Below are 72,089 nucleotides of genomic sequence, written 5' to 3' on the forward strand. Positions count from 1 at the left end.
GTTCACTCACCACTTTACACAGGAAAAAATCCTTTACAGGATATTTCACGTTAGGATTCATTTTCCTCCCATATGTATGTGTACATGTGTACTTTAAACAGTAGAGTACGGAATACCATAGCAGCCATAGTGACTGCTATGGGGCCTGTAGCCAAGGGATGCCCAGTGGCAATGGACGGTGGTAATAATGGGGTCTGCAGTGGGACCCCTGAGATGCAGAGTAATGAGTACAGAGCAAAGGTGAGTAGTTATCTATACTGCAGGCTACCTATTACTGGGGGTACCTTTGGCCACCTTTAGTGGGGAGCACTTCTGACTACCTATACTGGGAGGCTAAATGGGGATGTTTATACTGGTGGTACCTCTGGCTAACAATACTGGGGTGTTACAAAGGTGCTGTATAATTTTTTTGTGGGAGGAGCCCCAACCAAAATGTTTCAATTGGGCCCCATGGTTTCTAATCACACCCCTGACTTTAAATGTTAAAGTTTTCCGTGACAGTACAGTAAAGTAATGTGAAAAAATGTGCCCACTGTTTATAACTTCAAATTAACATTATATTTACATAAAAATAAAAATAAAATAGGGAACTGGACTCGTGCTTTGTGGCTTGTTTTCTGACTCCCCATTTTTTTATAAACAGGTCCCTGAAAGATGAATGTTGCCCTCCTGAATCTACACGCGGCCCTATGTCACATGATACGTTTGGCAATGCAGTGCACAGAGCGTCCTAGAGTGGGGTTACACTGCTTTACTGAGGGCAAGTGTTAAAGCACTGAATGGTAAACCTTTAGATGGACAGAAGGTGCAGTCCCAGAGGACATATCAACCCCATGATTAAGATTTGGAGTCAGTTTACAGTTCAACTGCTTTAGGCTATACAGGGTTTTAAAAAACGCATAGAAAGCGGCTACTGGCTGGAGAGAAAAGGAAAAAAAAAACTGGGCTTTAAAGTTAATCTTCAAATTCAGCGTCCTCTTTCCATTTCAAGTACCATTAGCAGTTCAATTTTATGTAAAGGATTCTAAACAGTTTAAATTCCAATATATATATATTTAAGTACTCTCGATACACTTCGGTTATCAAGATCTGTATTCGATCAGAATACGTAAGAAAGAAAGAAAAAACACTTCCTGGACCAATGCAGATGTTTTTTTTTATTTTCGGCAATTAAAATGTTTTAATGAGACAACCATAAAATCAACCATTAATTATTTATTTCAAACACTTTTAGGGCCTCTTTTGAGCCGCCTCTATTTAGGAATAGTTTAGAGAGGAGCCTGCGGTTTTATTCTTTTCGCTCGTATTATACACAGGAGTGAAAAAGTCATTTATAAATAATTACACAATGTTTTGGGTCTCTCAGTTTGTATAATATATCAAAGCGATTAGTACGAGCATTGTCCCATTGTAAAAGTCCCCTTTTCTCTCTCTTCTGCCAATCCTTTCAATTTCACTCGCAATGTCCTCTTTCCTAACCCTTTTCGAGAAAGTCTTTGTCTTCTTCATTCTTTCCCCTTGTTACAGTCCTCTGCCTTTATTTTTATTCAAACACTCACAGCGGGCACAATGAAAGCTGCTTCTGTCCTGTCCTTACTTTATAATATAACTTGTCCCTTTCGGACAACTGCAAAAGGCTTGGAATGCATCAAATTCCCTATTTGCATTATCTTTTGACATGTAATCATCTGAGTATCAAGGGGCAAAAAGAAATTCTATATAAAGTTTACCAAAAAAATACATTAAAGATGACCTGTAAAGACTCATAGCAGAATGTAAAAAACTGTTCAGATTATCATTTTTTTGCGTTAAGTATCCAGGATTCAGCACCAGAAATGCTTCTGGTACCCATATATTGCACATATATGGGTATATGGCCACGCCCTCTTTCCTACCAAAGCACTGATTTACAGCAGGGGCTTGCGCTGAGGTGCCGATGTTCGAGCCCCAGATTCTGCATGGGCCCCATACAGCTGTACTATGTGTATCGCCCTAAAGCTGGCCCTGATTCACCTTGCCAGCAGTAAGAATGCTGGCATCACCGATAAATTAAGAATGTAAATCAGGATGAGGTCAGATTGTGCAATGGGCAAAAATTGACTGCATATGTTATATTAATATTATTATTGATTTATAAAACGCTAACATATTCCGCGACGCTGTATAAAGTAGGGACACAAACAAGGGGTACACAATGATACAGACAATGATATGATATCCATCGAATATAGACACTGGTACAAAATACAGAACTGGTGATTACAATGACAGATGTAACATGAGGAATAAAATGTATAACAGAGTGCAAGCTACGAAATGAATAACGCATTCCAAGTCACCAAAGGGTGAGAGAGCTCTGCCCTTGCGAGCTTACAATCTAAAGGAATGGGGGGAAACAAGAGGTGGGTTATAAATTGCCGTAAAAAATAGACAATTTTATTCATTAAGTTATATTTAGTCAAGGTCCACTTTAAACAGTTGGGTGGAGTGGAGTGAAGTGGATCATGAAATGTACTTTTTTTTTAAATAACAAAACTTACTGCCGAATTATCATCAGCATTTCAAGTCTGCATATGTAAAGTGGTTAAAGGACAACTGAAGTGAGAAGAATATGGAGGCTGCCATATTTATTTCCTTTTAAACAATACAGGTTGCCTGGCAGCCCTGCTGATCTCTTCGGCTGCAGTTGTGTCTGAATCACACCAGAAACAAGCAAGCAGCTAATCATGTCAGATCTGACAATAATGTCAGAAGCCACTGATGAGGATCAGCCAATCCGAAACAGTCTGTATGCGTTTTGGATTAGTGGGGCTCTGTAATATTAACAAGCTGACACATCATTGCATTCCAGCAGTTCTGGAGGTGACTTTAGCTATCAGGTACAACAAAGATGATTTGCATATTCAGCAGTGATGCATAATGGGAGACATTAAATGCTCACTCCAACCTGAATAATCAAAAATTCCTCCTGTTTTAAGAAGGCAAACTTCTGTTTTGCACTTCCTATAAACACACCCATGTTTAAAGTATACCTTAAGTCAAAAATAAAAAATGAGTTTTACTCACCTGGGGCTTCCCTCAGCCCCCTGCAGCTGATCGGTGCCCATGTAAAGTCGCTCTGATGCTCCCATCCCCGCCGGCGGCTACTTTCGGTTTCGCTGTCACCGGCCGTCAGGCTGGGGTTGCGAGTGATTCTTTGCATTCCCAGCCACAATAGCACCCCCTATATCTCTCTCTCCCTCCCTCCTCCTCCTCCATCCATCCATACCATAGCTGGGATTTGAACCCAGGACTCAGTGTGTAGTAGGTATCTGTCTTACCCTCTAGACCATGAACCACACTACATGCTAAAGCTGGCCTAGCATAAACCATTATGATCAATAGAAAAAGTAGCATGATTAAGGATTTGTGCTTTTTGAAAAGCATGCTTATATAATACCATAGCTGGGATTTGAAGCCAGGGCTCAGTGTGTAGTAGGTATCTGTCTTACCCGCTAGACCATCAACTACACTACATGGTAGTAAGTATCTGTCTTACCCCCTAGACCATCAACCACACTACATGCTACACAGTAGCATCAATTCAATAGAAAAAGTTTCTATTGAATTGATCATAATGGTAGTATGGTACATGCTAGGCCAGCTTTAGCATGTAGTGTGGTCAGAGGTGGGACAAGGTCCTTCAGCACCCAAGGCTGAGACAGCAAAGTGCGCCCCCCCATCCCTCCCACCCCAGCCGTCACACAATGATTGCTATTACACTAAGAGGTGCCCCAGGGCCCCCAACCCCCCCCCCCCCCAACACCTTAATCTCTACTTATCTGGCTTGCAGTCGCTGCCATGTATCACCGTTTCTTATTTCTTTCTGCTTCAAACACAATTGGGAATGACAGCTGCATGAATTGTGCACCCCCTCCTACACTGCGCCCTGAGGCTGGAGCCTCTCCAGCCTCTGCCTCGGCCTGGCCCTGAGTGTGGTTGATGGTCTAGTGGGTAAGACAGATACCTACTACCATGTAGTGTGGTTCATGGTCTATAGGTTAAGACAGATACCTACTACACACTGAGTCCTTGGTTCAAATCCCAGCTATGGTATTTAAGCGTGCTTTTCAAAAAGTACAAATCCTTAATCATGCTACTTTTTCTATCGAATTGATCATAATAGTAGTATGGTTTATGCTAGGCCAGCTTTAGCATGTAGTGTGGTTCATGGTCTAGAGGGTAAGACAGATACCTACTACACACTGAGTCCTTGGTTAAAATCCCAGCTATGGTATATAAGCATGCTTTTCAAAAAGTACAAATCCTTAATCATGCTAATTTTTCTATCGAATTGATCATAATGGTAGTATGGTTTATGCTAGGCCAGCTTTAGCATGTAGTGTGGTTCATGGTCTAGAGGGTAAGACTGATACCTACTACACACTGAGTCCTGGGTGCAAATCCCAGCTATGGTATATAAGCTGTTTTGAAAATCTGCAATTCCCTACTGGATGGATGGATGAGAGAGAGAGAGAGAGAGAGAATTCCGTATACCGTGGAATTTCGCGGAACAGGTCCGGAATACCGTCGGAATGAAACGGTAGTGGAATTTCGGATCAGCGGTATGCGGAATTACTGCGGAACGGTAAATTGTAATTCTGAGCATCGCTACCTAGGAGAACAAGAAGTAAAAATCCGGCCTTGATAGTTTTTTGATAGACCACAAAAAAAATAAACACATAGAGTGGAGAAAATACACCTTTTTAACATCGAATATTGGAACGACACATAATTTAAAGCCCACCTACATTCATTTTTTTTCTGCTCTCCCTTTTGTTTCCCCCATCCGCCAACCCCCCTATTGATGGAAGTAATACACTGATTCCCGAGTTCTCTGATTAGGGCCATTAACCACAAAACATGTCAGAAGACTTTCAAGATATGTGTACAGTAGGTATCTTCATAATTTACTCCATGGAATCTAAGCCATGAAACAGTTCAAGCACCGTGAATCGGCTGTCTTGGCCAGCCTTCTGCCATGGCACCCCATCGACTAAAGGCCACTTCTGCTCTGTTGAATTGAAATGATAATATTTATTGCACAACCACAACAATGCACCAATGGAGCTTAAGACAGGGCCAGTCACCATCAATGCCACACATTTAGGTCTGTTTTTCAATTGGAGCATGTTCATGCTGGGTTGGTCTATTTGGTAAGTGCTCAAAAAAAAAAATCTACTGGCCAGTCAGTACAGTTGTTTGTGGTTGGAAGTGCCATTCACTGCACTTCTCCAGACTTTTCCTTGAAATAATATCAGGGGCAAACGCAGGATTTTTAAGGGGGGGGGGTTCCTGAAAGGTCCAGAAGCACGTATGTCCCGAGTGCTTCCGAATACAGGTGGCTCCATACTGCCCATGCACAAAAGTGCGCTGGCGTATTACGGAGCTGCCTATCTTTGGAAGTACTCAAGGACACGAGTGTTTCTGAGGGCTTCTGGTAGCAGCAAATGTGAACGGGGGACAGCGCTGGAACAACTCCCCAAGAGAGTAACAGGAGATAGACTTAGTTTGGACAATTCAGTGGAATATGCTACATAGTTTCACATAGCGCAAGCGATACCCATATGATGCAGGGATATATGCATCTGCGGAAGATGTCGGCGCTACATAAATACTAAATAATATTATTTTGCCTCACCAGGATTGCACTTTTATTTAGCTTTCCTGTAAGACAAGAACACACAGTCAGCCAGCCAGCACTAGGGGAAGAGGGAAACAAAGGTGAATGAGGGAGGGCTGGTGCACACCAAGAGTGCTTCTGAGCGTTTTTCAAATCAACAGTGATTTGAAAAGCGCTTGGCTAATGTTACCCTATGTGGGTGTTCCCACAGCAGCGTTGTGATTTTTTCAAAATCGCAGGTATACTGCATGTAGCATGTTTTTGAGCAATTCATTCAAAAATCGCTCTGAAAATCACTTCACAAAATCACACTCACAAATTGCTAGCGATTGCTATTGTCATTTTGGCGTGCACTAGCCCAGAGAGAGGAGTGGAGAAATTGAGAATAGCCCCGGAGATGGAGCAGAGAACTTATCTGTATTGAAGTCCCACATCACACAGGCTACTTGCCTGTAATCGGACTCCTGTCCCTGTCAGTCTCTCACACAAGTCAGAAAGAAGCCCTCCTGGAGTCTAGGGACTGTCAAAAACTTTTCAGCTTGTTATCCACAGTTCCACACCTTATCCACACATGCAGTCATTATAACAATGGGGAGAGACCAGACAGATGTTTGCCCACAGACCCTGAGTCCAGGCAAGCTCTGCATCATGCTGTGCATATTTACCAGCTTGCCTGCACTCTAATTTCATCATGTCTGACACTTCTGTGCTGTGGAGAGTCCAGGACTCCATAATCAACATTCTCTCACTGCAGGCTGCATCTTCTTGTGAGGGAAGCTCGGCTGCCTCTCTCATTCTATTAGCTGGAGGGAAGCACCAGAAGTAAGAAGGGAGGGAGAATGAGGCTGTTTATATTATGCGGGCTTCCCTGGCTGAATACACAGCTCAGTGCAGGGGGGAGGTTCCAGACACCCGGAACAGCCCCCTGAGTTCGCCAGTGAATATTACCCTGATTACTTCCTGGATACCTATTGGCTAACATGCTACAATACTGCTAGAAACGACCAAGCGCATTTCTCCAGTTTTGTATGTTGAGAAATTAGAAAGCTATAGGCAACAAATATGGGCGCATGTCCTTCCTGTTTTGAAATGCACTAAGTGAACCCTGAGAAGGAGCTTAGAAGGACCTTTACTGAACCCCGTGCAGTAGAACTCCCCAGCATAGGTTGCAACTAGGAAGTTCCTCCTTGGAGAGAATGAAAAAATGGAAGGGGCAGGCCATCCCGATTGGGCCCTGCCCTGGTCATGAACCAGCTGCATTACAACATGTCTCTTTTATCCAGCTGCTTTTCTTATATTTAGAAAAATTCTTGACAGCGACAGGGCCAAGCTGAGGCAGTGGAGAGAGAGGCTACAGCCTCAGGGCGGAGTTTTGATGATCCATAGTATCCATCGATTTGATGATCCATAGTAGGAGAACCCTGAGCCCTCTCCACCTCATTCTTTGTCTGTGCTCAGCATCATCCGTGGCTGATGGAAATAGGTAATCCATCAACACTCATTTACCTGTGCTGTTCAAGCTCTATTCCATCACTGAGCAATTGCATCCTATATTAATACAATTTTTTTTCGTTTGGACAGTCAAACATTACCTTGTGATACATGGTTTAATACGAATGTTTCTTAACATACCCCCTTATGAAAAATGTTGCTTTCAAAGTGTTTCCTACTGTGGGTAACATCATCTCAAGCACTCCTTGACACATGCATATTTGTTAATTGAAAAAAAGTTAATTGAATATAGCCTCTTGTCAATAAACGTGTAGGTAATAAATGGGCACCTGGAAATGAGGGTGCCCACAAAAGACGATAGTAGAATGTTGGTACATGTATAGATATTCTACTATTAAAGTGTAAAGAAGTTTCGTAAAATATTGGTACCTTACTCTCACACAGAACCATAACCCCCCCTCCCCCAGCAAACACCCTTCCTGATGCCTAACCCCCTAACTGCCCCCCACTCAAACACCCTGCCTGATGCCTAACCCAAACCATCCCCCCTCCCCACGCAGACACCCTTCCTGATGCCTAGCCCCCTAGCTGTTCCCCACTCAAACACCCTACCTAACGCCTAACCCTAACCACCCCCCCACCTGATGCCTAACCTTAACCCCCCCCCCCCCCCCACACACACACACACACACACACACACTCCTAACCTTAATCAACCTCCCCGCTGCCACTTGCCAAAGGGGATGGTCAGAAATACCAATTTCCACTTCCGTGGAAAATCCTATTTCCGACATTGCTGTTTACCAGTACCACTATCGCTTTCCGCATTCTGATGCGGTTTTCCGTGGAAAAATTTCCACCAAAATTTCTGCCAACTTTAACATTGATTTTCTCAAAAACAACAACGTCTTTTTGAAAAATGTTTCCCTCTTCTTCCCACTCTCCTCCTTGTCATACCATGCAAATTTGGTGTTTCTAGCACCTACAAGGCCTTTGCTATTAACCACTAAATTCGGTGGCCATTGACTGTAATGTTAAATGCAGAAAATCCTCTTTACCAATATGCGTTAATGTTAAGCCGATCAGAAGACTCCAAATGAACACCGTATTTTTTGCCGTATAAGACGCTCCGGAGTATAAGACGCACCCAGGTTTAGAGGGCAAGAAACAGGGAAAAAAATATATAAACTAAACCTGGTGCGTCCATATTTCAGGAGCGTCTTGTACATGTCCTCCCCCAAATGTGTCCTCCTGTGTACCTCATGTGTCCTCTTATCTCCCTCTGTCTACCCCAAGTGTCCTCTGGTCTCCCCCTGTGTCCTCTGGTCTCCCCCACTGTGTCCTCTGGTCTCCCCCTTGTATCCTCTGGTCAATCCCCTGTGTCCTCTCGTCTCCCCCCTGTGCCCTCTGGTCTCCCCCCTGTGTCCTGTGGTCTCCCCCTGTGCCCTCTGGTCTCCCCCCTGTGTCCTCTGGTCTGCCCCCTGTGTCCTCTGGTCTCCCCCCTTTGTCCTGTGATCTTCCCCCTTTGTCCTCTGGTCTTCTCCCTGTGCCCTGTAGTTGCCCCCTGTGCCCTCTGGTCCCCCCTGTACCCTGTGGTCACCCCCCTATGCCCAGTGGTCGCCCCCCATGTCCTCATGCTTCCCCGTTGGGCCTGGCTCCCCGCTGTGTGTTTATACTGCCCTCCCAACTTATGTCTCTGCCCCCCCCCGCTTATGTCTCCGGGGGGTGCAGTGTCAGTGGCAGCAGCTTACCTCCTCCATCTTGCCCGCGATCTGGCTACTGTGTGCGGCTTCCTCTAGTGTTGGCTTCTAATGACATGTCATTGATGACGCGTCATTAGAAGCAAGCCAGCACTAGAGGAAGCCGCACACAGAAGCCGGATGTCATCAATCACTGCGGGCAAGTTGGAGGAGGTAAGCTGCTGCCACTGACACTGCACGAGGACCCGGAGACATAAGCGGGGAGGCCCAGAGACATAAGGCAGATTAAAAACACAGCGTGGAGCCACGCACAGCGGGGACACAGGCAGGAAATCCCCGATCGCCCGATGGCGGCGGTTCGTATCAGCGGGCATTCGGAAGTCGGGTATTCCCTGCCTTTGCCTTATAAGAGGCAGGGACTTTTTCACCCCATTTTTTGGGGAGAAACAGTGCGTCTTATACGGCGAAAAATACGGTAAGTCAATCAGAGAATGTGGAAATTCCCGCCTAAATCCACATTCTCTGATTGGCTTATTCATTCTGAGTCTCCTGATTGTCATAAAATGACTACATATGGGTAATGCGGATTTACCGCATTTAACATTACAGTCAATGGCCGCCGACTGTAAAGGTTAATAGCAAAGCCCCCAGAGGTGGTAGAAACACCACATTTGCAGGGTATGTTAAAGAGAAGAGTGATAACAAGAGTAAAAAAAAAATCAAAAAGACCTTGTAGTTTTGGGGAAAATTTATGTTAAAGTTAACATAACTGTAAGCGGATTTTCTGCGGAAACAATTGCGTTTTAGGCGAAAATCCACTTATCACACTAGTATTACCACTTTCCGCACTCTGATACAGAAATGTGATATCGGATAGGAAATGCGGAAATTGCATTTCCACGGAATCTGAATGAGCATCCCTACTTGCCACCCCGAAAAAAATTAATCAAAAACATAATTTTTCAGGCACCGCTGTAGGCACCCATTTCAATAGCAGCATTGATGGCTAATTTGACCCAGCACCCGCTATTTATCGCCACTAGCGAGCACCCATATTGCCCGCTTTGCAATTAACTGCCTTTTGAGTAATTTTGACAGTACTTTTTTTACCTACTTATTGATCGTTTTTCAACTGCATTGTGCCAAAAAGTTATTTTAAAGAGAAGATGAAAATCTTCTCCTCTGAGATAACTTGGGAGAAAAAATTGCATGTGGGCCCTCGTGTTCAATCTATCTGTTGCCAGTGGTGACAAAATCAAGGTCACATTCATCATCTGCCTGGGGATCAATGTGACTTCGATGTCCTGAACATCAAGCAGGAAAAACTCTTTACAGCAATGTACAGTTATACGTTTGCTTTTCCTTACAGCCTATTTATTTTTAAAACAGACACCATTTTGATTAATTATGTAACAGGAACCTAGACAAGTACTGAAACCGCTGTGACTGTAAAGGATATAAGCAATTATTGCTTGGGGTGTTTTCTCTAATGGCCCAGGCTGGCCGGTAGCATCATATCATTACCCTCAGTAAAGTAATAAAAATAACACATTTACAAGGTAGTTGGTGTTAGTTGTGTCTACAAACACATGAACTAGTATAGATGAGATTTGGGTATAATTGCAGAGCCAGCTCTGACATAGGCCACATACAGACATCAGACCATAGTCTTTGGAAAATGAAAGATCACAGACCAATCTTACCACCCTTCATGTAGTATGAGAGCCATACTCTACACAGTCTTTTCTATGGAGCTGAACTCCACATCAGAAAAAAATCATTGCAAGATGCTGCACACACAGATGCTGTACAGACACAAAAGATCAGTATCTGCAAAAGATCTGTTCCTGCCAAAAATCCATTCCTGCAAATTGCAATGATAGTCTATGAGATCTGCAGATCATCATACACACATGATTTAACTGACATTCATCTGCAGACCAGATCCACCAGGATGGATTTTCAGATCTGCAGATCTGCAGATGAATGTCAGTTAACCCCCCTGGCGGTTTGCAAAAAATCCGCCAGGGGGCAGCAAATCTTTTTTTTTAATTTTTTTTTTTTTTCATGTAGCGAGACAAAGTCTCGCTACATGATAGCCGCTGCTCAGCGGCATCCCCCCAGCCCCTCCGATCGCCTCCGGCGATCGGAGATCAGGAGATCCCGTTCAAAGAACGGGATCTCCTGGAGGGCTTCCCCCGTCGCCATGGCGACGGGCGGGATGACGTCACCGACGTCATCGACGTCGTGACGTCAGAGGGGACTCCGATCTGCCCCATAGCGCTGCCTGGCACTGATTGGCCAGGCAGCGCACGGGGTCTGGGGGGGGGGGCGGCCGCGGCGAGAGGAATTGCGGCGGATCGGCGGGTAGCGGCGGCGATCAGATGCTACACGCAGCTAGCAAAGTGCTAGCTGCGTGTAGCAAAAAAAAAATTATGCAAATCGGCCCAGCGGGGCCTGAGCGGTGCCTCCCGGCGGCATAGCCCGTGCTCAGCACGGGCTTACCGCCAGGGAGGTTAAATCATGTGTGTATGATGATCTGCAGATCTCATAGACTATCATTGCAATTTGCAGGAATGGATTTTTGGCAGGAACAGATCTTTTGCAGATACTGATCTTTTGTGTCTGTACAGCATCTGTGTGTGCAGCATCTTGCAAAGGTTTTTTCCTGATGTGGAGTTCAGCTCCATAGAAAAGACTGTGTAGAGTATGGCTCTTATACTACAGGAAGGGTGGTAAGATTGGTCTGTGATCTTTCATTTTCCAAAGACTATGGTCTGATGTCTGTATGTGGCCTTAGGCTATTCATTCTGTCACTAGCACTACACACACTTAGCACAGCACCTTGTTTATTTATTTTCCGGACAAAGCCTAATTATGTTATTAGGCGTAACGTGTTGAAATTTTGTGTACAGGGTTTTTGATTGTTTGTGTGGGGATAGGCCATTTTTTATGTGTGCTCAGGGGTTCTAATTTTGTAACTGACACACACAGACAAATGATATTGGATGTTTGATTGGAGCTGAGCTCTGGTGTTTCTTCTGTATAGGAGCTCTACAGATTTGCACCTTAACTCTTTGGAGACCGCCGTAGTTAAATCCTACTCTGCACTTGTGGCTGTCTAAGCCTGATGCGGTGTAGGATTTACGCCGCCCACCGTTTCCGCTCCCAATGCGATTGTGCGCACCCGAGAGGGGAGATTAAGCTGTCATATGACAGCCGACAACTCCCCTCAGTGATCAGGAGCCATCGGATCGTAGTGATTACCATAAGAGCCGCAGCGGTAGGGGGGAAAGAAGAGGATCCACTCACCTTCCTGACGTTCCATCGGCGATCGGCTCTCCCCTCTGCACTGGCCAGCATCCCCGCTCGCTCTGACGTTAGTGCCGGGACTCGGGTTGATGACGTTATCAAGCCACGACCTGGAACTGAGCAGCAGTACAAGTGGGGATGTCGACCAGAGCGGAGGGCTTCACAGCTGCTCATCGCTGGAACCTGGGAGGTGAGTAAAGGCTGCTAGCTACAGGGGGGACACCTAACTACCACAGGGACACCATTCCCAGCTAGCCACAGTGGGGATCCGGCAACCTGACCCCTCCCCCCAAATGTGCCCCCCCATTCAAAATTGCCTGGTCTTTAAGGGGGGTTAGGCAGCTGGTCCCGAAAGGGTTAACCAGCCTGACAAATTTGTTGCAGTCTTTCTGCACTCTCTGATTGCAACAGGTTATGAGTTAGCAAGATAGCTTTATTACTATAGTTGGCGCTGGCTACCCCCCATATTAGTTTGGTGGTCGGTCGTGTCTAGCTCCATTAAATCGAATTATTTATTAAAAGTTATGTTTTAGGTACTACAAGTACCATTGAGAAAGGGCAATATTGGAATTGGTTGCAATTCCAGTGTTAGTTGTGTCTACGCAGATATTAGCAAACTGCATAGGGGGACGTGAGACACAAGCCTGCTGTCCTGTCTGCCTTTATTGTTTTGCTGCTGACACAGAAAGTGATATGGTCTGTCGGCGCATAAGAGGATTCTGCTGGGTTGCCCTGTCATGGGATTAAAAGTTCAGGGGATGGGATCACGCTAGATTCTTTATACAGGCACGTGAGAAAATCTTACGGCTTCCAAAGTTGGAACACAGCTAATCCATGTTATCCAAAGACAACTAAGACGCATAAGTACACAGTGCTTTCACATATAAATCAGCAGTGCAAAGGTAACAGATTAAATATAAAAATGCATGTACCGTCATCGGTGGTTTATGGAGTGTTTATAATGAATGTTGTACTTTTAGATTGGATTGGGTATGTGTACTGGAACATAGCTGGTCCTTTATTTATTGCAAAAAACACAAAACAACTACTACAAAAAACTTGTACCGACTACATGGCATTTTTGAGTCATATTGATGATCAGGGATAAGCGCACAGATTTCGCATAATTCCGACTTTCATATTGAAATTTTGAAATGTCGAGTTGAAGGTTGGAATTTATTACGCAGGGAATTCCGACTGATGCGCAAAATTGTGTGTGTGTAATGCACAAATGTGTTTTCTCAAAAACAGCAAAAAATGTCTACTGAGTGCGCTCAAAGGTGTCTATGCAAAAAGGGTGACCGGAAATTTGGCCGCCCAGAAATAGCCAATAGTAGAATATCGGTAAATTTACTAATATTCTGCTCTTTTGCAGTGCTAATTCTGATAGTGAAATATTGGTAAATTCTCACACAGAATCTTCCCTTTACCAATGCCTAACCCTAACCACCCCCCTCTGATGCCTTACCTTAACTCCTCCTCCTATGGTGCTTAACTTTAACCATACTTAGCGTAACCTCCCCCTTCCTTAAAAGTCCAGTCCCTGATGCCTAACAGTAACCGTGCCCCCCATGCCTAACCTTAATTGCCTCCCTTGATGCCTAACCTTCCCACTATACCTAACCTTAACCACTCCCCCTACAAGCCTAGCCTTAAACCCCACCCCCCACACACAAACACGTTTGTTTGAGCACCACCATAGGCGCCCATGTAAATATCGACTATTTTGCTGATAAATAATAAATGCTAGGGCCACCCACTATGCAAAATGTGCCTAGAAATAGCTCCAACGCTCAAATTCTCAAAGGACATGAATATAAAAATTGTATGTGAAAAAGCAAAAATTCTATGTGAAAAAGTAAGCTGCTCGCCAAAGAACATTGGCACGAGCGCGGCCGTAGCACTGAGCCACTCGTGCACAAGCAGCTCCACCTTACTGCGCAGGTGCAGCCATACTTGTGCAAGCACTGTATGGCCACGCTCGTGCTTGAAGGGGAGAGTGGCCCCGATCTTCATTCCGACAATGGCAACAGGGGACCAGAGGGCAGTGTAGGCAGCCTCTATAGGATCCAAAGGTAAGTATGTGTTTTCATACCCAAGGTGCACCTTGGGTAAACTTAAATTTTGTTAGAAAATTAAATCTTTGCTTTGAAATTAAAATATTTTGAGATGACCAAAAGGTAAATCCTATATATCTGGTGGACATGCTATAAAATAAGAGAACTGTTGGAACAGAGGGAGCTCTTCATTTGTAAACACATTAACCCTTTCCAATCCTTCGACAGACTTTGTCTAACATTGCCATTTCCTCCATAGGAACAATGCCGGACATAGTCTGACATGCCTGTAGATGGCACTGTTGCCGGATAAAATCTGACACAGCATCAGCCCATTCAGGTCGAAGCAGGTCCCATCACCCTTCCCTGCACCAGTGGTTGTGGTGGGAAGTGTCCCTTGTGGGCTCCTCTGGTCTAGTGGGCCTGGTACTGTTGGATCTTCTCCATCCCCTATTGCTACGCCACCGACCACCACCATTTCAGTTCAGCAATTCTCATTCCGGTCCATGTGAGACCTTTTGCCACTGAGCAGTGGACAATTATTTTTTTACTTTTAAGTCCAACCCAGATTTGCAGAATTACTTATGTGCTGCAGTAGCTCTCCAGCCACGGGGAGCCATAGAAAATCAGGCCTATTGTGCTAATTTCAAACATCCAACCAGGTGCAGAAATCTTTGTCATTTTGTCCAAGTTTTCTGCACCTGTCTAGATGTGGAATAAATACAGTGAATCTTTACTGCTTCTCCCTATACACTTCCTTTGCTAAACCACCCCCTAAAGGTCACAAAAGCAAAGCCTTAAACTGACCACAGAATGAATCAGCCCCAACAAAAAAAAAACTGTTCATTGTGAGCGTCACAAAGCTGGAATTTATGGCAGGACTGCTGTTCAGAAACCATTAGTATCCAGGGCAAATACACAAAGATGCATAACCTGGTTTAAAGATCACAAAGCCTGGACCCCCGAGCAATGGGAAGAGGTACCATGGCCTGGTGAGTTATTTTCCTCCGTTTATACGTCTTTTACAGGGTTTTCTTTCTACAAAAGCCATAAGATGCATCCAACCCCTAATGACTGGAGGTTCATCATTGTATTGTGAATGTGATGGACATTTTGTCCATTGATTGCAGAGTGGTCATACAGTGGCAAGAAATAGGCAGCGTTTTTGAAAGGGCCAGGTGAATGGGATGGTGCAAACGTTTTCAGGATTCTGGTGGAATACAGTGGCTGGATAGTGTAATGGTTAAGGGCTCCACCTCTGACACAGGAGATCTGGGTTTGAATCTCGGCTCTGCTCTCAGTAAGCCAGCACCTTGGGCAAGACTCCCATAGAGCGCGCCCTAGTGGCCGCAGCTCTGGCGCTTTGAGTCTGCCAGGAGAAAACCGCAATATAAATGTTATTTGTCTGGTCTAGTGAGGCCGATAAGAGGTATGCCACTAAACAAAAAACTCTAAACTCTAAACAAACCTAAATGGTAGTCCATCCTCCCAGATTTTTCATTGTTGATAAAAATAAACAATGGTCTGAATACTCACACATTTTTTATATTTGATGAAGAGGTTTCCAAAGAAATTCTCTTTGGAAAACTTAGTTACATAACCCAGAGTTCTCTGCACCAGGTATGGATCTGCCAAGAGAGTGGGATTTGCCTCCTCAGGCCTGAGCCAAAGGGTCGGTTCTAGCTACTATGGAATCCTTGGGCAAAAGTAACCAGGAGGCTTCCCTAAAAATCCCTCATACCCAGCAGCAAATAAGTCTTTACTTATCTAAGAACAGGGAAGCCAAGGGATCCTCCAGAAGCTTGCCACATCCTCCTCCAGACCTCTGCCAGTTTCTGGGACCCTCTTGAAGATTGCTTACGTACTATTTTTGTGTAATAGTAGCTTCGTCTTACTGCACAGCTGTGGCCATACATGTGAAGGCACAATACAGATGCACTCGTGTATGGAGAGGAGTGTGGTCTTGTAACATATCTGACAAGCTCTTGTCAGATGTAGCAAGAAGAGAAAGAGGTGCCCAAGGGGTATAAAATACTCTAAAAGCACTAAACTTATTCAGAATCGAGGTGGCTTACCTCACAGACGACAACTCACTTTAGGTAGAACTATTTATTAATATCAAGCACAGGCAACGCGTTTTGTGGGATCCTGCCCCGAATGCGGCTAATAGACTGCAGCGGCACTTTATTTGGCCTCAGGAAGTGGGCAGGATCCCATGAAACGCATTGATATTAAAAAATAGTTCTACCTAAAGTGAGTTGTCGTCTGTGAGGTAAGCCACCTCAATTCTTAATAATTTTATTGCTTTTAGAGTATTTTATACTCCTTGTGCGCCTCTTTCCCTTCTTGCTGTGTTTTACTCCCCCCGCTGTGATGGTCACCAAGGGGAGGAGTATGAACATTGGGGGGCCCCATCAAAGTTCTGCTGGGGAGCCCCATGATTTGTAGTTACACCCGTGTGAGTGTTTGTGTGTGTTTCTGTGTGTGTGTGTGTTTTTCTGTGTGTGTGTGTTTGTTTGTGTGTGTGTTTGTGTGTGTGTGTGTGTTTGTGTGCATTTGTGTGTCTGTGTTTGTGTGTGTGTGTTTGTGTGCGTGGTTGTGTGTCTGTGTGTGTGTGTGTGTGTTTGTTTGCGTGTGTGCTTGTGTGTGTGTTTGTGTGTCTGTGTTTGTGTGTGTGTGTGTGTGTTTGTGTGTGTGTTTGTGTGTGTGTCTGTGTGTGTGTATTTGTGTGTTTCTGTGTTTGTGTGTTTGTGTGTGTGTGTGTGTGCTTGTGTGCGTGTTTGTGTGTGTGTGTTTGTGTGTGTGTGCTTGTGTGCGTGTTTGTGTGTGTGTGTTTGTGTGTGTGTGTGTGTGTGTGTTTGTGTGTGTATTTGTGTGTTTGTGTCTGTGTTTGTGTGTGTGTTTGTGTGTGTATGTGTGTTTGTGTGTGTATGTGTGTTTGTGTGTTTATGTGTGTTTGTGTGTGTTTGTGTGTGTATTTGTGTGTGTGTTTGTGTGTGTGTGTGTGTTTGTGTGTGTGTTTGTGTGTGTGTGTGTGTTTATGTGTGTTTGTGTGTGTTTGTGTGTGTATTTGTGTGTGTGTTTGTGTGTGTATGTGTGTTTGTGTGTGTATGTGTATTTGTGTGTGTGTGTATTTGTGTGTAGAATGAAATCACCTCTTGAACACATAAACCCTTGTAAATCAGCCCACAAAAATGCTACCTCTCTTTGGTCAGAAATACATACAGCAGTTTTATCTGGTTTATCCCAAGTTGACCAAACAAACATTTTATTTTTTTATGACTTGTGCCAATTGCCACATTCCAAGAAGACAAAAGATTTGATGGGCTCTCCTAATACCTCTCGGAGACAACAAGGAACCCCTCCAGCGCTTGGATATTCATGACAATCCCAGCATCTCTTTATAGAGCGCGTTCAGCAATCTGTCAAGTCTCACATCACATTTTCATACGAACAGCAAACTTGCATCTACATCTCATCCTGGGTGAATGCGCATTACTGGCGTTTCTCCCCCCCCCCCCCCCCTCCCATTTAAAGAAAGGTCTGAAAACTAGACTGGGATCTATACGAATTTGCATAGCAGGTGTTTGATTCTTGTTCATTCTTACTTAAAGAACTTTTAATATGGGATAAATTACCAGGAATTAGGCGCAGCCTTTGTAAGCGCAAAAGAAAGCAGGACTCACTGCTGCCTGTCTTTTTATTTTAGGATTGAGCACTGTGGAGTGATAAAAAAAATGCTTTATAGTAGAAGAAGCAAGTTTGCCTAATTTGATTTTAAATTCAAGTTTTGCATGTGGTAAACCAATAATCCCGGGGATAGTAATACGATTATTGAGCAAGGATCTTTGAGTCAGAAAGTCTGCTAGGAGTTTAAAATGTTAATCCTCGACTTAATCTCAGCACCCCTCTAACGTGGACGAGAACACAACTCAAGGGCTATTTTTTTTGTCTCCTGCATCTACTGTTATTCCTCATTGTTGACATTAAAGGGAGGAAAAAAATTGTGCAGAACCATTACTTGTAAATGGTAATTAATTCCTTACCCCATTGCTTCAATTGTGCCACAATAAAGCTCTCCTCCACACTTTTGAGCACTAGCTTTCTTCTTTAGGAAAACAGAGTTCAGCTATGGTAACCGATCTCTTTGTCGCTGTGCAGGCATCGCGGGCCGTGTATCTCATAGCTTTTATTTGTTCAAGAGCTCTGGGCTAAGATGAAGTCTTAAGAGACCAGAGAGATTTTGGTGCTCTCTGTCATATCTTGCTCTTTGTAATGTTCTAGAAGATCATATCTTGTTCTCTTTATACTTTGCATCTTTCTGGAAAAAAATGATATAATGTTATAAGTCACAACTATTGTAAATCTCACATTGAGAGAAATACTTTAGCTTTAGATAGTTTGAAAAGGAGGTAAACTTTTTAGGGGGCTTTCTTCTTCAATATAATCCTTCATTTCCTGCCCCGTGGACCAGAGGCGTAACCATAGGAAAAACATTCGGTGCACCTTCAAGAAGGCCCAAGGTTTTGGGTGGTGTTAACGGACTACTTTATCCTTTTCAGGATAAGGAATCACGCCTTTAGAGCAGGTGTTTTTTGGCCACATTTCTTATGGCTGAGGGAAGTCGTGGTGTCTCCACAGTTTGGAGGAGGTTATGGTGTCCACACTAGTTACACAATTCCTGACAGATGGATCTCATGATCAGAGGCACACCATGGAAGGACTGTGCTCTATGAAGGACCCTCATCGAAGTTTTACTAGGGAAGCCCATGATTTGTATTCACTCGTGTGCATAGGACATCATGGACCTCCGTACATGAGTAAAGTTTTCCTTGACTATACAGGTGATCAATTATCTCCAATCGAAGAAGAGTTTGTTTGCTATGGGGAATATTTTCCTTCAAACCCTATTCCTTTGTGATCTGTCTCCATGCATGGGTCAACTCTGGTCCAGCAATGCACACATTTGATTCACTTTAATCAAAAAAATTGATCTATCTAGATAGATTGATTCCTTTTGTGTGTGTAAATGTGATTGAAAATTTATTGGACCACTGTCCTGCAGGTTTGGTAGTGCTCAGTGAGGCACAAAACTATTAATCTGTTGAGTAATCCATTGCCACATCTTCTAGAAAGTGTTTTGTGTCATCAGAGCCTTCTGCATGGGACTCATTTGACAACAAATTTAGCGCCACTTATATACATATGTATTTTGCCATCAAACCGGTTCCATCTTATCCTAGCTGGCCTTTGATATGAGCGACCGGAGCAGTCGCACAGGGTGCCGGCTTCCAAGGGGGCGCCTATAGCTGGTTACCTTTACTGAGAGCACCAACACCTGGCTACCTATACTGGAGGCACCTACGCCTGGCTACCTATGGGGGGCTGTGTAGATCTTCAACTGACTTCCTGTACTGGGGCACCTATGCTTGGCAACCTATATTGAGGGCACCTACACATGAGATCCTATACTATGGAACCTATACCTGGCTACCTACCTATACTGAGTTGGAGGGCATCTATTTTGTTTTTTTTTTTTTTTTTGGGGGGGGGGGGCACTGCGGCTATAACGTGTGGTGCAAATTGTCTTTCTTTGTCATTCTAAATGGTGGTGGTGGGGGGGGGGGGGGCAGCTAACTGTCCCACTGATTGTTTTTATTAATATTCCTGAAAGGTTCTAGCCTTCATTTTTAAGTATATTTAAGATAATGCACTCTTTCCATCCATTTGTGGTTATTAATAGTATTTTTTCTACCATACATATGAGACGTGTCACAGAGATCTGAGCATTTGGCGTGATGCGTAACAACGTCAAAAAAAGGTTGGGAGCCACTGTCCTAGGAGATATCTCAGGAGAAAAGGAATTGCATATGGGCGTGTGTGTGTGCGCTCGCATGCGCAAAGAGGATGAAGGGGGGCACAAAAATCAGGTTTCGCTCAGGGCGCTGTGAAACCTAAGGCCGGCCCTGCATCTTATGCTGGGAATACACGGTTCGTTTTTGAGGTGATTAGATGGTTAGATAGATCATTTCTGACATGTCCGATCTCCCATTCGATCATTTTGCAGCTCGATTCCCAATAGAAGTGAATGGAAAAAGATAAGAAAATCGAGCAGAAAATCGAGTGGCAAAATCCATCGATCGGAGAATTGAGCGGAAAAAACGAACCGTGTATCCAATACTGTTAAAATGTATCTGAAATGACATGTACAATTATGCAAATAATTCATTTTTTCCCATGTATACCTCCAGAACCACTGGTTTACAGTACAACTGTAACCTATTAATTTTATAGTGCCATGGAATCCAACTTGTTGTAGACAGCTGATTCATGCTATTTTAGCATCACAAGTACAATGAATAGACTGACATAGCTATTTTGTATGACTTAAGATGTGAAGGTGTTACAAGCATCCACTCAACTCATAAAGAACCAGAATCAGTAGAATATATTTAAAGGGCCAAAAGAAACCAAAGTCAAGTATAATTTTTCCTTTCTAAATCAAAAAGGTATTCAATAGTTTTCACCTTGTCATATGAGAAAACGGTAACGCTCACAATCCGTCGTAAATACCTTTTTGAATACCTTTTTGATTTAGGAAGAAAAAAAATTATATTCAAATACAGTTATTCCTTTATCTCCCTGAAAAGCAAAGAATGCATTCAGGACTGCTGTTTTATACTATGTTTATAGACTATTAATTTTACTGAATCCAGCATGCAGACAGCTGTTTCAGGCTTTTTTTTCTTTCAACTGTGCAAGGTATGGATTGACATGACTATGTGGCAGGCTGTGCAAGTTAGTGATGTTACAGAGTACCCAATTAAATCCTGGGAACCAGAACCACTTGAACTCTTTTAGAGGGCCAAAAAGAACTAAGACCCTGAAAAATCTAGGCCAAGCACAATTTAGCCTGCCTAAAAGAAGGTATCCAGCTTCACAGTAGCAACTCTAAAAATGGCTCACATCTGAACAATGAGCAACAACTATTAATGAATCGGATGAAAATCAGTGGCACCAAAAGCATGCACGATCGATGATGCTACCAATTTCAGCCCGAAATCAGTCACAAGTATTGTTCGGACATGCTGGAAAGTCTAAGGCCAACATGCTTGATCAGGTGTTTAGCAGTAATGGTGTGCAATAATCATGAACGAAGAATGAGACCGAAAACCCTGGCCAGGTCCCCCCAATTGCACATGTACACCCCCGGTGCCCCTGCATCAATACTTTACCTGTCCAGTGTCCGGCACTGTGTCCGCACAACGCTTCTGGGTTCATGGTGCACAGGCAACCACGCAGGAGAAGAGTGCAGACACAGTGGGCGTCAGCCAGACTGCAGGTGATTAGTAGCTGCATAGGGTACTGGTTATTGGGTACAGGTGAATCTGGTGAACCGCCATAGACTTCAATGGGCAGGTGCATTTTAAAACCTACAGACTGTTTCTGGCCAGACTATTTCTGGCCACAAAAGTGATGAAAAAGTTGATTTAAGGGGTCTAACACCTAGACAGAGGCTTGCCAGAGGGGGGTCCATGCCAGAAGTCCCACCAGAAATTAGTTGACGTAAAGTCGGGTTTTAATCCCCAAGGGGCAGAAATCACATTATGCGCAGCTCTGGGTGTCAGTAGGCAGTGGAGTGTCTCACGCAGAGAATTGATCCAATATGGCCACCGCAACGGCTTTTTGATAGGGGTCGGGGTTCCAGGAGGGGATGCTATCTGATTGGCTGCCATGTGTCTGCTGACTGTGAGGTAAGGGGTCAAAGTTTAGCGCAATGCTAATGTATAGGGGCAAATCAAACACACCAAATGTTTGCTGTTCGCCAGGAATGCAAACAGCTGATGTTCGCATAATACTGCTCGCCGGCGAACAGTTCGAGCCATCTCTAATGTTCAATTCATTGAGAGAAGTCAATTAAGGCGGAGGTGAGCTTTAGGGTCTGCATGTAAAGACTAAGCTGCCTGGTGAAGTTGTTTCTAACATTGTTATCTTTGAAGAATAATACAATGATATGATAAGTACTTGGTAGAAATGTATGAAGTAAGAAGCAGAAATGGGAGACCTGAGTAGGAAGTTAAGTATTAGAAAGCAGTTTGGGATTGCGGGATACAGAGAAATGGATGGAGGATGGAGAAGTATTATTGTTTGAACATTGAAAGGATCTGTCTGAGTTTATGTAAAGCCTCATTGTAATTCTGTAAATGCTCATGCAAATCATTCTTCTGCCAGGATGGTTCAGATACCCAGGAACAGTGCTTCAATAGTTTCATCTGCTCAGTAAGCCAGGGATGATGGTTAGCACGGTGATGGTGGACCGTGAAGGAGAGAGCAGCAGAATCAAAGGCAGAAGTTAATGTGTTTTGATAGTGAGCAGCTGCAAGATCTGGGTCAGAAAAAATAGGATGAAGTGAACTACTGATGTAGGCAACCTAAAAGAGCCTGGACATCAAAGTTGCAGATTTTCCTGCACGTGTGTAATGTTCTGTATTGAAGTTGTGGTCAGTGAAGATAGAAGAGTTGTGGTCAGAGAGGGTAAAATAAGAGTTTATCAAATTTGAGAGGGAACAGAAGTGTGTAAAAGCCTGTCTCTGGACATCAGTGGGATTCCCTGCAGAAGACCACTGTGTGTGGTCAAAGGAGGGGGTGAGTGGCAGAAACCTGTAGGCTGCTGAGTTGTTAATGTCAATGGAGATGTTGAAATCCCTGGTGACTGAGAGGATGTCATTGGACAGGAAAAGGCAAGCAAAGTAGGAAAACTGTCTAACAAAGAGTGGTTAGGCCAAGAAGTATGTACAGTATCTCACAAAAGTGAGTACACCTCTCACATTTTTGTAAATCTTTTATTAAACGTTTTTATGAGACAACACTGATGATATGATTCTTTAATACAATGTTGTTAGTGTACAGCTTGTACAACTGTGTACATTTGCTGTCCCATCAAAATAACTCAACACACATCCATAATTGTCTAAACCACTGGCAACAAAAGTGAGTAAGTGACAATTGTGTAAAATTGTGCCCAAAGTGTTAACATTTTGTGTGCCCACCATTATTTTCCAGAACTGCCTTACCTTTGTTGGGAATGGAGTTCATTAGAGCTTCATAGGTTGCCACTGAAATCTCCTTCCACTCCTCCATGTAGAAGCTGGTAGCTGGTAGATGTCAGAGACCTTGCGCTCCTCCACCTTCCAATTAAGAATGCCACACAGATGCTCAGTGGCGTTTAGGTCTGGAGACAAGCTTAGTAAGTCCAGAACACTTACCCTTAGTTTCTTTGTATGGGGTCATTATCATGTTGGAACGTTGGCCCAGTTTTTGTAGGGAGGAGATAATCAGGGCCGGTTCTAGTAACAATGGGGCCATTGGGAAAAATTAACCTGGGGACTCCCCAAATAGACACCCCTCAACCAAAAAAAGCAATAGAGGCCCTTTTTTGCTACCAAATTTCCAGCAGGACCCCTGAGCTGGGTGCTGACACCTCAATCCCAATCACCCTGTAACTTAACTGTGCTATCTGGGGCCCCTACAGAGTCTTTGGCAGAGTAGCATCTTGTGCTGGCAGTAATACTTCTATCTGTCTGTGGATCCATGTACTCCCTGACTTCATCCTCGCAAGTGTTCCCCTACTTCCATCACCTGGCACATGTTATTATGCAATGCCCAAATGTGGTCTCCAGGCCGCACTTCCCCACAGCATAAACTAGGTATATGCTGTGATGAGGTGGGTTCACTGAACACAACAGCTAGGGATATACAGTGATGAGGTGGGTTCACTGAACACAACAGTTAGGTATATGCTGTAATGAGGTGGGTTCACTGAACACAACAGCTAGGGATATACAGTGATAAGGTGGGTTCACTGAACACAACAGTTAGGTATATGCTGTGATGAGGTGGGTTCACTGAACACAACAGCTAGATATATGCTGTGAGGTGGGTTCACTGAACACAACAGCTAGGTATATGCTGTGATGAGGTGGGTTCACTGAACACAACAGCTAGGGATATACAGTGATGAGGTGGGTTCATTGAACACAACAGTTAGGTATATGCTGTGATGAGGTGGGTTCACTAAACACAAGAGCTAGGTATATGCTGTAATAAGGTGGATTCACTGAACACAACAGCTAGGTATTTGCAGTGAGGTAGGTTTACTGAACACAACAGCTAGGTATATCCTGTGATGAGGTGGGTTCACTGAACACAACAGCTAGGTATATGCTGTGAGTTGGGTTCACTCAACACAAAAGGTAGGTATATGCAGTGAGGTGGGTTCACTGAACACAACAGCTAGGTATATGCAGTGAGGTGGGTTCACGCAACACAAAAGGTAGGTATATGCAGTGAAGTGGGTTCACTGAACACAACAGCTAGGTGTATATGCTGTGAGGTGGATTCACTGAACACAACAGCTAGGTATATGCTGTGATGAGGTGGGTTCACTGAACACAAAAGCTAGGTATATGCTGTGATGAGGTGGGTTCACTGAACACAACAGCTAGGTATATGCAGTGAGGTGGGTTCACTGAACCGAACAGCTAGGTATATGCAGTGAGGTGGGTTCGCTGAACACAACAGCTAGGCATATGCTGTGATGAGGTGGGTTCACTGAACACAACAGCTAGGTATATGCTGTGAGGTAGGTTCACTCAACACAAAAGGTAGGTATATGCAGTGAGGTGGGTTCACAGAACTCAACAGCTAGGTATATGTAGTGAGGTGGGTTCACTCAACACAACAGCTAGGTATATGGAGTGAGGTGGGTTGACTGAACACAACAGCTAGGTATATGCTGTGATGAGGTGGGTTCATTGAACACAACAGCTGGGGATATTCAGTGATGAGGTGGGTTCACTGAACACAACAGTTAGGTATATGCTGTGATGAGGTGGGTTCACTGAACACAACAGCTAGGTATATGCTGTGAGGTGGGTTCACTGAACACAACAGCTAGGGATGTACAGTGATGAGGTAAGTTCACTAAACACAACAGCTAGGTATATGCTGTGATGAGGTGGGTTCACTGAACACAACAGCTAGGTATATGCTGTGAGGTGGGTTCACTGAACACAAGAGCTAGGTATATGCTGTGATGAGATGGGTTCACTGAACACAAAAGCTAGGTATATGCTGTGATGAGGTGGGTTCTCTGAACACAACAGCTAGGTATATGCAGTGAGGTGGGTTCACTGAACACAACAGTTAGCTATATGCAGTGAGGTGGGTTCACTGAACACAACAGCTAGGCATATGCTGTGAGGTTGGTTCACTGAACCCAACAGCTAGGTATATTCAGTGAGGTGGGTTCACTGAACACAACAGCTAGGCATATGCTGTGGTGAGGTGGGTTTACTGAACACAACATCTAGGTATATGCTGTGAGGTAGGTTCACTCAACACAAAAGGTAGGTATATGCAGTGAGGTGGGTTCACATAACTCAACAGCTAGGTATATGTAGTGAGGTGGGTTCACTCAACACAAAAGGTAGGTATATGCAGTGAGGTGGGTTCACTGAACACAACAGCTAGGTATATGCTGTGATGAGGTGGGTTCACTGAACACAACAGCTAGGGATATTCAGTGATGAGGTGGGTTTACTGAACACAATAGTTAGGTATATGCTGTGATGAGGTGGGTTCAGTGAACACAACAGCTAGGTATATGCTGTGAGGTGGGTTCACTGAACACAACAGCTAGGTATATGCTGTGATGAGGTGGGTTCACTGAACACAACAGCTAGGGATATACAGTGATGAGGTGGGTTCATTGAACACAACAGTTAGGTATATGCTGTGATGAGGTGGGTTCACTGAACACAACAGCTAGATATATGCTGTGAGGTGGGTTCACTGAACACAACAGCTAGGTATATGCTGTGATGAGGTGGGTTCACTGAACACAACAGGTAGGGATATACAGTGATGAGGTGGGTTCACTGAACACAACAGTTAGGTATATGCTGTGATGAGGTGGGTTCACTGAACACAACAGCTAGGGATATACAGTGATTAGGTGGGTTCACTGAACACAACAGCTAGGTATATGCTATGATGAGGTGGGTTCACTGAACACAACAGCTAGGGAAATACAGTGATGAGGTGGGTTCATTGAACACAACAGTTAGGTATATGCTGTGATGGGGTGGGTTCACTAAACACAACAGCTAGGTATATGCTGTAATAAGGTGGGTTCACTGAACACAACAGCTAGGTATTTGCAGTGAGGTAGGTTTACTGAACACAACAGCTAGGTATATCCTGTGATGAGGTGGGTTCACTGAACACAACAGCTAAGTATATGCTGTGAGTTGGGTTTACTCAACACAAAAGGTAGGTATATGCAGTGAGGTGGGTTCACTGAACACAACAGCTAGGTATATGCAGTGAGGTGGGTTCACGCAACACAAAAGGTAGGTATATGCATTGAAGTGGGTTCACTGAACACCAGTGGTGCTCGGATACCCCTTTTTATTATTCGAGTTTGGTCGAATTCGAATAGTAAATTATTCGAGTTCGATCGAATATTCGAGTCGAATATTTTTTACTATTCGATTCGACCTCGGACTTCGAGCTCACTATTCGAGTTGGTATTCGACCTCATTATTCGAGCTGACTATTCAAATTGGCCTTAAATAGCTTCCAACACTTGTTTTGAGGGTGAAAGATGCAAGAAACATATTTTTTTCCAAGTAACAACAGCAAGTGATTATGTGGGGATGTTCCTTTAAAGAAAAAAAAGGTGGAAAGAGAAGTTGTGTCCAAAATTCTGTTCAGTACAGTGTATATACTTCTTCTTCTTCTTTTGTATCTTTTATATCTTCTTCTTCTTCTTCTTCTTCTTCTTCTTCTTCTTCTTTTTCCTCTTCTTCTTCTTCTTCTATATCTTCTTCTTCTATATCTTCTTCTTCTTCTTCTTCTTCTTCTTCTATATCTTCTTCTTCTTCTTCTTCTATATCTTCTTCTTCTATATCTTCTTCTTCTTCTTCTATATCGTCTTCTTCTACTTCTTCTTCTTCTTCTTCTTCTTCTTCTTCTTCATCTTCTTCTTCTTCATCTTCTTCTTCTTCTTCATGTTCTTCTTCTTCATCTTCTTCTTCTTCTTCATCTTCTTCATCTTCTTCATCTTCTTCATCTTCTTCTTCTTCATCTTCTTCTTCTTCATCTTCTTCTTCTTCATCTTCTTCATCTTCTTCATCTTCATCTTCTTCATCTTCTTCTTCTTCATCTTCTTCTTCTTCATCTTCTTCTTCTATATCTTTTTCTATATCTTCTTTTTCTATATCTTCTTCCTATTATTATTTTTCTATTTCGTCTTCTTTTTTTTCTATATCTTCTTCTCCTTCTTCTTCTTCTTCTCCTTCTTCTTCTTCTTTTTCTATATCTTCTTCTTCTTCTTTATCGTATTCTTCTTCTTCACTTATTTCTCTTTTATTTTTTTAAAGAAATGCTGCTATTTTTGAGCGTAATAAATAGCTAGTGGCGCACGCATGTTGGAAGCGCCATTGTATGTGCTCCCTGGCAGTGGAAACACACAGACAGCAGGAGGTAAATTCAGCAGCAGCAGCAGGAGGAGGAGGATGATTGTGTGGCAGCAGGCAGTCAATGAGGCAGGCAGCGAGACATAATAGGCTGTGGTACCTAGCGGTGGTACCAGGCCGTAAATACACAGCATGAGGTTCCAGACAGCGGTCGTGAAGCCCACATCATGTCCAATACACAACTGGGACAACACAGTTTTCAACCCGGACACCTCTAAAAATAATATCACAAAGTATTAATAAAAAGTATATATATTTTTATCTTTCTTTTAAAGAAATGCAGCTATTTTTGAGCGTAACAAATAGCTGGTGGCGCATGGTGGAAGCGCCATTGTATGCGCTCCCTGGCAGTGGAAACACACAGACAGCAGGAGGTAAATTCAGCAGCAGGAGGAGGAGGATGAGTGTGTGGCAGCAGGCAGTCAATGAGGCAGGCAGCGTGACATAATAGCCCTGGTACCTAGCGGTGATACCAGGGCGTAAATAAACACAACAGGAGGTCCCAGACAGCGGTCGTGCAGCCCACATTGTGTCCAATACACAACTGGGACAACACAGTTTTCAACCCGGGCACCTCAGAAAAATTAAACCTTTTTTTTTTTTTAATGTTTTTTTTGTTTTGTTTTTACAGCAAATTACACAGATATAGCTATTGTTGGACGTAATAGCTGGTGGCAGAGTGGCAGCAGAAGGTAAAATCTGTGTACCCTGGCAGTGCGAAACACAGACAGACAGACAGCAGCAGCAGCAGGAGGAATGGAGGAGTAGTGTGAGTGTGGCAGCAGGTAGGTAGGCAGCGTGACATAATAGCCCTGGTACCTAGTGTTGATACCAGGGCTGTAAATAAACACAGCAGGAGGTCCCAGACAGCGGTCGTGAAGCCCACATCGTGTCCAATACACAACTGGGACATCACAGTTTTCAACCCGGGCACCTCAGAAAAATTAAACCTTTTTTTTTAATTTTTTTTTTTAAAGGTAAATACAGGCAGCAGGGGCAGCTATTGTTTGACGTAATAGCTGGTGGCAGAGCGGCAGCAGAAGGTAAATCTGTGTACACTGGCAGTGGGAAACACAGACAGACAGACAGCAGAAGGGCAGTACACAGCTGCCCACTGTAGATGTAAAATGTGTGGCTGCAGGCGATGTAATAGTCAAAGTGAACCAGGCTGGCTTAGTGAGCAGGAGCCAGGAGGTGGTAAAGGGTGGTAAGGCACATTAACGATGGTTCTTCCGGCAGCCAGTTCATGTCCCCCTCTCGCCGACAACAGGGGCCAGGAACTCGCCTTCCACCCACTTGAGAAACGTCAGTCTGTCCACAGACTTGTGAGACAGACTTGAGCGTTTCTCGGTGACCACGCCACCAGCTGCACTGAAGCAGCGCTCGGACAGCACTCTGGAAGGGGGGCAGGACAGCACTTCCAGGGCGTACTGCGCCAGCTCGCTCCAGATCTCCAGGCGCTTGACCCAATACTCCATGGGATCAACAGGGGCATCGCTGTCAAGCCCGCTGTAGGACCCCATGTAGTCAGCCACCATGTGGGTCAGGCGCTGGCTGTGACCGAAGGAGGATGCTGCTGCATGCACCTCCTCTCTAGTCACTGCTGCCGGAGCCTCTACAGTCCTGTAGAGCTCGTTGCTGAGAGACAGCAGGTCTGTGGGGCGCTTGCTGCTGGATGCAGGCACCTGCTGCTGCCTCTGTGCTGGCTGTGGCTGGACAGTCGGGGTGGAAGGCTGGGGGAAGGCTTCCTCCAAGCGCTCAACAAGGGCCTACTGCAAGCTCCTTATTTGTTGCGCTGGCTCTCCTCCTGCAGGCGGCAGGAACTGGCTCAACTTCCCCTTGAGGCGCGGGTCCAACATCATGCTGATCCAGATGTCCCTCCCTCTGCTTCATCTGGATCACCCTGGGGTACTTGCGCAGGCACGTCAGCATGTGCGCTGCCATTGGGAAGAGGCGGGCCACGTGTGCTGGCACATCGACGGCAGTGCTGTCCTCATCCTCCTCCTCTGCCTCCTCAGCCTCATCCTCTCTCCACCCCCGCACCAACTCAGCTGCGCTGTGCTGATCCCCCTCATCAGCAGCAAGGTCAGGGACCTCCACCAAGTCCTCCTCCTCCTCCTCCCCCTCAGAGGTGGACTGTGCAGCTGCATGCCGCTCCTGCTGGGTCAAGGCTGCCGCTCCCTGTTCCAGCAAAGCATCGAGGGCCCTGTTCAGCAGACAAACCAGGGGCACCCACTCGCAGACCATAGCATGGTCCCTGCTCACCATGTTAGTGGCCTGCAGAAAGGGAGCCAGCACTAAGCACACCTGCTGCATGTGCCTCCAGTCGTCATCGGGGATGATGGACGGGATGTTGCTGGTCTTGTCCCTTTTCTGAGCGGCGGAAACAGTGGCCAGGGCAAGGTACTGGTTGACAGCGTGCTTCTGTTCAACCAGACACTCAAACGTCGCCAGGGTGGAGTTCCAGCGAGTTGGAACGTCAAGGATCAGCCGATGGCGTGGCAGCTCCAGCTCCTTTTGCACATCTTCCAGGCTCGCACAGGCTGCAGCCGAGCGCCGGAAGTGACGCACAACATTCCTTGCCGTTTCCAGCAGTTCGCCCATCCCCTGGTAGGTGCGCAAGAACTTCTGCACCACCAGGTTCAGCACGTAGGCAAGACAGGGGATGTGGGTCTGGTTTCCCCTGTCAATTGCGGCAACCAGATTGGCCCCATTGTCGGCCACCACCTCTCCGACTCTGAGGCCTCTGGGGGTCAGCCAAATCCTCTCCTGCTCCTGGAGTTTGGCCAACACATGGGTTGCCGTCAGTTTGGTCTTCCCAAGGCTGACCAAGTGCAGCAGCGCTTGGCAGTGGCGGGCCTTCACGCTGCTGCTGAGGCGGGGGGTTTGGCCAGGTGTGCCGGAGGATGGCAGAGGATCGGAGGAACCTGCTGCAGTTCCCCTGACCCTGCGGGGTGGCACCACCCACTGTGTTGCTGCTGCTGCTGTGCCCGCTGCTGCTCTCCCATCCTCACCCCCTTCCACCAAGCTGACCCAGTGGACAGTGAAGGACAGGTAGCGGCCTGTCCCGAAGCGGCTGCTCCAGGAGTCCATGGTGACGTGGACCCTGTCACCAACCGCGTGCTCCAGCCCTCGCTCCACATTGGCCATCACAAAGCAGTGCAGTGCAGGAATGGCCTTGCGGGCAAAGTAGTGTCTGCTGGGGAGCTGCCAGTCTGGGGCTGCACAAGCAAGCAGCGCACGCATGTCGCTCCCCTCCTGCACAAGCGTGTACGGCAGGAGTTGGGAGCACATGGCCCGTGCCAGCAAGCCGTTCAGCTGCTGCACGCGACGGCTGCTGGGAGGCAGAGCCCTAACCACCCCCTGGAAGGACTCGCTCAAAAGGCTCTGGCGTAGCCTTTTGCTAGCACGGGAATCAGCGGACACAGCAGAGGAGGCCACTGAGGACTGGCTGCCAGAACAGGCCTCAGTGTCGGCGGCAGGAGTTGCAGAGGGGGGAGGAGCAGTGCGTTTCCGCACTCCTGCTGGTGCTGCTGGAGGAGCAGGAGGGCGGGTGGCTGCTGTTGCTGCTGCTGCTGCTGAAGGCTGTGCAGTGATGGGTGTGGTGCCACTGCCAGCACCAGATGCCTTCAGCCTCTGGAACTCCTCATGCTGGTGGAAATGTTTAGCAGCAAGGTGGTTAATGAGCGAGCTGGTGCTGAACTTTAAGGGGTCTGCACCTCTGCTCAACTTCCGCTGACAGTGGTTGCAAGTGGCGTACTTGCTGTCAATTGTGGGCATTGTGAAAAATCGCCAGATTGGTGACAAGAACAACCCCCTACAGCCTGGAGCCGCTGCTGCCTGTCTCCCTGTGGTGGTTGGGGGGGGGGGGGGCGGGGGGATGGCTTGGGTGCGGCTGGTGGTGGTACAGGCAGATGCTGCTGCTGCTGCTGCTGAGCCTGAGACACCAGCAGGCTGTGGGACCTGCCTACTGCTGCCAATGCTTGCAATGATGCGCCTCCTTGCAAGGCCCACAAGCGCATCCTCCTCCTCCTCCTCCTCAGAGCTGCTGATGATGACATCCCCAGGTGCTGGTGGTGGTGGCACCCAGTCTTTGTCTGTCACCACATCATCATCATCATCATCCTCCCCCTCCTGAAACATGTCCTGCTGGGATGATGACCCCCCAAACTCCTCTCCTGATGCATGGATGGGCTGCTTGACTGTCGCCACAGTCTTGCTGTCCAATCCCTCATCCCCCAAAGTGCCCATCAGCATCTCCTCCTCCAAATCGCCAACAACAGCAGACAATTGACCTATGATGCCTGGGGTCAAAAGACTGCTGAATGACAGATCGCCAACTGACGGTGAACTGGCCTCCTCCCCAAGCCCTGCTGGGCTGCTGCTGCGAACAGGGGTGGTGGTGGTGAGGGTGGAGGCCTCGGATGCAGAGCTGATGGCGGGCTGCTCATCCTCCGTCATCAGTTGCACCACGGTGGCTGCATCCTTTTCTTCAATGGGACGTTTCCGACTCGGCTGGAGGAAAATAGGAGCAGGTACTACACGCTGCTGCTGCTGCTGTGTCTCTGCAGCGTGAGTTGCTCCTGCTGGGCGGCGCCCAAGCCGTCCACGGCCAGTGGCTATAGGAGGAATGTTAGCCACTGACGCAGCTGCTGCTGCTGCGGAACTGTGCATGGTGGCGCGGCCACTCAACACAAAAGGTAGGTATGTGCAGTGAGGTGGGTTCACTGAACACAACAGCTAGGTATATGCTGTGAGGTGGGTTCACTGAACACAACAGCTAGGTATATGCTGTGATGAGGTGGGTTTACTGAACACAACAGCTAGGTATATGCAGTGAGGTGGGTTCACTGAACCCAACAGCTAGGTATATGCAGTGAGGTGGGTTCACTGAACACAACAGCTAGGCATATGCTGTGATGAGGTGGGTTCACTGAACACAACAGCTAGGTATATGCTGTGAGGTAGGTTCACTCAACACAAAAGGTAGGTATATGCAGTGAGGTGGGTTCACTGAACACGACAACAGCTAGGTATATGCAGTGAGGTGGGTTCACTCAACACAAAAGGTAGGTATATGCAGTGAGGTGGGTTCACTGAACAAAACAGCTAGATATATGCTGTGATGAGGTGGGTTCACTGAACACAACAGCTAGGGATATTCAGTGATGAGGTGAGTTTACTGAACACAACAGTTAGGTATATGCTGTGATGAGGTGGGTTCACTGAACACAACAGCTAGGTATATTCAGTGAGGTGGGTTCACTCAACACAACAGCTAGGTATATGCTGTGAGGTGGGTTCACTGAACACAACAGCTAGGTATATGCTGTGATGAGGTGGGTTCACTGAACACAACAGCTAGTGATATACAGTGATGAGGTGGGTTCACTGAACACAACAGCTAGGTATTTGCAGTGAGGTGGGTTCACTCAACACAAAAGGTAGGTATATGCAGTGAGGTGAGTTCTCTGAACACAACAGCTAGGTATATGCTGTGAGGTGGGTTCACTGAGCACAACAGCTAGGTATATGCTGTGATCAGGTGGGTTCACTGAACCCAACCGCTAGGGGTATACAGTGATGAGGTGGGTTCACTGAACACAACAGTTAGGTATATGCTGTGATGAGGTGGGTTCACTGAACACAACAGCTAGGTATATGCTGTGAGGTGGGTTCACTGAACACAACAGCTAGGTATATGCTGTAATGAGGTGGGTTCACTGAACACAACAGCTAGATATATGCTGTGAGGTGGGTTCACTGAATACAACAGCTAGGTATATGCTGTGATGATGTGGGTTCACCGAACACAACAGCTAGGGATATACAGTGATGAGGTGGGTTCACTGAACACAACAGTTAGGTATATGCTGTGATGAGGTGGGTTCACTGAATACAACAGCTAGGTATTTGCAGTGAGGTGGGTTCACTCAACACAAAAGGTAGGTATATGCAGTGAGGTGAGTTCTCTGAACACAACAGCTAGGTATATGCTGTGAGGTGGGTTCACTGAGCACAACAGCTAGGTATATGCTGTGATCAGGTGGGTTCACTGAACCCAACCGCTAGGGGTATACAGTGATGAGGTGGGTTCACTGAACACTACAGTTAGGTATATGCTGTGATGAGGTGGGTTCACTGAACACAACAGCTAGGTATATGCTGTGAGGTGGGTTCACTGAACACAACAGCTAGGTATATGCTGTAATGAGGTGGGTTCACTGAACACAACAGCTAGATATATGCTGTGAGGTGGGTTCACTGAATACAACAGCTAGGTATATGCTGTGATGATGTGGGTTCACCGAACACAACAGCTAGGGATATACAGTGATGAGGTGGGTTCACTGAACACAACAGTTAGGTATATGCTGTGATGAGGTGGGTTCACTGAATACAACAGCTAGGTATTTGCAGTGAGGTGGGTTCACTCAACACAAAAGGTAGGTATATGCAGTGAGGTGAGTTCACTGAACACAACAGCTAGGTATATACTGTGAGGTGGGTTCACTGAACACAACAGCTAGGTATATGCTGTGATCAGGTGGGTTCACTGAACTCAACAGCTAGGGGTATACAGTGATGAGGTTGGTTCACTGAACACAACAGTTAGGTATATGCTGTGATGAGGTGGGTTCACTGAACACAACAGCTAGGTATATGCTGTGAGGTGGGTTCACTGAACACAACAGCTAGGTATTTGCTGTAATGAGGTTGGTTCACTGAACACAACAGCTAGCTATATGCTGTGAGGTGGGTTCACTGAACACAACAGCTAGGTATATGCTGTGATGAGGTGGGTTCACTGAAAACAACAGCTTTGTATATGCAGTGAGGTGAGTTCACTCAACACGAAAGGTAGGTATATGCCATAAGGTGGGTTTACTGAACACAACAGCTAGGTATATGCAGCGAGATGGGTTCACTCAACACAAAATGTAGGTATATGCAGTGACGGGTATTACAATGTGCACCTGCTGTCACACACACAGGTAGTCACTGAATGTGCTGGGCCTGGTAGTGGCACACACACAGTATGAATTATCAAGGCTGTCTATGCAACACAAGTGTCAGTGGGACACACAGAAAAAAAAATAGATCACAAGAACAAGATTAGCACTCAAAAGAGCTGTTGTGGGGTGCTATTATAGCAATAAGAATCAGCCAGGAGCAAGTTAACAAGCCAAGAGCCTAACTAATCTTTCCCTAGGAGAAACAGTAAGCAGCAGCTCGCCCTACTCCCACTATAGCAGGCACACGAGTGAGTGTAATGGGCGGCGGAGCCTGCCTTATATAAGGGGGGGAGTGGCTCCAGGGGGTAGTGTAGCCTGATTGGCTACAATGGGCCTGCTAACTGTGATGTAGAGGGTCAAAGTTGACCCTAATGGTGCACTATGGGGGCGAACCAAACTTCCGGAAAGTTCGCCTTAGAAGGCGAACGCGAACCACCGGAAGTTCGCCTGGAACCATTAGCCGGCAAACCGTTCGGGCCATCATTATAACTCAAATTATGGCTGTGCTAGCGTTTTCACACCAATCGCGAATTTTCACACGAAATCGCAAATTTTCACGCAATCTCGCGTGAAATTTATGCGCGCAATTTCATGCAAGATTGCGTGTGAAAATTCGCGAAAACGCTAGCGCGCCCGTGATGTGGGTTATCACAGTTTAGTGAATCAAGCCCATGGAGCGTGCGTCGCATCATGGTACATCTCTCCGCCACAGGGCGAGGAAGACCGCGGCCACCCCCAGCCAGATTGCGTGACCCCCAAGGTGGTGGTCTAATAGACGCCGCACCAGTTCACTAGCTGCTGCCCCTTCCTCAGCCTGTGGGAGTCTGTGGTCTCTGGCAAGCAGAGCAGGGCTACAGGAAGATGGCATACGAAGCCCTGCAATGGAGTCTATTTGTCTTCAGTACAGGGCTTCAGGTGCCATCTTCCCTTATCCCTGCTCTGCAGTGTCAGTACGGGAGTTGTGAAAATGATCTGGGGAGCTGCGTGCAGGGAGAGGAGTCTTCTGCAGGGGAGTGTTTATTTACTTTATTTATTTATTTATTTTTTTGCATTCGCAGCACCAGGGCTATGGGGCTATTGGGGAAATTTATAGAAAGGGAGGGGGAAGAGGAGCCCTGCTTAGGAGTATTTTCTGGTGAAACGCTTACACATTACGATTATGTTTTGGTAAAACATTGCTGCATTACGATTATTTTCTGATGAAATGCTGCACACATTACCTTATTTTCTGGTGAAACATTGCCGCAATACAAATATTTTCTGTTGAAATATTGCTGCATTATGATTATTTTCTGGTAAAACATTTCTGCATAACAATTATTTTCTGCTGAAACACTGGCCACATTACAATTATTTTCTGGTGACACATTATGATTATTTAATGGTGAAACATTGCTGCATTATGATAATTTTCGGGTGCAACACTGCCTACATTACGATTATTTGCTGGTAAAACATTGCCGCATTACATTTTTTCTGGTGCAAGCTGCCCGCATTACGATTATTTTCCAGCGAAACATTGCCGCTTTTCAGTTATTTTCTGGTGAAACATTACCGTTTTATGTTTATTTTCTGGTGAAACCTTGCTGCATTACAATTATTTTCCAGTGAAACATTGTCCCATTACAATTATTTCCTCGTGAAACATTGCCGCATTACGATTATTTTCTGGTGAAAAATTGCTGCCTTATGATTACGCAGCCCACATTACAATTATTTGCTGGTGACCAATTGCCATATTATGATTATTTTCTGGTGAAACATTACAATTATTTTCAAGGTTTCAAGGGGGCATCACAGGGGGGGGGGGGGGGAGGGTCAGGTTTTCTCACCTGGACTGACAAAATGGCTAGAGGCACTCCTGTGTGACGCGATGCAACAGAAGTGCTTTGAACAATGCAGAGGCAATGTAGACTCTGCAGTGCATCACCAAGCTGTGCGAGCCAAAACGCTGGGCGCATGATTCCATTAGCGTTAATGGCACCACAACAAGATGGTTGCGGTAACGATGCAGCTCGAATCACACCCCTGAAACAAGAATGCATCTAATCCAGTCAGATTTCAGTCACAGCACCTGATCTGCATGCTTGTTCAGGGTCTATGGCTAAAAGTTTTAGAGACAGATTATTAGCAGGGCAGCCAGCCGTATCTCTCCGACAGCCTGGTCCAGCGCTGGTAGCCCGGAGGCGGAGCACAAGCAGACAATAATATTTACTGTTGCCTACCGACGCAGGCACAGTAGTGGCTCTCTGCTCTGCTGCACAAGTGCAGACAGTTCGTACCTGTGCAGTAGAGTGGACTATTTTTACCAGAGCCTCAGGGAGAGGGGGCTAGTGTGCATGCGTGCACTGCAGCCAAGCGGTGACAAGCACATCTTCGCGGGTCCCAGCACTGAATCCCCTCTGGTAAGTAGGACAGGCTTTAGGCTTCCCCATCCTGAGGTAAGTACCCCCTAGGGACACTTTTTTTTTTCCCTTCAGGTACACTTTAAGTCTAAGTACGCTTACACTTTAAAGTTGACCTATTCAAGGAGTATTTTCTTGCATAATTTAGCGTAGGTATTATTTGGAGTTGAAACTTTGATTAGAAACCATCAGAATGGAATTTTGTTTCTCAGTTAAAAAAGGACCATATGGTTTAGACAGCAATAACTTGCAGTCCACAAACAATAGGGAAATTGAGAAGTAGAGGTCAGTGTCTGAGCGAGCCGGGCTGCAAACCTCCCATTCAGCCTAATAAAGCTGTTGTCTGGGGGTAATGATGCAAATGTTTCAAGCCTTTCTGCCTGTGATAGCCTAGGACGTGATTTGTCATACAATCTGAAACTTTGGGAGGACTTTAGACAGAGCATCCCCCCCCATAGATGGAGATGAGCCATATGTCCACTTGTTTTGCATGTGAAGAGCTGCTCCAGACTGAGGAATGCATTCCACTCCAGTCCCCTCAGATAGGAAAGGATTTCTGTCAGGAAGAAAAGCTTGACAACAAGAGCTACACATTCCCTGATTAGTTGCTTAGATCTACGGCTTTTGGTCTGCTTAACCCCAATTAGCCAATAGGAAAGAAGCATGAACACTAGCCTTCTTTAATTGGTGCTTAAGATGTTGTATTTTAAGTAGCACGGAATACCCAGATAGTTCACGTTGACCCAGAAACACCAGGGGAATATAAGGGGCCAAAAGAGACCGAAAAGCCCTCTCACCATAAAAAGCAATGAAGACATTGAAATACATACTGATGGAGGAAAAGGCTGGTCAGTTTGCTACAGGCTGCATCAGGGCTACAACCCATTAGAGCGATTTTTTTTGCGTTTAGGAAACGATTCAAAATGCTAATGATTCCCTTAAACGCTCAGCTAATGTTAATGGATGGGCCAAATTCCACTGGAGCGACTGCGATTAGCAAAATCGCTAACGCAGGACATGCAGCATTTTTTGAGTGTTAGTGTTTCTGCAATAGTATATAAAGTATATAAACGCTGGTATAATTGCTCATGAATCGGTATACAGAGCGATTTGCTAGCGTTTTTAAATTACTGCACACTGTAAAAAAAAAAAAAAAAAATTGAAAGGACCAATCAGGGTTAAAAACGCTAATCGCAAATCGCGACACAATTGCTGGCAAAAAGCTTACACTTTTTAAAATCGCTACCAAAATCGCCAGAAAAACCTAAATCCTAGCGATTGCAATATCGATTTGCACTTTGTAGGGGTTCCAGCAGGGCCGGCCTTAGGTTTCACTGCGCCCTGATGTAACCAGATTTTGGTGCCCCCCCCCCCCATTCATGCTCTTCGCGCACATGCAAACCCTTAAGTGTATATAGGCAGATCTCCCTTTTAGTATATATAGGCAGATCCCCTTTTAGTGTATAGAGGCAGATCCCCCTTTAATATTTATAGTCAGATCCTCCCCTTTAGTGTATATAGTCTGATCCCTTTTAGTGTAAATAAGCAGATCTCCCCCTTTTTAGTGTATGTAGGCAGATCCCCTTTTAGTGTACATAGGCAGATCTCCCTTTAGTGTATATAGGCAGATCACCCCCCCCTTTAGTATATATATAGGCAGATCCCCCCTCCCCTTAGTATATATAGGCAGAATCCCCCCTCCCCTTAGTATATATAGGCAGAATCCCCACTCCCCTTAGTATATATAGGCAGATTCCCCCCTCCCCTTAGTATATATAGGCAGATTCCCCCCTCCCCTTAGTATATATAGGCAGATTCCCCCCTCCCCTTAGTATATATAGGCAGATTCCCCCCTCCCCTTAGTATATATAGGTAGATTCCCCCCTCCCCTTAGTATATATAGGCAGATTCCCCCCTCCCCTTAGTATATATAGGCAGATTCCCCCCTCCCCTTAGTATATATAGGCAGAATCCCCCTCTCCTCTTAGTATATATAGGCAGATTCCCCCCTCCTCTTAGTATATATAGGCAGATTCCCCCCTCCCCTTAGTATATATAGGCAGATTCCCCCCTCCCCTTAGTATATATAGGCAGATTCCCCCCTCCCCTTAGTATATATAGGCAGATTCCCCCCTCCCCTTAGTATATATAGGCAGAATCCCCCCTCCTCTTAGTATATATAGGCAGAATCCCCCCTCCCCTTAGTATATATAGGCAGATTCCCCCCTCCCCTTAGTATACATAGGCAGATTCCCCCCACAAGTATATATATAAATAGATCACCTTTTAGTGTATATAGCTAGGCAGATAAATAGTGTATAGTATACAAGCAGATCCCATATAGCGTATATAGGCACCCCCCACTTCCCCAACCGGGAAGCAGTTGGGAAATCTTACTTTTCTGCTTGTAGCTGGGGACAGTAGATGGCCAGGAGTCGGAGTGACAAGCGGGTCTCTCTCTGATTAGTATGCAGCGCAGACAACGCCTGTGAGCGAGGGGCGGCGCTACTGGCATGCACGGCTCACACTGACTCAGAAAGAGGCAGCAGCAGGTTCCTGGAGTCTTCGCCCCCATCATCCCCAGTGGCACCAGGGGGCGGAGCTACCACTTGCAGCAGCCACAGACAGACCCGGAGCCCCCAGCCAGGAGGTAGAAATGCGACTAGGGCCAGTTGAATGCACATCACGTGAGCCTCCCTGGAAGCCGGCGCCCTGAGCGGCCACTCCAGTCGCTCAGGTCAAAGGCCGGCAATGGGTTCCAGGCCTCAGTGAGATAAGCACAAAATACTTAAAGAGACTCTGTAACAAATTTTTCAGCCTTAGTTCTTCTATCCTATAAGTTCCTATGCCTGTTCTAATGTGCTCTGGCTTACTGCAGTCTTTCCTAACTGCACTGTCTCTGTAATAAATCAATGTATCTTTCCTCTGTCCTGTTTGTCGGGCTAAAGCTTGATTGTGTGGAATGTGCAGGGCTGCTTGTGATTGGTAGAAGCGATACACACCCTCTGCAAGCCCCCTGCACACTCTGAATGACTCACACACTATGCTTAGCTGAGCCTATTAGAAGCTGGTTAGTTTGTTTGTAAACACTGCCTAAAACTGTTAATTACAAGCCAGGATTGCAGCAGAGAGTGGCAGAAACAGCACAGAGGGGCACAGGAGAAAATAATGAATAGAATGGTATGCTTTTTATTGTAAGAATATTAGAGTACAGATTCTCTTTAAGGTAGCCATACATCTCTCGACATGGCGGCTGATCTACCATCCGATGTGATAAGATGTCAGTCCGCCGTGGTCTATCGGGTGCGCTGCGGTGATGAACACAACAAAATCCCCAGCGTTGCTCCGCCTAGTGCTTAAATGTGCCCCCCATGTGTGTATTTATACATTACATATCCGTCTTCCACCCAGTGGGGGACACATGACCGGTAATGTATAAATGCACACGGGTGGGGGGGGGGGGAAGGGGCATCTCATTTATTCATAGGGGTCAGCAATGAGGCGACGGATGCAGTGCACTTGGTCAATTCCAAAGAGATTTCATGCTGAAATCGATGGGGAATCAGCCTGCGGTGTATGGGCAGCCAACAGATCTTTCTCCAATCAGATTCGATCTGAAAGAATTGGTCAGAAACTCATAAGCTCAGAATGTTCCTATTTCATTTTGGAGAGAACAGTAAAGGTTGTATATGTCATGGTATCGCAGGAATTTACACCCCTACAGCACAGGTGTCGACCTCCAGTTCTCAAGGGCCAGTGTTAAGGACTGAAAAATGGAGAAATGTGTTGAGAGGGTTGTCTCTCGGTTGAATCTGCCCATCATTGCTAGATGTATGGGCATTGGGCACCTGTAGACCAGTGCTGGCCTGCTGGGTATGTTTGAGTTAATTGCTACTTGGTTTTGAGCTGGCATGGTGTACCAACAGCTTCCACAACCCCTGCAATCTCACAGGGGCCCCGCTCTCGCCCCCTCCCCCTTTATGCCGAGCAGTGTGCACATGCGCTTTCTCCTGTTCACTCTAAAGCGCAACAGTGTGCAATAGCATCCCTCCGTAAGGCTCCAATGCAGGTCACATGACATTGAAGCCTTATGGAGAAACGCTGGTAGTAATGAGCAAAAATTTTGCATTCGCGTAATTTTGCATCTTATTTTGCAACTTTGATGCAATTTGAAATTTTCCGATCATTTAATTTTGTTTTAATTTGTACTGTTGCATCGTCATTTCGCAATAACTCATGATTTTGTGCGTAATTTTGTGTTTACTTTCATGTAATTTATCATAATAACGCGAAAATAATTCTGTATCTATGGTAATCACGCAAAATTGGTTGTATTTACGCATAATTGTGTGGGATTACAAATGAGCTATTATGAAAATAATTGTAATTACAAAAATTATGCATAATTTTGCATAATTTGTTTTGCAATTATAATTTTGATATTAGGATCAAAAATCACAATTACTAAAATTTTGCAAAATTACGCATAAGAAAAACTTACCATTATGATTATTACTAAATGCTGGTGCATGCCACTGCGCTGCAGATTAACCTCCCTGGCGGTAAGCCCGAGCTGAGCTCGGGCTATGCCGCGCAGGGGGAGATCTCAGCCCCTGGTGGGGCGATTTATGTGCTGTAAATTGCTGTGCGCGCAGCCAGCACTTTGCTAGCCGCGCGCACAGCTTGATCGCCGCCGCTCTGCGGCGATCGGCCGCACGCAGCGGCTGAAGAGGGGCCCCCCCTCGCCAGAGCCCTGCGCTGCCCGGATCAATGAGTTCCGGGCAGCGCTATGGGCTGGATCGGGTGTGCCTGACGTCAGGACGTCGGCTGACGTCCATGACGTCATCCCGATCGTCGCCATGGCGACAGGAGAAGCCAAACAGGGGAACGTGTTATATACGCGTTCCCCTGTTTGCTATAGATGCCGGCGACGATCGGACTAGAGGGCCACATGCGCCCTCTAGTGGTGTTTCATGTAGCTACCACTCTGGTAGCTTTACATGAAACAAAAAAAAAACATTTAAAAAAAAAAGGATTTTTTTTATAAGGAAAAAAAAAATTAACCGCCAAGGAGGTTAAAATTCTCTTCCTTGATTATTTATGTGTGTAATTGGGGAATAGATAGTGGATCAGGGTCATTGCTACTAAAAAGTGTTGCTTTTTTCAGAATGTTTTTCATAAGCGGGCCTTATAAGGAGTTTTTTTATGGTTAAGTACTATATCGATCACTCTGTAAATATTGCATATATGTTTTTATTCATTTGCCTTCTTTTTTTTCTTATTTTTCTCCTGTATAGGAGAAATGGACTTCCTCTTGCTACTACGCCACGGAGAGGCCATGGTAACTATGGCCTCTCCTCAAAAAACCCTCCCTGGACCCAGATGCAATGACCAGCTACAGACCTGTCTCTAACCTCCCCTTTCTGGGCAAGCTAATTGAAAAAGCTGTATACCTCCAGCTAGAAGCCAGAATCCTACAAAATAACAGTTATGACCCATTCCAGTCTGGCTTCAGGAAACACCACAGCACTAAAACTGCCCTCATCCAAATATGCAACCACCTGCTCATGGCAAGAGACAGAGGAGAGTGCTCGATCCCCATACTGCTAGACCTTTCTGCAGCCTTTGACACAGTTGACCATGACATCTTGATAAACAGGCTACAGGAATACTGCGGCATTGATGGCATAGTACTTCAGTGGTTCCAATCCTTCTTGAGTGGCAGAACCCACAAAGTGTCTATGGGGCCCTTCCTGTCCACCCCTGTAACACTTAAGTATGGGGTGCCCCAGGGCTCAATCCTCTCTCCCCTGCTTTTCACGATTTACATGCTACCGTTGGGAAAACTAATCCAAAAACATGGTCTGACATACCACTGCTATGCAGACGACACCCAACTATATCTTTCCTTCAAGCCTGGTGTGACAGACCCAACTCTAACTATAAACGCCTGCTTACGTGAACTACAGCAATGGATGAATGACAACTGGCTGAAACTAAATGCAGACAAAACTGAAGTCCTTCTGATTGGAGGGCAGAGCATGATAACAAAACAACTTAACTTGCAGTCTTCACCACTGGGAATAGGAGGCACGGATCTACGCAGCTCTGGTCATGTGCGTAGCCTGGGAGTTCTAATTGATGGGGATTTAAACTTCAGAACTCAAATCTCTGCTGTGGTGAAATCATCCTATTTTCACCTGAAGAACATTGCAAAAATCAAGCACCTCATACCCCCAGAAGATCTGCCAACCTTAGTCCACGCCTTCATCACATCCCGACTGGACTACTGCAATGCTCTCTACACTGGCCTTCCAAAAAAGGTCTTGTACCGCCTACAGCTGATACAGAATACTGCTGCCAGACTGCTAACCAACCAACCCCGTCACTGCCACATAATGCCAGTCCTGCATTCCCTTCACTGGCTACCTATAGAATGGAGGGTCCTATTCAAGATCGGCCTACTGACATTTAAATCCCTGAATAATCTAGGCCCTGGATACATGAAAGATATGTTACAGCTGCGTAGCAATCCCCACATTCTCAGATGAACAGGTTCTAATAATCTAGTCATACCCAGAGTCCACTTGGAAACTTTTGGTCCCAGAGCCTTCTGTCATGCTGCCCCTACGTTTTGGAACTCCTTACCTCAACAGATCAGGACAGCCCCATCCCTGGACGTGTTTAAATCCAGACTGAAAACCCACCTGTTCAGTCTGGCATTTGCAGAAATATAACTTTTGTTTTGTGAATACTTCATCCTACTAATTACTGAATCTGAGAGAGCCTAAGCGCTTTAAGTCCTATGGGAGAAAAGCGCTATAGAAATGTTATTGTATTGTATTATTGTATTAACTAAAAACACTGGAGCACGGAAGATGGCTCATTGATATCCCTGGCGGCAAATGCACGCAAGAGAGGGTGACATCACATGCTAGACTGGCCGTAAATCTGTATGGAGGAAACTCCTTCCTGGTCCAACCCCAAAAGGGGCGGACCTTCCTCTCGGTGGAGGCTGGGCGGCTCAGAGCTATATGTATATGTATGATCATGACTTAAGCTTTTGGTCTCTGAGGAAGCAAGGGGCTGCTTGCGAAACAGCTGTCAGGCCTTTGCTTATGCGTTTGTATCTGTCTGCTATGGGGATGAAATAAATGGTGGAAGTTTTTGCAACGCATGTGGTGCTCGGATCCCCTTCCCTACACTTTCCACGTTTGATTGCACTCCAGATAAACAGTGAGTTGTCCACTAACCCCCGAGGGGTCTGCATAGGTGTCCCCAGAATAGATAGCCAGGTGTATAGATGTCCCCAGAATTGTCGGTAGCTGGCAGCGGGCGGGGACTTACCGCTTCTCTTCCAGCCACAGGAGGGAGCTCTGCGTGCCACTAGTCTGGTCTACTCAAGACCAGACTAGCGGCACACAGTACTTCTTCCCGCGGCTGGAAGAGATGTAAGAGGTTAGTCCCACCCGCTGCCAGCTGACAACAGTACAAAATTCCGGAGGGGGGAGCGAGGAAGGAGGAGCTCCAAGTTGAGGGCTGTGCCTGCTCCCCCTTTACTGCACTGCCACCCCTCCTGGGGACACCTAAAGTCCTGGCTGTCACGATTGTGGAACTTTCCCCGTGATCAGCGCACAACGCGTGCGCTGACACGGCGGAGATCCTCCACAAGCGTATAATTTGCAGGAACCCAGCAAAAGGTGCTATGCACCTGTAGAGGGAAATTCCTGTCGGCAGATGGCGCTGGGGAGTGCAGAGGAACCAATCCTCTGTACCTCCACAAGTGCCAGACAGGAATTGTACGAAGCGCAGAACGCAATCGCAAGAGAGGCGATTGCGAATGAGATTGAGCAAAAGGGATAGGTTGTATGTGTGTGCGCCAATCCAGTCGCCACTCCGCGACCGCGCACACACAGCAGCAGATACGAAATAGGAACGCGATCGCGAGAGGTGCGATCGCGAGACGTGACACAAGGCAGAACAGAATAGAATACGAGGGTAGCAAAGGCACAGCAAATACAATAAGGAGATACGGAAAATAACCGCTAGCTAACCGCGAACACCGCACTCATTCGCAACAGTGCACGCGGTTATGCGCGATCTCCACGTGATAAGCACAATAGAGACAAGCACGCCTAACTAACCATAAACAGACAAACATGAAACAGGGGACGCGAGCGCTTGCTTAACGGTTACCTCACCGAGCCTGTAGCAAGCGCAGCAGACAAGACAGACACACGAAAAACAAGAACTAGGCAGGAAGGATCCACCGCTCTTCCGCCAGAGCAAGTGTGATCCAAGCAGGAACACAGATCAGAAAGATCCACAGCCGCTAACGCTAGCGGCTAGTGCGATCTCAGCAAGACAGAACGATTCGCTATCAACCGCCGTTGGTGACAGCGCAATCGCGACCGACAAGACAGAACAGAAGGATCCCCAGCGCTCGCACAAAGTAGCTAGCGCGATCCCAGGAAACAGAACAGAAGGATCCCCAGCGCTAGCACAAAGTAGCTAGCGCGATCCCAGGAAACAGAACAGAAGAGATAGCTGGCAGCAACTGCTGCACCAGCTATACTCCAAGAACATAGATCAGAACCATTTCCTGTCAACCACCATAGGGACAGGACAATGGCAAACAGGCAAGACAAGACAGAACAGGCAATACAGATAATACAACCTGACTGGGCTAGAAGGGGAGCCTAAAGCAACCCCCAGGAATTAACTATACTAGATAGCAATGGCTGACACTCCAGCAGTGTCCATCAGGAACTGAGCATGGAAGGGAAATGACCAGCAAAGCATTGTGGGAAAGACATAGTACTTATAGTACACGCCTCCAATGAATGTGGCCAGGCAATTTGCATGACAACGTATGCAAATTCCTCTGCAAGCACAAGCTGCAAAACTGACAGAAACTCTTCTTTCCAGAGTCCTGCAGCATGCAAACTTACACAATGGTCAAAGGGCTGCCTGTCTGCACAGGCAGCTGAGCAAATCATCACAGTACCCCCCCCTCCAGGGTCGAATTCCAGACGACCCCCAAAACTGCTATTAGCAACAGACTCAAACTGAAGACTCATGAAGGTCGGGGCAGCCCGACAAGGTCCAATTCCAGAGTCAGTCCACCCGAAACCGACCTCATCGGAAACAGAAGCCACCGAAACATGCCCATCAGTACTACCAGTCTCAGTATAACACCCATCAGGACTGTGAACGCCAGAGAAGAAGCCATCGACACCCTCCAGACAATACCCACCACCTTCCACGGAGCGTCCGAAAATACCAAACCTGCCACAATACCTGTTCGAAGTGTCCCTTACAACACAAAAGCCACCGTTGATCTTATCCAGTGTACCAAGCAAAATTTCTCCCGGAATCTCCCAGAACCTTTTGAAGCTCCACAGAGATCCCAAGAGGGCAGAACAATCACCAGGCTCACATGGAGAATTACCTAGAACCCCCATGGAACCAATGACAATTCCGGATTCAGAATTACTAGGACACCCATCAAGATCAAGACTTTCAGGGACCACTTCTGGGCATGCAAGCAGGCAGGCCATATCAGAGCATGTCTCCACCGAGGAAGCATCTGAGTACGCTGGTAACCGAGACACACTTGGGCTTTCTGGGTCACAGAGCACACTGGGGTACACCAGCACAGGAGAACCCTCAGGACATGTCGGGGAACTGCCAACCTCAGAGTCCAGCACGACAAGACCAAAACCAGTACCGGACAGAGAATCATCATGAGTGGAGGTCACAGGCACTGGACTTCCAAAAGAAGACTCGGATACAAATTCAGAAATTTCTGTGACAATAATATCATCTTTGACTACATATGAGTGAAGCTCCATCAGAGCTGAAAAGGTAGCCAGCAAGGCAGCAATGCCTACGGAAGAGGGTAACCCCTCAGAAGAACTTGGGGGGCAGGAGACATCTCCTACAAGTTCTGCACCCTTTGGGAGGAACTCGGAGACCTCCAGAACATCCAACAAGACCTCAGGAGCATCATTTTTCAAGTTTTCTAAAAAGGATTCTGAACTATCCATGTTACAGGGCAAAACTGGAACTTTATTTTGTGGACAGGGCAGATGTCCCAGGAATGGTTCCACCATAACCTGAGACTGGATCTCATCATCATGAGGGGAATGTACAGGTATATTTACTGGAACACACACTGACTCCCTAACTTCATTCTCACTGTACCCAGAATTCTGTAAGGCAGTCAAACTAGCTTGTAACTCCAAAACTGCAGAAAAACAAGTAAAAATAGCAGCAATACCTAGACGAGCCTCTAGGGGCAGGGCAGGAGATATTGTACAAGGCAATGTTGACTCATCCAGAGTACAGGGTGGAGAGTCAAAACTTCCCTCAGAGCAAGAAAGGGACTCACAAATGTCAGTGTGATTGGACATCATATTGTTATTCATGGTACAGGGCAGGTTCAGAGAAAGCGTCTCTGAATAAGGCAAAGAGGGTTCAGCATCAGATTCGCAAAACCGAAGCGCTGTCTCACTCTTAGATTCGGCTAACAATGTCGAATCCGAGGAATCAGAACGCAAAACCTGCGAATCAAAATTCACTTTAGGTTGTGAAACTGACGCTTCTATAGCGCAAACCTCCGCGATCTGCGGAGCAGACTGCAAGGCATCTAGGACCGAAACGCTGGAGCAACTGTCCCCAGGCAACGGGCCCTTACAGGTGTGAACAGGGTGAGACAGAGACTCATCTGCAGAAGAAATAGTGACATCAACAGGACAAGCTTTATTAGGCATATTAATTTTACTTTTGACGCTGCACAGTCGAGAAACTTTCCCCATAGCAGGGTCACAGACGGAAGATCTCAAAGATCTGTTTCTAAATGACAAAGGATCCCACACATCTTTGAGGAAACCGGCAGACTCATGCTGATCACAATCTGCAGGAACATCCGAGAAACAGGCATCAGATCGCACAGATTCAAACTGCACACTGTCAGGAGCGAATCCTTCAGGATTCGCACAGGAATCAACCACAGCGGCACACTCATTCATTTCAGATTGCACAAAGTCAAGACTCACATACTTTACCCCAGAAAGGCAGGAACAATCATCCGACAACGATGTCTCTTTATTGGAATAAATTGGTTGGTGTGTGTGCAACTCATCCAAAATCGTTTGCCATACATAGATCACCAGATCCACATCATCCTTGTCACATTCATCGGAATCAATCAGAAGGTACATAGAGTCAAGACAAGCATTCAAGACATCTTCGCTTTTTGCGATGTAAAAATCGCAAAAGGCTTTCCAATCAAAATCGAATTCCTCCAGCAAGGCCCCAACATCCCAGGAAGCAAATGGGGGTTCAAACAGGCCAGTATCCAAATAATCTCCATAGGGGTGGAGTTCAGGAACAAGAACAGATTTCTTAACTGCTTTAATGTAGTGTGCGATCCTACCTATAGCAGGATCCACATAAGCTTTGGATTGGGGCAGAAAACCTGGAAACTGATCAGCAGATGCATTATAAACATCATTATCATACTGCATGGTTTTGCCCATTTCAGACTTGACAGAAATAACCTCTCTATCTGTGGTTGCCATGGGCAACGGATCTTTCCGCTGGGAAGCCTTCCTAGATCTTTTACGTTTAGACTTAGAGGCTTTGGATGGCTGCTTTATGGATGAAAGAGTAGATGGAACAGCTGATTGAGCTGCTGACAACAACTCATTAAGGGGGTATGGTAATTGAGGTAATCTCAGCCAATTGTGAATTAAAAAGGCCAAGAATTCCAGGGGTCTTTGACTCAGGGTGGTATGATCTAACACATCATAACCCCACATTGACATTTCGCCCCCCAACAGAATGTAGACCATTTGGGGGGCCCAGGTAGACACTGGGGTGCATTGGAATTCAGGGTTCGCTAACAGTTTCGTACACTCAGACAAAAATTCGTCTGCTGATTCAGGTTCAAGTTTTTTAAATCTCTTAAAGGTACAAGAGCCATATTCGACAAAATCGTACAAATCGGAAATTCCGTCTACACTGGGGTTTTGGGTTGGGCTGGTCATTCTGTCACGATTGTGGAACTTTCCCCGTGATCAGCGCACAACGCGTGCGCTGACACGGCGGAGATCCTCCACAAGCGTATAATTTGCAGGAACCCAGCAAAAGGTGCTATGCACCTGTAGAGGGAAATTCCTGTCGGCAGATGGCGCTGGGGAGTGCAGAGGAACCAATTCTCTGTACCTCCACAAGTGCCAGACAGGAATTGTACGAAGCGCAGAACGCAATCGCAAGAGAGGCGATTGCGAATGAGATTGAGCAAAAGGGATAGGTTGTATGTGTGTGCGCCAATCCAGTCGCCACTCCGCGACCGCGCACACACAGCAGCAGATACGAAATAGGAACGCGATCGCGAGAGGTGCGATCGCGAAACGTGACACAAGGCAGAACAGAATAGAATACGAGGGTAGCAAAGGCACAGCAAATACAATAAGGAGATACGGAAAATAACAACCGCTAGCTAACCGCGAACACCGCACTCATTCGCAACAGTGCACGCGGTTATGCGCGATCTCCACGTGATAAGCACAATAGAGACAAGCACGCCTAACTAACCATAAACAGACAAACATGAAACAGGGGACGCGAGCGCTTGCTTAACGGTTACCTCACCGAGCCTGTAGCAAGCGCAGCAGACAAGACAGACACACGAAAAACAAGAACTAGGCAGGAAGGATCCACCGCTCTTCCGCCAGAGCAAGTGTGATCCAAGCAGGAACACAGATCAGAAAGATCCACAGCCGCTAACGCTAGCGGCTAGTGCGATCTCAGCAAGACAGAACGATTCGCTATCAACCGCCGTTGGTGACAGCGCAATCGCGACCGACAAGACAGAACAGAAGGATCCCCAGCGCTCGCACAAAGTAGCTAGCGCGATCCCAGGAAACAGAACAGAAGGATCCCCAGCGCTAGCACAAAGTAGCTAGCGCGATCCCAGGAAACAGAACAGAAGAGATAGCTGGCAGCAACTGCTGCACCAGCTATACTCCAAGAACATAGATCAGAACCATTTCCTGTCAACCACCATAGGGACAGGACAATGGCAAACAGGCAAGACAAGACAGAACAGGCAATACAGATAATACAACCTGACTGGGCTAGAAGGGGAGCCTAAAGCAACCCCCAGGAATTAACTATACTAGATAGCAATGGCTGACACTCCAGCAGTGTCCATCAGGAACTGAGCATGGAAGGGAAATGACCAGCAAAGCATTGTGGGAAAGACATAGTACTTATAGTACACGCCTCCAATGAATGTGGCCAGGCAATTTGCATGACAACGTATGCAAATTCCTCTGCAAGCACAAGCTGCAAAACTGACAGAAACTCTTCTTTCCAGAGTCCTGCAGCATGCAAACTTACACAATGGTCAAAGGGCTGCCTGTCTGCACAGGCAGCTGAGCAAATCATCACACTGGCTACCTATTCTGGGGATACCTATACACCTGGCTACATATACTGGGGACACCTATAGACCTGCCTACCTATTCTGGGGACACCTATAGACCTGCCTACCTATTCTGGGGACACCTATACACCTGGCTACATACACTAGGGACGCCTATGGACCTGGCTATACTGGGGACACCTATACACCTGGCTACATATACTTGGGACACCTATAGACCTTGCTACCTATTCTAGGGACACCTATACACCTGGCTACTTATACTGGGGACACCTATAGACCAGGCTTCCTATTCTCTGGACACCTATACACCTGGCTACATATACTGGGGACACCTATAGACCTGCCTACCTATTCTGGGGACACCGATAGACCTGGCTACATATACTGGGGACGCCTATGGACCTGGCTATACTGGGGACACCTATACACCTGGCTACATATATTGGGGACACCTATACACCTGGCTATATATACTGGGACACCTGTAGATCTGGCTCTCTTTACTGAGTACACCTATAGACCTATTATATCTTTGTTTGTAAAAAATAAAGTGAAAGGTTGGCAACACTGGTACGGGGCCCCATCATCTCATATTGCCCGGTGGCTCCATGAGTTGTCAGTCTGCCCCTGCTTTTGACTAAATTATGACTAAATTAGTTCTGTCCAGCTATGAAAAAAACTCATATTCAATCACACACTTGAATGTTTCTAGTTAGTCTTAGGCCCCGTTCACACTTGCGTTTTTAGAAAAAAACGGACTGGATGTCCGGACCGGATCTGGACCGGACCGGACCCGTACGGTTCCTATCCGGATCCGGTCCGTTTGCATACGTTTTTCATCAGGTATGAATACGGCTGCGATCCGGATCTGTTTTTAAAGAGATAACACACTATATAAATTCCTGGGGTCTGGGAGGTCAGCAGAAGCGCAGGGGTCATTGTTGGAGAGAGCTTGACGTGTGCAGACCATCCTTGGGTACAGAGACTGCAGTTTGGACAAACAGGTGTTCGAACCCCTCCACGTACAACTTGGCTATATCCTGCCACAGCTTTCTGCATAGCCTCACGTTGCTGTGGTCTTTGTCCCCCTTGTCCCAAAGGGCAGGTATCTGCTGCACCTGTAGAATCAGGTCCTCCGCTGTGTAGGGCCTCACCTCCACGTCCGACATACTGCCAAACAGCTCCAGCACAAACTCACTGCTGCTCCACTCCAGAAATGCTAGGCCCATGTGTCCCCAACCAAAATGGCCGCTATTACCATAGAAAACGCATAGGAAGTGGGGTAGAACGTCCTGTTTTTATAGCCAGTGTGTTCTGTGCTTTCCATTTCCTATTGGTTTCTATTGCCGGATGGTGCAGTCAGGCTGCGGTCCGGGTGCGTCGGCCGGATGATACGGACCTAAAAAATAGAGCATGTTGGAGAAGTGTCTGGAGTCCGGATCCGATCCGGCTCCGGTCCGTACGGAACGGACGCATGTGTATGGCCGCATAGACTTTGCATTGCTATGCCGAACGTCCGTTCCGTTTGTACAGTATACGGTCCGGATCCGGCCTGGCGAATCCGGACAGCGAACGCTAATGTGAACCGGGCCTTAGATACTAGTGTGGGGGAGGGGAGTCTCAGGTTGAGAGTAGGAAGGAGTATGCTGGCATTAAAGATTAGCAGCAGCAAACGCGTAATTAAATATTCTGGTTCCAAAAGCTTTCACAGATTTTGGGAAGGAAAAGACACAGAATGATCTCATGCTTGCTTGCTTTCACTACCGGCGAGCCGGCCGGGCCGACCCGCACCCGCAGCTGCTACCCGCAGCCCGACCGGCATGCCGATTATAATTAAAACGTCCCGATGCAGGCCTCTTGTCTGACAATCAATACTTTCCTCAAATGACAGCGCTCTTCCCCCGAGAGGACCCGTCATCGCCGCGGGGAAGTCTAGGTGGCTGGATGGTGTAATGGTTAAGGGCTCTGCCTCTGACACAGGAGACCTGGGTTCGAACCCCGGCTCTGCCTGTTCAGTAAGCCAGCACCTATTCAGTAGGAGACCTTTGGCAAGTCTCCCTAACACTGCTACTGCCTATAGAGCGCGCCCTAGTGGCTGCTGCTCTGGCGCTTTGAGTCCGCCAGGAGAAAAGCGTGATATAAATGTTATTTGTCTTGTCTTGTCTAGTAGGGAATAATTTGTGCACATATTATTTATACTGAAGCTAACATCCTCCTTTGCTGTACCTGTTTTGAATGCAAGTTGTGTATTTTAGTTCACATTGTGGAGCTCTGCACATCTATTGCAGGTACTCAATTCGGGTGCAGCCTCTGTATGGAAGCGCTGCCAATGTCTCCTGCTGTACAAAACTCATGTAAGTATACTTATGGCTAGCTGCATCCATGTGCTTCAATTTGCATTCAAATTATAGAATGCATTATTAGGACTAGTACATGATTTGCATCTGATTTGTATCCAAGGCATGCCTCTGTTGGTCTACGATTCAGTTGCAAGCCTATGAGCGCTGTCATTTGTTTGATGTCTGTTTGAGAGAAATGTGTATACCATTTTATGAGTAGCAGCACTAGGAAAAAAATTGTGTTTTTATCGTTAGACTAGCAGTAGGTCTTCCCAGAGAGGACCCGTCATCGCCATGGGGAAATCTAGTAGGGAATAATTTGTGCACATATTATTTATACTAAAGCTAACATCCTCCTTTGCTGTACCTGTTTTGAATGCAAGTTGTGCATTTTAGTCCACATTGTGGAGCTCTGCACATCTCTTGCAGGTAGGCAATTCGGGTGCAGCCTCTGTTTGGAAGTACTGCCAATGTCTCCTGCAGTACAAAATCAATAGTCTCCTGCCTGAAAATTGAGCATTAGCGGCTCAAAGTAAGAATGCGGTAACAATTGCATTATACAAATGGGTAAAGTAATGCTATTCAACATATTCTGTTACACACATACTTTTTTTTTTAAATCATCCAGTTCACTTTATTCCAATACCGGATCATTTAAACAGGCTCACATATTCCACGTGCCATATCTAATTTGCCAATTTTATATTAATCCTCTAAAAAATATATCTTTAAATGAAATGGAATAAGGGGGAGCACATTTTTGAATCAAGGTATGACTATTGCATGTTGTCTATGCAATTGTTTAACGCATAATGCATGTCAGTTTTACCCTGATTAGGAAATGACTTCTTCAATGGCTGCCACCCACAGGGTATTGATCAGCGCTACATCACTCTCATTCATTCCAACCTCCACAGTGTCCTTTATATGGATAACAGTGCAGTGCACACTGCCCCCCCTTTTCAAAGAGGAAAACAAATTGCATCTCGATACTGTAACTGTAATCCAGGTCATTGGCAGCACAAAACTGAGCTTATTTAAAGGGATAGCTAAACTGCCGGCCCCCACCCCCATGCTAAAAGGGAACCTTAAGTGACATGTGACATAATGAGATAGACATGTGTATGTACAGTGCTAAGCACACAAATACATAGGCTGTGATGCTTTTTTTCTTCTTTCTCTGCCTGAAAGAGTTAATATTCTACTATGCAACTGACAATTTTTTCTCAAGTCGGGACCCAGTCGGTCTACAGCAATAAAATACTTTGCTCTAGGAACCCCGGTCTCTGCTAGGAGAGGGTAAATAAAAAAAAAAAGGTCAATAGTTAGTAGGAAACCTAAAGCGGAAAAAAAAAAAAAAAGAAACAACAACAAAAAGTTTAGCTTACCAGGAACTTCTACAGTCGCCCTGCAGCCGCCCTGTGCCCGCGCCGGGACAAAACGATCCTCCAGTCCCTTGCAGCGACTCAGTTTCATTTTCGACGACTGAGCCAGTCGATGGCCACCGTGCCTGCATAGCCTTTGCCGTGCGTGTCCTCGATCATGCTCCCGTCACCAGGAGCATCTTGTACGTGAACAGTATGAGATAACCTCATACAGCGCATGCAGAGGGCACTCCAGATGACGTGAGCGTGATCAGCGACGGGCGCAGCCAGGGCCGCACAGACGCAGTGGTCAGCAACTGGCTCAGTTGCCGAAAACAAGGCCGGTAGAAGCCCCAGGTAAGTTAAAGGACCACTGTTGCGAAAATCTTAACATTTTAAATATATGTAAACATATACAGATAAGAATTATGTATCTTCCAGAGTAAAATGAGCCATAAATGACTTTTCTCCTATGTTGATTTCGCTTGCAGTAAATAGTAGAAATTGTACAGAACCAATAGGTTTTGGACTAGCCCATCTCCTCATAGGGGATTCTCAGGGTTTTCTTTATTTTCAAAAGCACTTGGTGAATGGCAGTTGCTCTGTCCAACTGCCAAAAAGTGTGCAGTGAGTACGGAGGCTGGCCAGCATCTTTGTATAAATCTTTTTCAAGGAGTGTATTTATAAGTAATAAAGGCTATGCTAAGATTGCCCTATGGAGAGATGGACTAGCCCAAAACCTGTCAGTTCTGTCAGATTTCTACCACCTACTGTAAGTGACAGCAACATAGGAGAAAAGTAATGTATGGCTCATTTTACTCTGGAAGAAACATACTTCTTATTTGTATGTGTTTACATATATTTTAAATTTTAAGATTTTCGTGACAGTGGTCCTTTAACCACTTGCCGACCGCCTACTTCATATTGGCGGCGGCAAAGTGGCAGCCCCAGGACCACGTAACGCAGATTGGCGTCAGGTCCTGGGGCACTCTCTGGCCGGGGATCGCGCGCTGGGATGCGCGCGCATCCACCGGCAATAGGCTCCGCCCACCCGCGACGTCAACCCGCCGGCCAATCGGAAGCGCCGGCGGGTTGTTAACCCGACGATCCCCGGATAGGAAGCGTATAATACGCTTTGTAATGTTTACAAAGTGTATTATACAGGCTGCCTCCTGCCCTGGTGGTCCCAGTGTCCGAGGGACCACCAGGGCAGGCTGCAGCCACCCTAGTCTGCACCCAAACACACTGATCTGCCCCCCCCCTGCCCCCTGATCGCCCACAGTACCCCTCAGACCCCCCCCTGCCCACCCCCCAGACCACCATTTGCACACAATCACCCCCCTAATCACCCATCAATCACTCCCTGTCACTATCTGTCAACGCTATTTTTTTTTTTAGTCCCTAAACTGCCCCCTGCTCCCTCCTGATCACCCCCCCACCCCTCAGATTCTCCCCAGACCCCCCCAGACCCTCCCCCCCCTGTGTACTGTATGCATCTATCCCCCCTGATCACCTGTCAATCACCCATCAATCACCCGTCAATCACCCGTCAATCACCCCCTGTCACTGCCACCCATCAATCAGCCCCTAACCTGCCCCTTGCGGGCAATCTGATCACCCACCCACACCAATAGATCGCCCGCAGATCCGACATCAGATCACCTCCCAAATCCATCGTTTACATCTATTCTCTCCTCTAAACACCCAATAATTACCCATCAATCACCCATCAATCACCCCCTATCACCACCTGTCACTGTTACCCATCAGATTAGACCCTTGCGGGCACCCAATCGCCCGCCCACACGCTCAGATTGCCCTCAACCCCCCCCCCTTATCGATTCGCCAGTGCATTATTTACATCCGTTCTTCCCTGTAATAACCCACTGATCACCTGTCAATCACCCCCTGTCACTGCCACCCATCAATCACCCCCTGTCACTGCCACCCATCAATCACCCCCTGTCACTGCCACCCATCAATCAGCCCCTAACCTGCCCCTTGCGGGCAATCTGATCACCCACCCACACCAATAGATCGCCCGCAGATCCGACATCAGATCACCTCCCAAATCCATCGTTTACATCTATTCTCTCCTCTAAACACCCACTAATTACCCATCAATCACCCATCAATCACCCCCTATCACCACCTGTCACTGTTACCCATCAGATTAGACCCTTGCGGGCACCCAATCGCCCGCCCACACGCTCAGATTGCCCTCAAACCCCCCCTTATCGATTCGCCAGTGCATTATTTACATCCGTTCTTCCCTGTAATAACCCACTGATTACCTGTCAATCACCCCCTGTCACTGCCACCCATCAATCACCCCCTGTCACTGCCACCCATCAATCAGCCCCTAACCTGCCCCTTGCGGGCAATCTGATCACCCACCCACACCAATAGATCGCCCGCAGATCCGACATCAGATCACCTCCCAAGCGCAGTGTTTACATCTATTCTCTCCTCTAAACACCCACTAATTACCCATCAATCACCCCCTATCACCACCTGTCACTGTTACCCATCAGATTAGACCCTAATCTGCCCCTTGCGGGCACCCAATCACCCGCCCACACCTCAGAACGCCCTCAGACCCCAGCCCTGATCACCTCGCTAGTGCATTGCTTGCATCTATTTCCCCCCTCTAATCACACCTTGAGACACCCATAAATCACCTCCTGTCACCCCCTAGCACACCTACCCATCAGATCAGGCCCTAATTTGCCCCGTGTGGGCTCCTGATCACTCGGCCAAACCCTCAGATCCCCCTCAGACCCCCTTCCGATCACCTCCCCAGTGCATTGATTGCATCTATTTTCCCCTCTAACCGCCCCCTGAGACACCCATCAATCACCTCCTGTCACCCCCCTAGCACTCCTATCCATCAGATCAGGCCCAATTCATCCTGTCATCTAAGAGGCCGCCCTGCTTATGACCGTTTCCACAAAATTTGCCCCCTCATAGACCACCTGTCATCAAAATTTGCAGATGCTTATACCCCTGAACAGTCATTTTGAGAAATTTGGTTTCCAGACTACTCACAGTTTTGGGCCCGTAAAATGCCAGGGCAGTATAGGAACCCCACAAGTGACCCCATTTTAGAAAGAAGACACCCCAAGGTATTCTGTTAGGTGTATGATGAGTTCATAGAAGATTTTATTTTTTGTCAAAAGTTAGCGGAAATTGGATTTTTATTGTTTTTTTCACAAAGTGTCATTTTTCACTAACTTGTGACAAAAAATAAAATCTTCTATGAACTCACCATACCCCTAACGGAATACCTTGGGGTGTCGTCTTTCTAAAATGGGGTCACTTGTGGGGTTCCTATACTGCCCTGGCATTTTAGGGGCCCTAAACCGTAGGGAGTAGTCTAGAAAACAAATGCCTCAAAATGACCTGTGAATAGGACGTTGGGCCCCTTAGCGCACCTAGGCTGCAAAAAAGTGTCACACATGTAGTATCGCCATACTCAGGAGAAGTAGTATAATGTGTTTTGTGGTGTATTTTTACACATACCCATGCTGGGTGGGAGAAATCTCTCTGTAAATGGACAATTGTGTGTAAAAAAATCAAAAATGTGTCCTTTACAGAGATATTTCTCCCACCCAGCATGGTTATATGTAAAAATACACCACAAAACACATTATACTACTTCTTCTGAGTACGGCGATACCACATGTGTGACACTTTTTTGCAGCCTAACTGTGCTAAGGGGCCCAAAGTCCAATGAGTACCTTTAGGATTTCACAGGTCATTTTGAGACATTTGGGTTCAAGACTACTCCTCACGGTTTAGGGCCCCTAAAATGCCAGGGCAGTATTGGAACCCCACAAATGACCCCATTCTAGAAAGAAGACACCCCAAGGTATTCTGTTAGGAGTATGGTGAGTTCATAGAAGATTTTATTTTTTGTCACAAGTTAGCGGAAATTGATATGTATTGTTTTTTTTTTTCACAAAGTGTCATTTTCCGCTAACTTGTGACAAAAAAAAAATCTTCTATGAACTCACCATACCCCTAACGGAATACCTTGGGGTGTCTTCTTTCTAAAATGGGGTCACTTGTGGGGTTCCTATACTGCCCTGGCATTTTAGGGGCCCTAAACCGTGAGGAGTAGTCTAGAATCCAAATGCCTCAAAATGACCTGTGAATAGGACGTTAGGCCCCTTAGCGCACCTAGGTTGCAAAAAAGTGTCACACATGTGGTATCGCCGTACTCAGAAGAAGTAGTATAATGTGTTTTGAGGTGTATTTTTATACATACCCATGCTGGGTGGGAGAAATCTCTCTGTAAATGGACAATTGTGTGTAAAACAAATCAAATAATTGTCATTTACAGAGATATTTCTCCCACCTAGCATCTGTATGTGTAAAAATACACCCCAAAACACATTATACTACTTCTCCTGAGTACGGCGGTACCACATGTGTGGCACTTTTTTGCACCCTAAGTGCGCTAAGGGGCCCAAAGTCCAATGAGTACCTTTAGGATTTCACAGGTCATTTTGCGACATTTGGTTTCAAGACTACTCCTCGCGGTTTAGGGCCCCTAAAATGCCAGGGCAGTATAGGAACCCCACAAATGACCCCATTTTAGAAAGAAGACACCCCAAGGTATTCCGTTAGGAGTATGGTGAGTTCATAGAAGATTTTATTTTTGTCACAAGTTAGCAGAAAATGACACTTTGTGAAAAAAAACAATTCAAATCAATTTCCGCTAACTTGTGACAAAAAAAAAAAATCTTCTATGAACTCACCATCCTCCTAATGGAATACCTTGGGGTGTCTTCTTTCTAAAATGGGGTAATTTGTGGGATTCCTATACTGTCCTGGCATTTTAGGGGCCCTAAACCGTGAGGAGCAGTCTTGAAACGAAATTTCTCAAAATGACCTGTGAAATCCTAAAGGTACTCATTGGACTTTGGGCCCCTTAGCGCAGTTAGGGTGCAAAAAAGTGCCACACATGTGGTATCGCCGTACTCAGGAGAAGTAGTATAATGTGTTTTGGGGTGTATTTTTCCACATACCCATGCTGAGTGGGAGAAATATCTCTATAAATTGACAATTGTGTGTAAAAAAAATAAAACAATTGTCATTTACGGAGATATTTCTCCCACCCAGCATGGGTATGTGTAAAAATACACCCCAAAACACATTATACTACTTCTCCTGAGTACGGCAATACCACATGTGTGGCACTTTTTTGCAGCCTAACTGCGCTAAGGGGCCCAAAGTCCAATGAGCATCTTTAGGCTTTACAGGGGTGCTTACAATTAGGCACCCCCCAAAATGCCAGGACAGTGAACACACCCCACAAATGACCCCATTTTGGAAAGTAGACACTTCAAGGTATTCAGAGAGTAGCATAGTGAGTCCGTGGCAGATTTCATTTTTTTTTGTCGCAAGTTATAAGAAGTGGAAACTTTTTTTTTTTTTTTTTTTTGTTACAAAGTGTCATTTTCCGCTAACTTGTGACAAAAAATAAAATCTTCTATGAACTCACCATGCCTCTCACTGAATACTTTGGGATGTCTTCTTTCCAAAATGGGGTCATTTGGGGGGGGATTTGTACTATCCTGGAATTTTAGCCCCTCATGAAACCTGACAGGTGCGCAGAAAAGTCAGAGATGCTTGAAAATGGGAAAATTCACTTTTGGCACCATAGTTTGTAAACGCTATAACTTTTACCCAATCCAATAAATATACACTGAATGTTTTTTTTTTTATCAAAGACATGTAGCAGAATAACTTTCGCGCTCAAATGTATAGGAAATTTTACTTTATTTGAAAAATGTCAGCACAGAAAGTTAAAAAAGTCATTTTTTTGACAAAATTCATGTCTTTTTTGATGAATATAATAAAAAGTAAAACTCGCAGCAGCAATCAAATAGCACCGAAAGAAAGCTGTATTAGTGACAAGAAAAGGAGGTAAAATTCATTTAGGTGGTAGGTTGTATGACTGAGCAATAAACCGTGAAAGCTGCAGTGGTCCGAATGGAAAAAAAGGCTCTGGTCCTTAAGGGGTTTTATGACTGCAGTCCTTAAGTGGTTAAACTGTTTTTCTTTTTTAATCGGACTTTAATATTTTTGAGCACTCTGAGACACAGAGACAGACTGTTACATTCAGCTGAGACAAAACAATAAATCTGCTTTTTAAAATTTTTAAACATAAAACTGTGGGATATCTAAAAGTCATTTTTAGGAGTAGGAGGATAGATACAATTGTTTATCACTTCAGTATAGGTAGGTAGCCAGTTTTAAGTGCCCCCAGTGTTGGTAGCTAGGTATAGTTGTTCCCAGTATAGGTTAGCTAGGTACAGTTGCCCCCAGTATAGGTTGGCCGGGTACAGTTGCCCCAGTATAGGTTGGCCAGGTACAGTTGCCTCGAGTATAGGTTAGCCTGGTACAGTTGCCCTCAGTATAGGGTATCCAGGTACAGTTGCCCCCAGTATAGGTTGGCCAGGCACTCTCTTCACTTCCTGTTTCGTTTTCTTGTTTTCTTCTGTCATGTGCAAGAGTTCAGGTCCACTTTAAAGTGTACCAGAGACGAAAAACAAAGTTTTATACATACCTTGGGCTTCCTCCGCTGTCTGCAGCTCCGATACTGGGTCCAGTAACTTCCTCCAGTCGTGGCCAGTCTGCGCAAGAGAAGTGCAAAAGATACATAGAGAGCGCACTTCCTCTTGCGCAGACTGCGCAGACAGTTCGTGAATCTGGCATTTCTCAGATATAGAAGTTTCCCACAAGATAGCCTCAGTGATTTGCCATGCAATCATTTTCCCCTAAATGGTACTGTGCCAACATTTCATTGGGAAGCACAGAATGGGCATCTGTTGAGTACATGAAGCCCAGCAGCCAATGAGAGCAGGTCCCACCAGTCAATGTGATGAGCAGGTCTCTCCTCAGGCAAATATAAAGGGTGGTGCATGGAAGGTTTTTTTTTACTTAATCGTTGGTTATCTGTCTTGGTGACAAGACTATATGTACTCTTTAAGGCGCCGTGGAAGATGTAGGCGCTATATAAATACAAATAATAACAATAATAAATACTGTGTCCATTGCACACCCCAATAAAAATTACCTTACTTTTATTCCATTTAGACATTTTCGATAAGGGTGACAATAAGAATATTGTACATTCATTTATTTAACTATTTAAGACACTGACATGCTGTACCAGCGGTGATCACACTAGACAGGAGTATAAAAGACACATTTTTGTGGAAATCATTATATATATGGAAAATGTATATGCATTCATGTGAAGATACATTTTCACCAAGTGCATTGAAGTCTAAGGGCATGAGAAAATGCATTTTCAAGAATATTATTTTTACAAAAATGTTAATATTGTAAAAACTCCATTATCTTTTTGTGAAAATGTCAGGATAAAATGCAAAAATTACTTTGGTGATCATCCCTAGTAGATTCTATGGGGTTGATTCACTATAACAAATTGCCTGCCTTATCAGCGTTAACAACTCCTTATAAGAGTTAACCCATGTTATCAGAGTTAACATGCCTTACCAGAGTTAAGGTGCCTTATCAGAGTAGCATTTGACAGGCAGCTTATTGGGCCAATCAAAGCATGGGGATAATGTCCTTTAACCTCCTTAGCGGTATGCCCGACACTGTGTCGGGCATACCGCTGGCTGTCCCCAGGAGTCCCCCATTATAATTTGAAGCGATCGCATAGTTGTAATATCTTCAGCTAGCACTAGGCTAGCTACCATAGCAGTGGTGGTCGGCATCCTTAGAGTACGTTTGATCCCCCCCCCCCCGATCGCCGCTAAATACATTACCCCCCAGGATCCAGCGATCACGCAGCCTCCCTACACATCTCCGGTCCTCTCTATGGGGAGGATCAGGTCTGCGCATGACGTCATAACGTCATGTGCGATCCTTCCCATAGAGAAGAGCGTAGCTGTCCGGAGAGGCTGCAGCAATCGCTGGATCCTGGGGGGTAATGTATTTAGCGGCGATCGGGGGGGATCAAACGTACTCTAAGGATGCCGACCACCACTGCTAGCTAGCCTAGTGCTAGCTGAAGATATTACATCTATCCGATCGCTTAAAATTATAATGGGGGACTCCTGGCTGCAAACCCTCCGGCGTGCGTAACGCCCAAGAGGTTAAAGTGATTGGACCTGCAGGGGCTCAGGGCAGGATGAGTGGAGCTCTTCTCATTGCCAATTAGCAGGCATAAGTTTGTAGCGCTCACTATGCTACTCTGATAAGGCACGTTAACTCTGATAAGGCGTGCTATTTGTTATAGTGAATCAACCCCTATATTGTAGTCTGGCAATCCAAAAATCCTTGTGATAATCACAGAACAGCCTTCCCATTCTGCATTCCACAAGTCCCTCTCTTCGAGCAGTGCAGTTTTTGATCTGCTATATATATCATGTAGGTAAGGCGGTGGACACATAACAAGCAAATTGACTTACCAGTATTTTACCACTAGGATAATTGAGGTATCAGAGATGGAATAACCCCTTAAAGGGACACTTAAGTCAAACAAAAAAAATGAGATTTACTCACCTAGGGCTTCCAATAGCCCCCTGCAGCTGTCCGGTGCCCTCGCCATCTCCCTCCGATCCTCCTGGCCCCGCCGGCAGCCACTTCCTGTTTCAGTGACAGGAGCTGACAGGCTGGGGACGCGAGTAATTCTTTGCGTTCCCAGACACATTAGCACCCTCTATGTTGCTATATGGTATATGATATATGCTATAGCAGCATAGATTGCGCTATTGTGGCCAGGAACGCGAAGAATCACTCGCGTCCCCAGCCTGTCAGCTCCTGTCACCGAAACAGGAAGTGACTGCCGGCGGGGCCAGGAGGATCGGAGGGAGATGGCGAGAGCACCGGACAGCTGCAGGGGGCTATTGGAAGCCCCAGGTGAGTAAAACTCATTTTTTTTTTGACTTAAGTGTCCCTTTAAGCCTAACTGGACGAGATTTCTCGTCCAGTTAGGCTGCGCGCACTCCCGCGGGGCGCGCGCGCTCCCGCGGGCCCCCCCGTGCACGCTCCCGCTACCTGCCGTTAGCCTAGTGAACAGTGAAAGGGATTATAGATCCCTTTCACCGATCGCATCCCCCCGGAGAGAAGCCGACAGCGTCTCTCCAGACGCTGCAGTTTTTTTGCGTGCCAAAGAGTTCTGGGTCTTCTTTCTTCTTCCTGGGAGCGAGCTCGATCTCTCCCAGGACAATTTGACTGTGGCCATCTTGTGGTCAAATAGTGGTCAAATAGTAAAACTACGCCCACATACATTTCACATTAGACATATACACTTTTTTACATTCAAAATAAACTGTTTACCTCCCACACCAAAAATTACCCACATACAATTTTTAATAAAAAAAAAATAAATTACAATAATAAATAAAAAAAAAAACCACATAAATAGTTACCTAAGGGTCTGAACTTTATAAATATGCATGTCAAAGGAGAATATTAATATATATTTTTTAAAAATTATGGGCTTGTAAATAGTGATGGACGCAAATTGAAAAATTGCACCTTTACTTCCAAATAAAATATCGGCGCCATACATAATGGCAGTATTTGTATAGCGCCTTTCTCCTGTCGGACTCAAAGCGCTTGCGAGGCAGCCACTAGAGCGCACTCAGTAGGCAGTAGCAGTGTTAGGGAGTCTTGCCCAATGAACTCCTTACTGAATTACTGGCTTACTGAACAGGCAGAGCCAAGATTCGAACCCTGGTCTCCCGTGTCAGAGGCAGAGCCCTTAACCAGTACACCATCCAGCCACCGCATTGTGATAGGGACATAATTTAAATGGTGCAATAAGCAGGACAAATTGGCAAATAAAGTACATGGGTTTTAATTATGGTAGCATGTATGAATTTTAAACTATAATGGCCAAAAGCTGAGAAATAATGATTTCAACCCTGTGGGCTTAAGTGGTTAAGGTGTAACGGGAACTTAGGCAAAGTGCAAACATATGTTACTTCCTATGCCCCCATACTTTGGGCCATATGCAATTCCCTTTTTCTCCTAAGTTTACTCCTAGGTGATATTTTCACACCTTAGAAATAAAATACCTTTTCAGTCACTAGCAAGCAAGAAAGTACTCAAAATAATTTTGACAATACATTTTCGCCTACTTTTATTATTTTTTCAACTGTAGAATGCTGAAAAGTTATTTTAAACAGAAGATGAAAAATTATCCTTTAGGAGAAAACTTAGGTGAAAAAGTAAATTGCATATGGGCCTTTATGTTGTAAGGAAAGAAGTAGAAGGATGGGGATCAGAAGAAGAGATGTCAATGCACATGGACATTCACCAGGCTCTAAGTATCCATTTGGTTGCCTTGTTCATCATCATCCAGCACTGGCTGTCAAACTACATTAAATGTTTGAAATGTGTGCTCGGGGAAAGGGAGGTGGGGAACCATTAGCTCTTCCCACCTAGAAGGTGGGCTAGTGAATACCTCGTATTCCCCCATCACAAGTGTAGCAGGACATTCTGAGAACATCTGTCATACAAACCAACAACTCTAGCGGGGTGGTCCTCACCTGGGAAGTAGATGCAGTGGAGACAGGTAGTCCTGGTGATATGGAGAAGAGTTGATGGACTGCAAGTGAAGGAGGACATATCCTGGCCTCTGGGGGTTGAGGCCTACCAAGATGTGCCGTGCTGAATACCTGAAGTCGATTTGGACAAACCAAGACAAGTAAAGCTAACTAAAACTACCTGAAGACGAAAACAGTTGGGAGCCCTGTGTGCCGAGGCAGTCATCTGTGGCACCATCTTGTTAATCAATCACAATCTCCCCACACCTCTGTATACTAGCGGGGATACAAATTTAATGCAACATGCATGCAGCTTCAAATTAGGCCAGTCAACATATGTAGGAAATGCATTTGACTGACTTATTTCAAAGCTACGTGCAATTTGCATTAAATTAGCATGCACGTTACTATTTGCAAGCCATTGACCATCTCTAAAAACAACAGGGACGGGTCCATTTAAACATTTCTAAAACATTAAATAATGTTAGTGACAAAGGGTCATCTAGCATCTAGCATTTATCCATTACCTGGTCCCGGGCAATCCCGTCTCCTCCACTGCCTGGTCAGCGTGCAGTCCTGCAGCCAGCCAATCACCATGTCGTTTCAGTCCCCACATTGGCTGGCTGTAGGACTGTACACTAACCAGACAGTGGAGTGGCGCGCGCGGTGGGGGCTCATACTGGCGCTGATTAACGGAGCCACCTCCTCGACCGAGAGAAGAGTCAGGAGGACGCCCGGGGACCTCACGGGCTACGGTGGGCTGGTGGAAGCCCGAGGTAAGTCCAAATTGTGTTCTTAAAACCTGCTCAGTATCCCTTTAAAACTTTCAGTAAACTAACATTCTGCAGAGTTCACCTGCCGTTACTAAAGAGGTCACCGCCTGTGATACATTTCAGAAAGTAAATCAGGCAGAGAAAAGATATTATAAGGGGTAAACACTGACTAAATAATTTATAAATGAATACGAAAAAAAAAAGAATTTTATTATCTAATTTTCACTGCAATTCCCCTTTATCATCTTCTCAATGTGGATTGGCTGCATCCTGTGTCTTGCTCAGCTGGGGACCCTGCTCAGCTACTATGAAGAATTTTCCAGTACTCTGTCTTTTAAGAATAAATATACTGTATTTATATTTTTTGCACTACGATAAGCATTGATAATGACTTTGTGTAAAGTAATACAAATGAATGCATACAAATGCCGTCTGGCTGTGCGTTCTCGCTCCTATATATGGCTGATATTGTAGTGAAATCCCTCCCACAGTGTGATATCATGACCATGGTCCTGACTGTTTGCTGTCTGTGAATCTCATTGTGTTATGGGAAATAACAGGTTTTTTTTCCAACTGCCAAGCAAGCAATATCCACCTCTGTGCATAGCACCCCCAGCAATGAACATTCCGCACAGATCACCTGGCAGAACTAAAGATGTCACCTCCAGTGATAAATTTCAGAATGTAAATCAGGGAGTGGAAAGATTTTACAATGGGCGAACAATAACTAAATAATCTATAAATGACTGAATATAAATAATCGACTGTATTAATTACGCCATTTTTAATTTTATTGATTATGTCATTTTCACTACAGTTCCTCTTTACCAAAAACATCTAAGTTTCAAAGTATAATTTTTTTTACATTTTTTTTTAAGTTGAATAAAGAACAAATGAATTTGTGATTTAATACTGGTAAACTGAAAAGATTACATTTTACAATTGGAAACATTCATGAGACTAACCTTTTAAGAAAGAAACATTATTTTATCACATAAATCAGTAATGCAATTAACAGGTAATATTATTGTCTGATTGTTATCATGTCCTCCTAGTTTTCTAAACAAGTCAGCACTGCTCACTGTAGTTTAGATACTTTTGAGTAACCTGTATAAACATCGCCACCTTCTGGCTATCAGAAGCATCTGCTTTGATCCCACTTTTGTTCCAGAGTACTGTAATTAGGTAAATAGATGAATGAATGACTGAGGACTATCTGAGGACCTGTAGAAAGTGCACCGCAGTCTTGCCAAGAATCAAAGTCTTGCTGCTTGTTTTTAAGATAATGCTATAACTGTTCCCAGGCCCGGATTTACATCACAGGAGCCTATAGGCACAGATGTCCTGGCACTCCAGACTTCACCCTCCATGAACCGAAAAAAACACCCACCGAACCGCACTGCACATGTGCTGGCTGTCCAAGCTGTCAATTCTCCCTTACTTCCCTTGCCTGTCGTAGGTAACTGCAGGTGCCCCTTAGCATAAGTAGCCAGAGGTACCCTCAGTATTAAGTAGCTAGAGGTGCCCCTGACTGAAGGGAGATCTCATCAGTGGAATGGCGAGAGCCGTGTGCGTAACCTCTCATTACACTCTGCTTAGGCCTCTGCACAGGAGGGAGAGAAATGAGCCGCCTTTCCATCAGCAGGCGCCTGTAGGCATGTGCCTACGCTGCCTTATGGTAAATCCGGCCCTTACTGTTCCTTGTAAATTTAAGAATTTATGTTACCACCTGAGTAGGGACGGTCATGTCTAGGAGAAGTAATGGAGAAACATGTGATTTTTTTGATCAGCTGATAAATTTACAAAGCTCTGATTTGCTTTGATCAAATAAATTCGAATTATATTACTTATATTGCCATAAACGTTACTTTTCTTATACATAGCCATGTACACATTGTAAAGCCGTTTTTTATGCAGATCATTTTTCATGTGCTTTGAGTGCATTTTAATTTGGTTTGCGGATATAAAACGCATATGCGTTTTGTATGCACTTCTTTATTTTAATTTATGCAAATCACTAGGAAGCCAACAGTAAATCTTTCATTTTTAATTAACCACTTTACCCCCCGCGGTACGTATTTCTCCGTACCTTTTTCCCCCCCTAAAAAACCAGGGACGGAGAAATCCGTACCTTCCGCGCTCCCGCCGCTTGTGCACGTGCTCCCGCCACTCGTGCAAGCCGCCGCCCGCTCACCCGGAGATCAATGAACGGGAAAATCCATTCCCGATCGTTGATCTACGCTGCTTCTTTGAGAAACAGCGCGATCATTGTGATTTACCCAGTCACGTACTGCTTCCTGTAAGCGTCCTTCCGGACGCTTACAGGTCGCATGTAAACAAACACACTGTGGCCATCTTGTGGCCAAATAGTAAAACTACACCCTAAAGCATTTTACATATACAAACACATTAGTTTTACACAATAAATTAACTCATTACCTCCCACACTCCCCAATTTATTTATTTTTTTGTAATTAAAAAAAAAAATACAATAAAAAAAAAACATAAATAGTTACCTTAGGGACTGAACTTTTTAAATATTTATGTCAAGAGGGTATAACACTGTTACTTTATAAACTACGGGCTTGTAATTAGGGCTGGACGCCAAACTGAAAAAATTGCACCTTTATTTCCAAATAAAATATTGGCGCCAAACATTGTGATAGGGACATAATTTAAACGGTTTTATAACCGGGACAAGTGGGCAAATACATTTCATGGGTTTTAATTACAGTAGCATGCATTATTTAAAAACTATAATGGCCGAAAACTGAAAAATAATGATTTTTTTTCCCACATTTTTTCCTATTTTCCCATTAAAACACATTTAGAATAAAATAATTCTTGGCATAATGTCCCACCTAAAGAAAGCCTAAGTGGTGGCGAAAAAAACAAGATATAGTTCATTACATTGCGATAAGTAATAATAAAGTTATAGACGAATGAATGGAAGGAGTGCTGAAAGGTGAAAATGGTGTTCAAGGGGTAAAACCCCTCAGTGGTGAAGTGGTTAATAAATTAAAAAACACATGCAAAACGCAATGCCTATGCGTTACCATAGACTTTCATAATGTGTGTATTGACAGCCATCCTGCATAATAAGCAACACTACCAGCCTCTGCGAAACGCATACTGTAAAAACGCAGATTCTTCTGTGTCCCATAGACTAACATTGCTGCCTAAAACGCAGCGTTTCCCGCTACGCTAGCGTTTCTGCTATGAGTGCACCCAGCCTGATGCAGGTAAATAGTAAACACAAAGATAACAGTTGTGCTGGTTTAGATCCCAGAAAGCTTGCATAATTTAACATTATCAGTCAGGTTGCATTCAGATTATTTAGTGCAGATGGCTGTGCGATTGGAACGCAATGCATACAATCGCACGCCATCTGCGCTACTATGCAGATCCCATTCATTACAGCGAATGGATCTATGCTGCGATTCCCGAAAAATGCATGCAGCATTGCAACAGCGCATCGTACTGCTGCGCAGCGCATCTAATGGAAATGGTAGTAGTGCCCTTCTACCGTTTTTTGCGTGTCACACACAATACGCGCTGCCAAAATGGGCACAGCAGCACGTATAGTCTGACTCTGAACGAGACCTCGGCCATTAAAAGGTATTACTTTTACACGACTTTGTTTTTATCTACATACGTAATTTTTTTTTACGGCTGACCCGGTACAGAAACATTTTTGCTACTATTCAATTCAAGAACTACAATCTATTTTTCTGATTGATTGTAACATTTGAGAAATCTGACCACTAGTGTACCACACACATATGTTCAATTTTTCCCGATTTATGAAAAAAAAAATGATGAAAACTCAGAAAAAATAACTGACAATCTACCCTACACCATTCAATTTTCATAAAAATCTACCAGTCCCCTCAACTTACATTGAAAAAAAAATGGGAAATCCAATTGGATTTCCTGCTCATATACAAAAAAATCTTTTTGTTTTTATCAAATTGCTGTAAAATGGTACTATTTTTTTGTATTGTGTGTGGCCACCTTAAAGGACATCTGAAGTGAGAAGAATATGGAGGCTGCCATATTTATTTCCTTTTAAACAATACCAGTTGCCTGGCAGCCCTGCTGATCTATTTGGCTGCAGTGGTGTCTGAATAACACCAGAAACAAGCATGCAGCTAATTTTGTCAGATCTGACAATAATGTCAGAAACACCTGATCTGCATATGCTTGTTCAGGGTCTATGGCTAAAAGTACTACAGGCGCAGGATCAGCAGGATAGCCAGGTAACTGGTATTGCTTAAAAGGAAATAAATAGGGCAGCCTCCATTTCCCTCTTGCTTTAGTTGTCCTCTAAAGGACAACTGAAGTGAGAGGTATACGGAGGCTGCCATATTTATTTCCTGTTAAACAATACCAGTTGCCTGGCAGCCCTGGTGAACTGTTTGGCTGCAGTAGTGTCTGAATCACACATGCAGCTAAGCTTGTCAGATCTGACAATAATGCAGGGATCTGCTGCATGTTTTTTCAGGGGCTATGGCTAAAAGTGTTAGTGTTTCCACTGTTGCGGTGTGGAATCGCCTTCGGTTTTGCCGCGATTTCGCATGCGGTTCCGCATAGGTAAGGGTATGTGCGAATTTAACCATGTCACTGCCTGTGTAAATTAACATTATACCTATGCGAAATCGCATGCGACTTTGTGGCAAAAACCGCATGCTCAACCCGCATACGGCTTCCCTATTTAAAAGCATTAGCGGCGATTCGCGGGCATTCCTCTCGCACGCGCAATCTGACGGCTCTGCAGTGCAGATTTTTGCCGCACAAAAAAACGCTCCCGCAGCCGCACAAGTGGAAACAGCCCCATCCACTTGCATTGCCTATGCGAATCCGCATGCGGACACCGCATGCAGATTCGCTATAGTGGAAACGAGCCCTTAGAGGCAGAGGATCAGCAGGACAGCCAGGCAACTGGTATTGGTTAACATTAACCTCTTGAGGACCATGGTGTTAAACCCCCCCTAGTGAACAGGCTAATTGGCCACTGCAGCTTTAAGACCAAGCTGCAGGGCCGTACAACTCTGCACACAAGTGATCCCCCCCCCCCCTTTTCTCTGTGGGTGGGGTCTGATCCCCCCCCCCCCCCCCGTGTTTATTTTTTTTTAAATAAATATTTATTTGTTTTTTTTTTCTGTAATATTTATTACTATTTTTTTTTTCAAAATCCCCTCTCTCCCCCCAGCCGGCCAATCCCGGTGATCGGCTGTCATAGGCAATCCCGGTGATCGGCTGTCCCCAGGGGGACAGCCGTGTCACACGGCTGTCCCCAGTACAGCGCTGCTGCTGATCGCAGCGTCGTACATGTAAATACACGGCGGTTTCGCTGTGTAACAGTCTTCCGAGCGGCGATCCGCTCCGCCCACCAAGCGGGAGATGCGCGCGCAGCCTGCACGCGATCTCCTGCAAACTGCTGCCCCAGGACTTTACGCCAATCGGCGTTAGCTGGTCCTGGGTCTGCTGCCGTGGCCACGCCCATTGGCGTGACGTGGTCGGCAAGCGGTTAAATAAATATGGCAGCCTCCATATCCCTCTCACTTCAGGTGTCCTTTAATTCTTGTCACTGCAAAAAACAATGCATTGTTGTACTACATCCACAAGAGGGCGTAAATTACCCATTTTTAAAGTATTTTCTATGTTGTCGATGCTTGTGCTCTAAGCACAGAATTTCTAGGCATATTAAATGGCTTTGATTCATCATTGACTTTGCGATAACTTTTTCCAGTTCATTAAATTACCGAATTCGAAGTTTATCGATTTCTAGTTGTATTCATCAAGGTTTTTCTGCATTCAATGTGACATTCGATAGAATATCGATAACAATGCGGTAACCGTTCGGTAAGGTGTCAATATTTCCATTTTACAGCGGTAATTTAACACAAGGCCATAAGATTCCCGTGGAATTGTGGGTAAAAAAGCAGTCCTTTGAACACCACATAGCAACATTCCGAATAGGGCTTAACACCTGGACCAGGATTCTGGAAGTGGCTTGGGACAATCCCACAATTTTGCCAGCTATGGCTTGATAGGAGCCTTTTCTGAAAAAATATAGTGCAGCTAGCAGTTTAGTTAACCCTGGCACTGCCTGTGTTCTGTTACAAGATGATTCAAGAGAAATGCAGATGTCCTGGTACAGCAAATAAATCCATTCTCTTGCAAACTGATATGGTTCTAGACCTTATTCTTGCCCTTCTGCACCTTTGAATCACTCTCAGCTGATACATAACCACTTCAAATGGCTCCATCTTCTCAGTCAGCAATGATTTGACAGGAATAACGCCAGAGCAGTGAAGGAGATAACTAATCCTAAATTTAACGCTAAACCACGCCCACTTTCATTTTCATGAATTGCACTTTCTTCCGTTTTATCGCATCATTACCGAATGATTACCTAATGCTTGCTAACAGCTGTAGATAACTTTGATGAATCCTGAAATCAACTTA

The sequence above is a fragment of the Hyperolius riggenbachi genome, chromosome 3 (assembly GCF_040937935.1).
Source record: "Hyperolius riggenbachi isolate aHypRig1 chromosome 3, aHypRig1.pri, whole genome shotgun sequence".
NCBI lineage: Eukaryota > Metazoa > Chordata > Amphibia > Anura > Hyperoliidae > Hyperolius > Hyperolius riggenbachi.